This window comes from Coffea arabica, chromosome 1c (genome assembly GCF_036785885.1).
Source record: "Coffea arabica cultivar ET-39 chromosome 1c, Coffea Arabica ET-39 HiFi, whole genome shotgun sequence".
Lineage (NCBI taxonomy): Eukaryota > Viridiplantae > Streptophyta > Magnoliopsida > Gentianales > Rubiaceae > Coffea > Coffea arabica.
This window is the reverse complement of record NC_092310.1, coordinates 6716296-6788384: the sequence shown is the minus strand read 5'-3', so window position 1 is coordinate 6788384 and position 72089 is coordinate 6716296. Positions and strand designations below refer to the sequence as shown.

At 36.2% G+C, this 72089-nt stretch overlaps 3 protein-coding genes, 1 long non-coding RNA gene and 2 pseudogenes across 16 annotated transcripts; 4 read left to right on the top strand and 2 right to left on the bottom strand.

The window, feature by feature from the left end:
* LOC140038762 (UPF0613 protein PB24D3.06c-like) overlaps positions 1-4602 on the top strand; it is a 5925-nt pseudogene extending 1323 nt beyond the window's left edge.
* A 23947-nt stretch (positions 4603-28549) lies between these two features.
* On the bottom strand, positions 28550-39950 carry LOC140008908 (uncharacterized). The gene is made up of 2 exons (XR_011816209.1): positions 39637-39950; positions 28550-28832 (listed from the first exon to the last, which is right to left on the bottom strand). It is a non-coding gene; the product is annotated as an uncharacterized lncRNA (long non-coding RNA).
* Positions 39951-42581: 2631 nt separating this feature from the next.
* Positions 42582-49382, top strand: LOC140008756 (uncharacterized). 8 transcript variants are annotated; one of them, XM_072053796.1, is made up of 9 exons: positions 42582-42826; positions 42954-43006; positions 43091-44535; positions 44879-45220; positions 45321-46031; positions 47479-47513; positions 47593-47684; positions 48028-48369; positions 48470-49382. In XM_072053796.1, exons 8-9 carry the CDS (start codon positions 48337-48339, stop codon positions 49130-49132), a joined length of 696 nt encoding a protein of 231 aa, XP_071909897.1. In that variant the 5' UTR covers positions 42582-42826; positions 42954-43006; positions 43091-44535; positions 44879-45220; positions 45321-46031; positions 47479-47513; positions 47593-47684; positions 48028-48336; the 3' UTR covers positions 49133-49382. The 8 variants fall into 8 exon arrangements, with proteins under 8 accessions (XP_071909897.1, XP_071909929.1, XP_071909836.1 ...); XM_072053828.1 differs by having other exon boundaries at positions 42948-43006; XM_072053735.1 differs by having other exon boundaries at positions 42954-44535.
* An 812-nt stretch (positions 49383-50194) lies between these two features.
* LOC140038760 (protein ALP1-like) lies at positions 50195-50692 on the top strand. The gene has a single exon (XM_072084026.1). The coding sequence runs from the start codon at positions 50195-50197 to the stop codon at positions 50690-50692; it is 498 nt and encodes a 165-aa protein (XP_071940127.1).
* Positions 50693-51215: 523 nt separating this feature from the next.
* On the bottom strand, positions 51216-52130 carry LOC113736784 (large ribosomal subunit protein uL30x-like; annotated as a pseudogene).
* LOC113706114 (auxin-binding protein T85-like) lies at positions 52062-58272 on the top strand. Of its 6 annotated transcripts, XR_011816132.1 has the most exons (10): positions 52062-52262; positions 52490-52596; positions 52706-52909; positions 53370-53437; positions 54284-54478; positions 55722-55749; positions 56511-56650; positions 57125-57274; positions 57574-57972; positions 58068-58272. XR_011816132.1 is itself a non-coding variant. In XM_072053592.1 (5 exons), exons 1-5 carry the CDS (start codon positions 52172-52174, stop codon positions 54390-54392), a joined length of 579 nt encoding a protein of 192 aa, XP_071909693.1. In that variant the 5' UTR covers positions 52062-52171; the 3' UTR covers positions 54393-54747. The 6 variants fall into 6 exon arrangements, 1 of the variants encoding a protein (XP_071909693.1); XR_011816129.1 differs by having other exon boundaries at positions 57574-58272; XR_011816137.1 differs by having other exon boundaries at positions 52146-52262; positions 52445-52596; positions 57574-58272.
* Positions 58273-72089: the final 13817 nt, after the last annotated feature.

The following is a 72089-nucleotide window of genomic DNA, read 5'->3' as shown; positions in this document are numbered from 1 at the left end:
TAATTTCTAGGATTTGCAAATTTTCATCTAATCATTTTGTTCTTAGTTCATATTTCCAACAGTTTCATGTCTGTCTTTGTGCAAATTAGCAAGACTAGTTTGAAAGTTCTTTCCATTTCCAAGCAATCTTCATGAGTTTTCTAGCACATTTTATGTTTTATAATTCATCAGCTTTAGTCATCGGTCATTGTCAATGTATTCTTTCCTTCTTAATTGGTTACTCTTAGCACGAATTTTTAAGTCCTTGAGGTTGATCAAGGTGGGACAAATAGCAATTGTCCTAGAAGTTAGCATAATCGATGCAATGTTATTTCCACCAAATTGATTTATTCATAAGGTTTTCTAGGTTTTCCTTGCACAAATTAAGTGGCATGCTAGCAACCATCACTTAATGAGCAACAGTTTGTAGATCGGTAGAAATCGGCACAAATATAGTGGCACGCTTGGTGGGACCGTAGGAGTGATCAATAAAGAAGCGATTTCGATGAAACAACTCCATCAACATCAGTCATTAAGAAATCAAAGACTAAAGCATACCTAGTCAGCATCTAGGCGTGCCACCATGCCGAGATCCGAGGTCCAAAACAGACACGTTGTCCACAATGCAAAACCCTAACAAATTTACCTCATCACCACATTTCCCTTCAACCACACATTACTTTCCAGATTTGACAAGCCAGCAGGAAAGAAAAAAAATGACCAATGTCTTGCCCTCTTGCGATTGTTCCTATCAGGTAAATGCTATCCTACCCCACTTACTCCTTTTGATTATTGTGAATTGTGAAAAGCATTTATCTTCTTTTATTGAAGTGTTTTGTTCCATCTAGAACTCTTTAGTCTCCATTCCATTTTCTTATCCCACCTACTCCGATCAGAAGAGATTTGGTTAATAGTATTTTTGGGAACCTAGGACTCTCTTTTAATATGTTTTTTATCAAAAAAAAAGAGAAAGAAAGCGTTTAATATTTTTATCAAAGTTTTTTTTCTTTTTAATCTAAATGTGCCTAGAAGTCTTTGCTCCATTGTTTCATTTTATTTTATTTTAAAGGTTTCTAATATATCTTAATATGTTTTCTTACCATATAGGATCCTATGCCCGAGCCGCCGTATGCCCATTCTCAAGTGTATTTGCAAAAGATGCATAAATTTCATAGTAGACAACAAGAAATGTGACAAGGAGGAGATAGGAGAAAAGATGAGCAACACTAATGGCGAGTATCCTGGAAATATCCAAGCCTAATGCCGCGGAGGGAAGTCTGTACCAAACCTGGGAAGTCCTCAATATTATTGACAAAGAAAGTCCCTACTAAATCTAAAAAGTCATAGAAGAAATTTTCTGCCCAATCTGAAAAGCTGGAGGAGGAGGTCAGAGATGACCATGGTGTACAACATCCGTCCGAGATCTGATCATACCTAAAAACTTGTCCATCACTCCATAATAAAATATTATCGGCCATCCAATGAAATTTCAGCCCAAGTTTGAGCTCCAAAATGGGAAGTTACTCACAACATAAAACCCTAACAAATTTACCTCATCCTCACATTTCCCTTTAACCACATCTCACCTTCTAGATTTGATCTACTAGTAGGAAAGGAAGAAGGGGCAAATGTCTCACCTCACTACAACAAAAATGGTCTTTTCTGACATGTCTATAAAGACACTTGCTGGTTTGTATCATTATAGCACTTCTATCATGACATTTGTTATCAACTCAATAATATATACTCTAATTTTTTTATTTTATTTGATATAAAAATAATAATGTACCTTTAGACTCCCTATCATGACACTTGCGAAAATGTGAGATACACCAAAAAAAAAAATTAAAACACAAAACGACATCGTTTGATTTTGGTGGAAGATTTCTTTGCCAAAACACTTGGTGAAATCTCAAAACTTCATTTTGCCTGCAATGAAATTTTGCTTCTTCTTATCTCTCTCACAAACTGTCTCTCTCGGCAAACTATCTCTCAAAACTCTTGGCCAAAATTTTTCTTTCCCCGCAGAGTTTTTTCTGTTGAATCTTTCCTCAATCAAACTACCCTTGCTTTCCCATTAAAGGTATGTAATTGCATGATAAATGTTTGCCCTAAATTGATTTCTCTCGGTTGTCTACTTGAATCTGATGTTTTTTTGAGGGATCTTACCAATTTTTGCCCTCCACCTCTCTCGGCCGCTCTCCTCTCCTCTGCTCCCTACCTCCGCCGTCCTGTCACCCCTACTCCTTCCCTCTCATCATCAGGTTTAGGTTTGTCAAAACCAGAAAATGGAACAACATGACATCGAAGAGGACGAGTTCGGATTCTCCAAAAAATTTTTCTTAGCAAAAGAATTAGGCAATTCCGGCAAGAAATCCGGCCACAAGCTCGCAGATATCGATGTCATCGATGAACAGGTTATACTCTACAATTTTTCTATATGTAAATTTTGGTTGGTGGTCTCCTGCAAAAAGAGTTACCTTTTTGGGCCTTTTCCTTACTGAATAATGCAGGAGTTAAGGGAAGCCCTGGCCCATCTCCCCAACATTTCTAATTTCCAAAATGGTGTCCGACAAAAATTAGGGCTCTGAGTCTGAGAGAGACCTTAGATTTGGGACGGTATTCGCAGCATCTGCAGTTATTCTTTCTTTGATTTCAGCGATCAGCAGCAAATGTCGCCTCCTCCTGGACCCTACTCCGACACCAACACTCTCACCTTGGTAAACCATCCACCGCCGCCAGCTTTAATTTCCCACAATTTCATTGATGTGTGATCTAATTTTGGATTTTTTTTTCGTTTTCGTTTAACTGGTGACAGGTGGCTCGTGCTTCAGCTTTCACGTTTGGAGTCGTCTATGGAAACCTGAAGCTTAAGTATCTTAAGGTATTATTCTCTATTATTTTTCTATTTTTCTCTAATTTTTTGAAATTTTCCTTTTGTTTACTTTTGTCTAATTTTGAGTTCTTTTTGGGTAATTATTTTGTGTCAGTTGGTGATTTGGGTTTACATAGTCAGAAATGAACATGTATGGTGTATTTAGATTTGATATTTTTTGGGGAGTTTTACAGTCCCTTTAGGGTACTGTATGGATGACATTAATTCACTGTTGGATATAAAACAAGAGTTATCAACCCTTACATTATTTCAAAAGTTTAAATCACTAATTGATGGGGCAAGATGTAAGTGGATTAAAATCATGGGTATCGTACACAAAAAGGACTGTAGCATTTTGTTGTTTTTTAAACTGAGTGTTAGAGGGTAGTTTTAGAGGATAAAGTCGTAGAATGATTAGGCTTTATAAATCATAGCTTGCTTTATTCGCTCCTGAATCTGTGCACTTTTGTGTCTGCATCCACACTCGTCTCTTTTGCCGTGACAAATGCCCCTTATAGTTGGTCAAACATAATATATATTATCTGATGTTTAAAGGAGAATGATTAATCTGCGTAGTCATACTGTCTTTTGTTCAGTGCATTACTTGACAGTGTTGGTATTGTGATCATTACTGTATGTAATGTTGCTTGGACGACGAGCTTTAGTCTCAGCTTGTTGACAATGTTGGCTGTTCAGGCACCAGTTAGTGATCGAGAGTATAATGCTACGCTCCTCGAAACTGCTTCAATGATTGATTTGGCTTCAAAAATGATAAGTGAAGGCCGAGGGTCATAGCTAATGCCCAGGGAAGCAAATCCAGATGTCCCTATGACCGCCTATAGGTGACTAAATACATATTTTTAACTCGTTATTGGCCTATGGTTATCGATAAACCTGTTATTGGCTTATGGTTACCAATAAAGATATGTTTGAATAGGGTCATCTCACCTAAATGACACCAAATGGCAACATGTCTTGTAGATATCGTTCACTTTGTGCATATAATGGTGATGATGACTTGTTTAGCTCTGACTTAAGTGAGGAGCAGCTGAGGCAGAGACTTGGACACATGTCCCACACACCTTGTCAGGTGGGAAATTGCAGTACATAGTTATGTCCAATATCTCTGTAATTTTTTCCATCGCATTTGATAGACCAAAGGCTATATTTCTAACATGACATGATTTCCAGTAGGTTGAATTGCTTGAACGTAAACTGAATTTACACCTGCAGATTTCATTTATATGGCTACTCTCTGCCTGTGATCACCATTTCTTGGTTGTGATGTGACTATACAAGATGCTTTGTAATGGTCTAGAGTGCCATTCTAATATTCGCGTTTTGCAAATCATATTTTCCATGGCCGATGAATGTGTACCAGAGTATGTTGACAAGAAAGCGTTTGTTGAGAGGTAAGACTTGTAATCTGATCAAAGTTTTTAATCGTGTGTCTAATATTTGTTAGATATGATGAACATGCTTTAACTTGTTTCACTTGATCTGTGTCGTTATTCTGATCGCTGTTTTTGTCTATATTTTCTTGTGCATCTTCAGATTATGCAGAGTAATGAATGGTGCAGAAAAGGTTGAAATTGAATGGGGAAACCATGCCCTATCCAACCGAGTTCAGGAAGCTGTCTAGGCAATAATAAACTTTGTCAAAAGAGAGGGACCCAAGGGATGGGATGACCCATGGAGTTAAATATCAACTTTTTTTTTCCTTTTTTTTTAATTGTTATGTCATTGAATTCAGGCAATGGTGGTCCTCTTTCTTTTATTTTTTGATTTTTTTATAGGTACGAAATGCATCTATAGCAAAGCTAGTACATTAGTATAGTTTCTTTTCTTCTGAAAGAACTTATAGTTTCAATGGAAAGTTCAAAGACTTGTATATTGGACATAATTGTGACAAGAATGAAGTGAAGGATTATCTGTTGTTCCACATTGGATCTCGGTCTTATTGTATGGTGTGATTAATTTCTCTTTACCTATGTATTCCTGGCAATTAAAAGTGTCAGCATAGCTCAGTTTCTAAAGCAATATCCTAATGTGGTACTATAGCTATCCTAACACTTTTGATTATCAAGAAAAGGGATTTTTATTGGTAGATGGGATGCTATAACAGCATAGTTTTTCTGACACATTTGAATGCTACGAGGCTATCCCCACATTGGAAGGGATGACACTCGTCCGAGGTGTGAGGAAAGGTAAAGTGTCAGGTTAGATTATTTATACTGATACCTTTAAATGCCGTTAAAGGTCATTTTTGTTGTAGTGCCTACCCATTCTAACAACTGTTGCTATCAGGTAAATGCTATCCTACCCCACTTACTCCCTTCAATTATTGTGAACTATGAAGAGCATTTATCTACTTTTATTAAAGTGTTTTGACCCATCTAGGACTCTCTAATCGCTACTCCATTACATTATCCCACCTAATCCAATTATTGAGAAAAGCTTTTATTATAAGTATTTTTAGGAATAGAACTCAATTCTAATATGCTTTTTTATCTAGAAAAGAATCTTTTTGTCTTTTTATTAAAGTTTTCTAGTTACTAATCTAACGGTGTCTAGAAGTCTCTACTTGATTGTTTCATTATATTTTATTTTATTTTAAGGATTTTTAACATATGCTAATATGTTTTCTTATCAAATAAGACCATGAGTGATAAGTGACTATTTTGAACTATATTAAAATGACATTTTATGTTATTTTCAGTCACTTTTGCAATGCTATAAGAAGGAAATAGATTATTTTGGCTATAACTAGTTTAAAATGCTCTTAAATGTTTAAATGAGGTTTATGTCCTTTTTTACTTGCATTTTCTCCATAATTTTTATAGGAGTTGAAAATAGACTCCATTTGGATGAAAAAGCAAAATTGATAGTTTTGACATATTTTTGAATTTCGGCTATAACTTGTGATACAATGATCGGATTGAGATGATTCTTGAACCATTTTAAAGATAAGAGATATATTTACAATTCCTGTTAAGAGATCGAAATCCAGTTTAAAGGTTTTCTAGGACAAAAAGTCAAATTATAGTAGCCATCTTCTATGGTCAAAGCTGAAACAAGGCATTGAGCATTTAAGGGTATTTCAGTCATTTTGTAGCATACACAAATCCAACTTAATGCATTGGAAAGCTAACTCAAAGGGATACAAGTGCTATGTTTTGGTCAAGAGTTAATTCGGTCTCTATCATCAAGAAACGTTTAGTTGAAATTGATGCAAAATTGGAACAACATTGAAAACTGAACAGAAATTGAAAAGCAAAGCAAGGGAGCAATCTGGCTGACAATCCGACCAGTTTCTAGATGGATATTTGGCCGAATTTTGGTATGAAGTTATGGCTCTTTACGTGCACAACTTGTTTTCTTCTCCAATAATTCACAGCTATTGATGGACGTGTGACGACTATTTTGCAGCTGTAAAAGTAATGTTTGAAGCCTCATTTCTTGACTAAATTTATCTATAAATAGCTATGGAGTTGTAAGAATCAAGAGAGCTTGGAGAGTGCAAGAAATACCACTAAAATGTAGCTTTTACATTTTAGTATAGTATAAGATAGTTTAACTAGTTAGTTTATCCTTCTTGTTTATTAGCTAGGCAAAGATGAAGAAGAAGATGAAGATGGAGGAGATGAACCCATGTGACAAGGGTTACATTTCTTTCCAAATTCTTTATCTTTTGTACTTGATTCTATTGTTTAGTCATTATACAAGTTTGGATTTTATATTTATCATATCTTTCTAAAATTTATACCTTGGGTTTTAATTGAACTTCCTATGGTTGTATTGTGTTAATTTCTTAGCTATTTGATGCTTTTATTTGAACAAGTTATTTAGCACTTTTGCTTCCCTAAATCACGATTATCTTGGTACCATAATTATAATTATCTAAAGGTATTGTTTCTTCAATGAAAATTAAGATTTAACACTGGTTTAAAAAGTGTTAAATCTAGGGAGTATACTCACAAGAGTAGAGGTGCACCTTTGTGGCTATAGTGATTCATTTCATATGATTTCATAGAGGTAATTAACTTGTAACTAATTTCATAATGATGAGAGTAGATATGGATTAGTTATAAGTATAGTTGATTCACTATGAAAGTAGGTTTCACATGCATGAGAAAATTACGCCATAACTAACCAAGATAGTAGTACTCAATGATCCAAAAATAGCACGTGCATGAGTAGTTAGGGATACCATAGCCTTATTAGCTTTTATTTGCTATTTTCTTGCATAAGTTTAGCATATTTTTATTTTCTTTAATTTGTTGGTCGTCTAAATAATAAAGAAACTTTAGTAGTGTCGGTAATTGACAATTTTTCTTGTGGGTTTGACCTTTAATACCCTATATTCGCTATATTCGCTCTTGACTCGTATACTTGAAAAAATCACATGTGGGGTATTTAGAATGTTATAAATGTAAAACTTGACTGTGGAATAAGCTAATTGTTATATGTATACCCCGCTTTCGTCAAGTTTTTGGGGCCGCTATCAGGGAAGATTTGGCAATATTGGCGTGAAGAGTAACTTTATTAGTTTAGGCATTTTACTTGTTTTCTTGAGTTTTCATGTCTAGTTGTATGTTTGCTGAGTCTTTATTTATGTGTATTTTTTGTATGTATTGAGTGATCTATTTTTCTTGACAAAACTTTTTTTTGAATTACTTTGAAAGCATGTTTAGAGATTCAAGGAGAATAGGAAATATGAGAGAGCGATGCATGAGAAGTGGAAGATCGGCATTAGATTGTTACCAAGTGCGAAGCTCCTTGAATAGAGGTAACCAAGAAATTACTGAAGGTATGTCGTTTGAAGACTGTTTTAGGAGCTTAAAGGCTAAACTTGATTTTATAACATTAAAAGTTCAATTGGATACTATTACACATATGCTAGAGAAAAAGAGGAATGTAAATGCTTTCAATTCTTATCATATGATTTGTAACTCGTGTGGAGGTTATCATACTATTTATGAATGTGTGCAAGTACAAAATATGGATTCTTATGATGAATTGGGGCATTACAATCCTTGTTTTGATCAAAATGGTCCTAATTGGGGTAATTCTTATACTTACGGTTGGGATAACCAATGTACATATAGTGATCCTTCAAGTTCTTATGATTACCAACCTGAATTTGTCCAATATGAATGTAAGCCATTTTGGGAATTAGCAATAGAAGGATTAGCTAATGCATCTTTACTTTGGGAATTAGAAAGTGAACCATTAGCCAATGATTCCAATCCATCTTGGGAGCTCGCTATAGAAAAATCTTCTAATCAATTTGATTTAGCTATAGAAAAGCTAGCTAATACAATATCTGATCGCTTTGTTCGGGTTGAGGAAAGATTAGATGAATTTGCTTCTCACTTTGGTAGAATTTAAGATCAATTACATGCATTGTGTGAAGTTATTTCTTCTTATGATATGAAAAATGACCCTAGCATGAAGTTTGAACCTCAAGAGACAAACTTGAATAATGTATATATAACTCCTCTTGAGGAGTGTGCTGCAAATGAAGGTTCCAAGGTCATAATTGCCCAAGAAAGTCATATGGACGTTCCTTTGGTGAGTTCTTAAGTGATACACAGTCAAGGTGATCTCTATGAATCACTTGAGACAGGAAAGTCTCTTCTATCTCTCATATCATTTGATTATGTGATTTTTGCTATCGAGTCACCATTTGTTGATCCACCACGTCCTTTAATGGTGGATTATTCGTTAACCAAACCTCCTTGAAAAATGAAGTGATATAGTCAAGTTAATGACTATAAAGAAGCGCTTGTTGGAAGGCAATCCAATGATTTCTTGTTTTTAGTAGGTTTTAGTGGTTTGATTAGTATTTTTGTGTGTTTTGTAGGTGACAATGGCAAAAGTTCATGCAAATGATCTCAATTGCAAAAGTGTCTATATTGAGGCAAAAAGGGAGTTTTTATGTTCATTTGATGCATTTCATGCATTTAAAGTGGTTTATGTTAAAGTTATATTAATGCATGATCATGTATTTTCAAGTGTATTTGATTGAGAAAAGCACATAGCTACGGTTAAAATTAGATTTGTCTTTAACAACATGAAGATAGTTGAAAATTGGGTGAGTACGGAAATTTGACAACACAAAAAACTGGAGAAAAAACTGCAAAATTGAAAATTTTCTGCAAAAAAATCTGGCCAAGATTCAGCCAGATTCATGACCAGATTAATAGGAGAAGCTAGAAAAAAAATTTTCAGCTCTGGCGGTTCACCAGCAAAAGAGAGGGAAATTCCTCATTTTTTCCTTCCCTTCTTCTTCAACTCACGCACACACTCACACCTAAAACACACACTACTCACCAAAATCCCTCTTTTCACCATTAAATCTTCCAACTAGTTTCACCAAAGCACTCCCCTTACCCTCTAGAGAAGATTTCATATCGTTAACTTATTCAAAAACCCTCTTGAGGGGGTTTCTTCACCATTTGCATCTATAATCATCAACAAACAAATTTGAGGTAAGAAATCTTCACGAAATTTTGCCATTTTCACTTTTTTGTTATTTTTTGGCAATTTTGAATTTCTTAATTTGTAAAGTTTGGTGTATTTCATTGTATTTGTTAAGATTATTGATGATTATTAGTGATGATTAACTCATGGACTTGTGATTATTTGATGAATTTAGCAACTTTTAGCTAATTTTGAGGGTTATTGTGACTTGATAATTATTAACTAATTTATTGAATTAATTAGATTGAAAAAAAATTTTGTGAGCTCGAAGATTTGTTCTAAGATATTTACATGCTAAGTTTAGGTTTAATCTACTTATCTCTTGATTTTTGCGTATTTATTCTAGGACTTTTGGTGGATAGTAAATTGATGACCTTTTAAACCAAAAATTTATATTTTAAAATGCTATGTACTAGTTAATTATGCTTACTAAGGTCATTAAGAAGTGAGTGAGTTATGTGTTTGCTCAGTTATTTTCTCTAATTATTTGGACCTTATTGCTTAATGCACTCATGTGTTTCATTTGGAAAATTACAAGAGCAATTGTTGTGGTCAATAAAGTTTGGTACTTACTTATGGTGTTGAATGATACTTATCATGTAAGTAAGTTAATATTCTGGTTTTTTGAAGATAAGGGTAAATATGAATGAGTGTTCATTATCCTTTATTTAATTATGTACATATTCCATGAAATTAATGTTTAATAATTCTACAAATGTACAATGGCTCGCACTAAGAAAGTTGGGATGAAATCTCCGCGTCCTAAGAAAAGAAGAGGAGCTTATGCATCTACTTCTAAACCACCATGTACAAAAAGAAAAACAAGTAGACGATTTGTGCTTGAAGATGGACCATCATCAGAAGAGGAGGTTCAACAACAAGTAGAAGAACAACAACAACAAGGGGAACAAGAGGAGCAAATTCCATATGATAAGTCATGTTTCACCTCTGCCGCAAATGAAGCTTGGTGTAATTCTCGTATGGGAGCTAAGATATTGGTAGAGAAGGATGTCACTTCTAATGCAGAGGAAGTTTACCATCTCAAGGGCTACTTTGCTAAATTGGGATGGGAAAATTTCTTCAACCTCTCAAACATTTATTATGAAGAGTTTGTCTGTGAATTTTATGCAAATGTAGAGGGCAAACAGTCTTTTCACTTTGACACGGAAGAGATTACAAGTGTAGTATGAGGAACCAGTGTTCACATCCATAGAGCTCATTTGCAAACCCTTCTTCAAGTTTCCGACGTTGGATATAAGGTTGATTTGAAGAAAGCATTTACACCTCGTGATTTGGACTCATGGAATATGCTAGAGACCCTTGTACGTTTAGGAGTTGAATACAAGGCCACTCGTAATAGTGGGTAATATTCTGTGTTAACTTCTTCATTTTTGGTGTCTCATCGTTTTCTCATCTACTTGTTTGCCTCTAATATAAATTCAAGACCAAGTGGTGCTAATGAGGAGCGCACAAGTGACATCTATTTCTTAGACAAAATAGAGTATGGGTTAGGCAACCTCCAAGGTATTCCATTCGGAAGCATTATCTCCAACCACATGTGAGCTGAGGTTCGTAGTAACACTGTCCAACATACTTTCCCATATGCTCGCTTTTGATCATGGTATTTCAAAGGGTTGGAGTTGATTTCTCTAATGCTACCCCGACACGCCTCAAGAAGAAGGACATTTTTACATTGGATTTTTACGAGTTTCTTTTGAAGACCAAAGACATGGGTGGTCCTTCAACTCAAGAAGATGCTTAAGGTGACGTTCGGCAAGAGGAAGAGACTGCAATTGCACATCTCAAAGAAACTCAAGGAGTTGAGACAACTGCCCAACCAGTCTCAATCAATCCCTCCTTTTCACATCCTCCATCATCATCTCAAGACAATCGATCTTTTTTCCAAAAGATGATGGATAAGCTGTTTTATATTGAGGCCGAAGTGAAGAAGAGTCGAAAAGAGCATAAATGGAACCTCGAGCATTTTCATCACATTGAGGCTCCACCGACTCCATTTTTCTCACCTAACCAAGTGGCTACTTGAGGGAGTGCTCATCACTATCACCCCCGTTTATTTTCCCACATTTGCATGTTTACTTTATCATTGCTGCTAGTTTTCCTTTTTAGTGGTTCTAGTGTTTTATTAATCTATTTGTATGATCTCATCCAAGGTTTCTTCACTCATGTTATAGTGCTTAAGAGTTATTGGGATTGAAACAACATCACTAGGCATTGCATTTGGATAGTTTAAGTTAATGAAGAGAGTATTATCTCTTATTCTTTAGTTAATTGCCTTTTCTCACATTGAGGACAATGTGAAATTAGTGTGGGGGAAGGGAATAATTAGCTTGCTACTTTTTGTCATGTGATGATATTTTGTGGGTTTAAATACATTAGAAATGTTGGAATTGTGTTTGGAAAAATTGCGATGTGGATAATTTTCTTGAAATTGGGTTTGTTGGCAGGGAGGCTTGTCCAGTTATAAGGGGAAACTCTATCAAAATTTTTCCAAAATCTTTTCCAAATTTTCACTATAAGCCAAAAATTTGTGCAATTTTGTTTTAGAAAGGCCAATTTGTTCCAACCTTAAGCATTGTACTTCTTCCACTTGTTGAAACTTTATATGTATTTTGGAAGATTTAGTTCTCATTTGATTTGAAAATGGTTATTATGCAATTGAGATTTTTGCATTTTAGAAAGTATATCCTGTAAAGTAGGGAGAATTATGCCTATAATTTTACATGTTTAATGAGATTTCTCCCATTTACTTAATTTTTTAAGTAAGTGATTGATATAGTCAATAGAAAGCTATACTCTTTCTTTGATTATTCTTATATATTTGCTAAGAGGAAATGTCTAAGGAAAGAAAAAAAAGAATAAGAATAAGAATTTTTGTTCTATTCCAATGATTCTTATACCAAGTAACCAAGGATTAACATCTACAAATGTTGACACTCGCATAAAAAGGTGCTTGAATTAAGAGTATGCATAGCAATTTGAATAAGTGAAATGTTGAGTAACCAAAGATTTTCGCCTAAAAGTGTCGATTTTCGCGTCAAAAGGCACTTTCACTATTTAGTAAAAAAAATTTATGAATAAGTCCCTCTTAGTTATGAAATTTGAGAAAAAAGATGATTTTAGGAAGAGGCTAGCTATGAATTGACTATGTGATTTACTTATTTGTGAAATTAGGTTAGGGAGAAAAATTAAGTTTAACTTGTTGAAATTAAGGTATAATTATCTTTCCTTTATTTGATATTATGAGTATTTAACGTAAATTGATTGTTGTATAATGATTGTTTGCCAAGTCATAACGAATTAAATTTGAAAAAGTGCATATAGTGTCTTCACCTCTTGAATCATTGTTGTTGATTATGTGTAGATTGCTTGAGAACAAGCAATGATTTAAGGGTGGGGGAGTTGATAAGTGACCATTTTGAGCTATATTAAAATGACATTTTATGTTATTTTCAATCACTTTTGCAATGCTATAAGAAGGAAATGGATTATTTTGGCTAAATTAGTTTAAAATGCGTTTAAGTGTTTAAATAAGGCTTATGTCCCTTTTCACTTGCATTTTATTTTATTCATAATTTTTATAGGAGTTGGAAATAGACTTCATTTGGATGAATAAGGAAAGTTGACAAGTTTGACACATTTTCGAATTTCAGCTATAATTTAAGCTATAATGATCGGATTGAGATGATTATTGAACCATTTGAAGTTAAGAGATAGATATACAATTCCTGTGAAGAGATCGAAATCCAGTTTAAAGGTTTTCTGGGACAAAAAGCTGAATTACAGTAGCCAACTTCTATGGTCAAAGCTGAAACAGGGCATTTAGCAGTTAATGGCATTTTAATAATTTTGCAGCCTACACAAATTCAACTGAGATGATTCTTGATGCATTGGATAAATAACTCAAAGGATACAAGCGCTATGTTTTGGTCAAGAGTTAATTCGGTCTCTATCATCAAGAAACATTCAGTTGAAGTTGATGCAAAATTGGAACAGCATTGAAGACTGAACAGAAATTGAGAAGCAAAGCAGAGGAGTAATTCGGCCACAATCCAGCCAGTTTCTAGATGGATATTTGGCCGGATTCTGGTCAGAAATTATGGCTCTCTACTTGCACAACTTGTTTTCTCCTCCAATAATTCACAGCTATTGATCGACGTGCGACAACTATTTTTCAGCTGTAAAAGTAATATTTGAAGCCTCATTTCTTAACTAAATTCATCTATAAATAGCCATGGAGTTGAAGAATCAAGAGAGATTGGAGAGTGCAAGAAATACTACTAAACTGTAGCTCTTACATTTTTCTTAGTGTTAGGTTAGTATAGTATAGGATATTTTAACTAGTTAGTTTATCCTTCTTATTTATTAGCTAGGCAAAGATGAAGGAGATGAAGATGGAGGAGATGAACTCATGTGAAAAAGGTTACATTTTTTTTCAAACTCTTTATCTTTTGTATTTGATTCTATTATTTAGTTATTATACAGGTTTGGATTTTATATTTATGATGTTTTTCTAAAGTTTATGCCTTGAGTTTTGGTTGAACTTTCTATGATTGTATTGTGTTAATTTCTTGGCTATTTGATACTTTTATTTTGAGCAAGTTATTTAGCACTTTTGCCCCCCTAAATCATGATTAACTTAGTACCATTAATTGTGATTATCTAAAGGTGGTGTTTTTTCAATGAAAATTGAGATTTAACACTAATTCAAAAAGTGCTAAACCTAGGAAGTACATTCACTGGAGTAGAGGTACACCTTTGTAGCTTTAGTGATTCATTTCATGTAATTTCATAGAGGTAATTAACTTGTAACCAATTTCATAACCACGAGAGTAGGTATGGATTAGTTTTAAGTATAGTTGATTCACTACAAAAGTAGGTTTTACATGTATGAGGAAATGACGCCATAACTAGCCAAGATAATAGTACACAATAATCCAAAAATAGCACGTGTATGAGTAGTTAGGGATACCATAGCCTAAGGAGTTTTTATTTGCTATGGTCTTGCATAAGTTTAGTATATTTTTATTTCCTTTAATTTGTTGGTCATCTAAATAATAGAGAAGTTTTAGTAGTGTCGGTAATTAACAATCTTCCTTATGGGTTCCACTCTTAATACCTTATACTTGCTCTCGACTCGTATACTTGCGAAAAATCACGTGTGAGGTATTTATGATGTTATAAATGTAAAACTTGACTATGGAATGAATTAATTATTATATGTATACTCTGCGCTTGTCAATGAGTTCGAGCTACTGTATACCAACTCTCGAACCTATTAGCAAAAGATGTAAAAATTACATCACAAACAGTAAGAAAGTGAGAATGAAGAGATTGGAGAAAAGATGAGTGATGCTAATGGCAAGTCTTCAATGGAAATGTTTGAACCTAATACCAAGAGAGGAGAAGTATCTACCAAACTTGACAAGTACTCTATTGTGCTGCAAGAGGAAGTTCCTACTAAATCTAAAATGTCGTAGGAGAAAGTTTCTACTCAATTTGTAAAGCTGGAGAAGGAGGTCAGAGAGGACCACGGTGTTCCATAACAATCTGATATCTGATCATATCTAAGAACTTGACTATCACTCTACAATCAAATACTATCAGCCGTCCAATGAAATTCCAGCCTACGTTTGAGCTCCAAAATGGACACATTATTCATAGTGCAAAAGCTTAACAAATTTACCTCATCCCCATGTTTTCCTTTAACTTTACTTGACATTGCAGATTTGACCTAACGGCAAGAAAGGAAGACAACGCCAATGTCTCACCTATAGATTCTCGTAATTGTTACTATCAGGTAAATGCTATCCTACTCTACTTACTCATTTCGATTATTGTTACTTGTGAAGAGCGTTTATATTCTATTATTACAGTGTTTTGATCTATTTAGAACTCTCTAGTTTCTATTCCAATATCTTGTCCCGCTGACTCTAATTATTGTGAAGATCTTTTGTTAATAGTATTTATAGTAATCTAGAACTCTCTTCTACTATGATTTTTATCCAAAAAAAAAAAAAGAAAGCTTTTAATCTTTTTATTAAAGTTTTTTAACTTACTGATCTAAAGGTGTCTATGTCTCACAGCAATGGAAGATGGGGCCAATGTATCACTTGTGGATTTTCATGAATGTTACTAACAAGTAAATGCTATCCTACACCACTTATGCCCTTCATTTATTGTGAACTGTGAAAAGCATTTATTTTCTTTTATTAAAGTGTTTTGACTATCTAGAACTCTCTAGTCTCTACTCCATAATCTTATCCCACCTACTATGATTAAGATGACCATTTATTATAAGTATTTTTAGGGATTTAGAACTCTCTTCTAGTATGTTTTTTACCCAATAAAAGAAAGATTTTAATCTATTTATTAAAGTTTCTTTACTTACTGATCTAAAGATGTCTAGAAGTCTTTACTCTATTATTTTATTTTATTTTATTTTTGGTGTTTTAATATATCTTAATATTGTTGAGCAACACCAATGGTGAGCCTCCAATGAAAATGTTTGAGCATAATGCCGGAGAAGGGAAAGTCTCTACCAAATCTAAGAAGTCCTCTATTGTGCTGCCAAATGAAATTACTACTAAATCAAAAAATTCATCGAAGAAAGTTTCTGCTAAATCTAAAAAGTAGAAGAGGAGGTCAGAGACGATCACGATACACCATAACTATCTAATATTTGATCATACCCAAAAGCTTGTCCATCACTCCACAATAAAATATTATAGGCAGTCTAATGAAATTTCAGACTAGGTTTGAGCTCCAAAGTGGACAAATTATTCATAGCACAAAACCCTAACAAATTTATCTTATCCCTACATTTCCATTTAACCTCACTTCACCTTCCAGATTTGACTTGCCAGCCGAAAAGGAAATCAGGGATAACGTCTCGCCTACCAATTCTCGCAATTGTTACTATCAGGTAAATGCTTTACTACCCTATGTTATTAACAGCCCAAGTTTGAGCTCCAAAATGGACACATTATTCCCAGCATAAAACCCTAACAAATTTACCTAATTCTAACATTTTCCTCTAAATTCACTTCACCTTCCAGATTTGACCTACTGGTAGGAAAGTAAGAAGGGGCCAATGTCTCGCTTGCTGATTCTCGCAATTATTGTTAGCAGGTAAACGCTATCCTACCCCACTTACTCCCTTCGATTATTGTGAACTGTAAAAAGAATTTATCTTCTTTTATTAAAGTGTTTTGTCGCATCTAAAACTCTCTAATCTTTACTCCATTATCTTATCCCACTTACTGCATTTATTACAAACTTCACAAACTTGAATTCATGATAATTTATAAATGCATATGTTTCTAACAAGTAGGATAAATCACAAAAAATACATCAATTTACTTTGTAGCCGAAATAGAGTAAATTATATTTTGATTTTTAATTAATTATTTCTTCGTTTGCTTTATTCATGGATTTATCCATAATTTTTTTAATTCATTCAATATCATTAAGGAATATGTGATTATACTATGGAAAACTCATTTATTTTATTATATGTAATAAATGTTATGTGTGAATTAAGAAGGTTTAGCCAATGAGTTGTCTAGTCAATTTTTCTACCTAACATTTTCTTCTAATACATTTTCGATATATAGGGACACAAGGTTGAAGCGCTAATTTATGGTATAGATATAGAATTTTACAACAAATTTTTTGACACCCATAAAATGTACTACATCTCCAATACAAAGGTTCAACCCATTTTGACCATAAGTTTCACCAAAAAAATGAATATTCAAGGATCATCAACACCATAGCTAATGTCCAACATAGCTACTGTCCAACAATTGCAAGAAATTGACAAGCCACTCATCTCGATGTCTCCATCTCCCACCTTAATAGAAATTACAAAGCAGGTACGATTCAAATTTCTATTAGGTTTTAAAGGTTGGATTTATGAACTTTGATCCAAATTTTAGATGAAGTATGCCTCTTAAATAACACTATCCAAAAAATTCAAATGGTCAGACCTTCCTGCAATTACTATTCATATTCAACCACAGTCTACAACAGCAGATCCACGTACTGGACAAGTTATCATTGTTGATCAACGGTTCGACTAACACTTATCCAATTAATAAAAATGCACTATAAATATATTCTCTCTAACAATATTCCACAGCTGTCAACCAATGGTCCTAACTCTTTGGTGTGAATATGACAACAATGAGAACCAACCAATAGTTAACATTGCTCCTGCCCCCATGCAAGCATCCTACCACAGTAAGTATTACAAAAATTATAAATATTCAAGAGGAACTATTACACTCAGAAATAGCTTCTAATAATATATTCAAATATTTTGCAGCTTTCAACCTGTCTACAAGATAATAGAGACAACACAAGGAAATACACAACTGCAATAGACTACTACCATCTACAAGAAAAAACTATATCCAACATACTACTATTTTAGCTTCATGCAAATACGAGAGGCATTATGAAGGAAACTTATGAATTCCACTATTATCTATCTTTCATTCTTATATAGTTTAATATACAGCTACACTTAACCTTTCAATACCTCTCTTTTTATTATTACAAATTACATTTCTATACCATTACACCAAACAAAAATTACAAACTTTCTTAAATCACAAATACCAAACTCCCATGTGATATGCGGGCTCTCCTCCGCTAGTGTTAGTAATAATTGTAAAAAGTGCCAATTGACCAAAAAAGAGGGGAAAAAAACACCCACGAGAGAACCTGGGCACATTGGAAGCTAGAAAAAGGGACTTACTAGCTTCCAAGTGACACGGATCGCACCCCAGTCGCATGCGACGTACCTATCCGCATGCACGACTATCCCATCGCGTGCGACTGTACCTGGCCGCCCGCGCGACCATGCGCGGTAGTGCCCAGTCAGCCAAGTTCCGTAGCACTATACACAGTAGTCCTGACAAGAATGTTGGGACTATTAGTAGACCCACACGTCAATCCCCCAACTAAATGCCAAGCCTAATAGGCTTGACCAAGGCATGGAGATTGTGTCACAAGTTGCCAGAATTATGTAGTACATGTTAGAAGTTTGTGGAACCTTCTAGGCTATCCAAGAGCCTTGTAGAATAGTTTAGGACTTTGTGGACAAGTAGAGACTTGTGTAAAAGGTTCTAGGATCCAAGTGTACATACACATCGTGTAGAGATTTCTAGAGAACCGCTTAGGTGTACACTTTGTAGAATTCTCTAGAGTTGTGTGTAAACTTCTTGGCTTGCCTATAAATAAGCCAAACCCTTTCTATTTGTAGTAACCATGGCAATATTGTACAAGAAGTTTTGTGTAATATAAGCTTTCCTTTGCCACATATACTTCCATCTTTGCCTACTACTCTTGCGCTTCCACATTACTTTTACGCATTTTGTGTTAAGGCTGAACTAGCCAACCGTTCATAGCTAAAGTCTTGAACGTATGCTAGTGCAGCACGGTGTGTTGGCTTGTACGAAAACAAGCAGTCCGTGATAAGTGGTATCAGGGTTTAATACCATTACTAGCTTTGGTAGCGATGGCCACAGGTTCGGACGTCGCTAAGAAACCACAAGAGGAGCAAGTCACGAGAGAGTCGGAAAGGACCATTCCTATTCGTGGCAAAGACAAACAAAACAAGTCGGCCGTGCCAGACCCGATGACTACCCTCAAGGTAAGGTTAGCACGAGTAGAGTTAATCATAGCCAATTATCACGACAGTTGGAATGAGCTGGACCAGCACATGGAGCAGCTTGACAGTGCGGAGCTACATGAGGACATGCAAGGTATGCTCAATGAGGTCGTGGATTAGCTATCAAAGGAAACGACACCATATGCGAGTTGGTCGAATCTCTACAAGTGGAAGTTGTCCAACTCAAGGAGGAGTTGGAGACTTCCAAGGGCCAGCTAGCACGGGGTGCTAGTGTGACCATGGGAGAACCATCAACCATGCCGGAGGAGCTTGCAAAACTCAAAACCGAGATTGATGCGTTGCAAACAAAAGGGTAAGTGGTGTAACTGTGACTGCACCTAGAGTGGAGGTTCCGCGTTCGGAGGCCTACGGTGGTGCAAGGAAAGCAAGGAAAATTGAGAATTTCATTTACGGTCTTGAACCTTACTTCGATGCCCTTGACATCGCAAGTGATGATGCTCGCTTGTGAACGATTCTGCTATATCTTAAAGATTCAGCCTTGATATGGTAGAGACGGAAGTGCGACGAAGGATACCATGGTGAGGACACTATCACCACGTGGACAGTGTTCAAGGCCGAAATCAAGGTTGAATTTGAGCCGGCCAATGTTGAACATGAGGCAAGGGCCAAGTTTCGCCGTCTACAGCACAAGGACGGCCATATGAAAGAATACATAGACGAATTCTCCAACTTGTTACTGGAGATACCAAATATGGCACTCGAAGAAGCATTATAAGCATTATTCACGTTTCTTGATGGCTTACGACCGTGGGCTAAGCAACGAGTGGAGGATAAAGACTCACAAAATGTCTTCCAAGCAATGAAGGTTGCCCAACGACTAATTGAGTTTCAAAGGAAAGAACCTGAGAAAGACAAGGGCAAAAAGCCAGGCAATGAAAAGAGTGGAGGAGACCGGCCAAAATAAGCCCCACGATCGCAAACCGACAAGAACTAGTAGAAGGGAAAAGGCCCCAGCAATTGGAAGCCGGGGAAGAACTACGAGATGTGCTATATTTGCAAGAGTAAAGAGCATTATACTCGTGATTGCCTAAGTCGGGGCAACCTTGCTGCGATTGCACAAAAGGCTAACCCGACGGAGGAACAAAATGTTGTGTGCATATGACCCCTTGAGGTTGTACATGCAACAAACGATCGGGGTCATATGAACGTTGACACCAATATCAACGGGTATCAAGTGATGGCTTTGCTGGACACTGGAGCGGATGTCAACTATATGAGTCAGGACACTACGTGCAAGATAGAGCTTGCGTGGGTGCTAGCATCAAGGCATTTTAAAAGCGTTAACGGCGATTGGATACAACTGACAGGAGATGCCAAGGAGGTACCCGTAAGTTTGGGTCAGTGGACGGGTACAACTAATTTCTCTATTACCCCGATCGACGACTACGAAATATTCTTTGGCATGCACTTCCTTGATCAGTTGAAGTCAATCATGTTATCCCACGAAGACACTATATTCATTACACATGAAGGCAAGTCCTGCATGGTGAATGTATGTCGAGAGGCCAAACTTAGTCCTCGATAGTTGGAGAAGGGACTACGAAAGGGTGAGTCGACCTTTGCGGCTACTCTTAGTGAAGAAACTCGTTGTTGTGCGAGTCTAAGGAGTCAGTACCAATTCCACACGGGATTAAGGTAGTCTTGATAGAGTTTGAGGATGTATTGCCGAAAGAACTACTCAAGGAGTTTCCCCCTAGGCGTGCCATAGATCATGCCATAGAATTGGTGAAAGGAGCTAAACCAGTCTTCCGCCCGTCATACCGAATGTCGTCTGAAAAGTTAGAGGAGTTGCGGAAGCAACTTGAGAAGCTTTTGGAGTCGAAATCTATCTATCCCTCCAAGAGTCATTTTGGTACGCTTGTGCTCTTTCAACGCAAAAAGGACGGTACCTTGTACATATGTAACGACTATCGTGCACTTAACAAGATAACGGTCAAGAGCAAGTATTCCGTACCTCTTATTGCGGACTTGTTCGACTGACTACGGCTGGCAATAATACTATCCAAATTTGATTTACACAAGGGTTATTATCAAGTGAGAATCAAGGAAGGAGATGAGCCCAAGACGGCAATCACTATCAGGTATGGATCGTATGGGTTTAATGTGAAGCCATTTGGGTTGACAAATACACCAGCCACATTTTGAATGTTGATGCAAGAAGTATTAAAGGAGTTTTTAGATAAGTTCATCATGGTTTACCTCGACGACATTGCCATTTATAGTAATAGTATGGAGGAACATGTTGAACACTTAAGGCAAGTGTTTGCTACCTTGAGAGCCAATAAGTTGTATGTCTGGAAGGAGAAGTGTGAGTTCGGCTTGCGCGAAATATCTTTCTTGGATCATATTGTAGGGGGCGACAAGATCCGTATGGATCCGTAGAAGATTAAGGCCATTGTAGAGTAGCCAGTGCCGATTTCGTCCACGAAACTACGATCGTTTCTTGGGTTGGTGAATTACTATCGTCGCTTTATTATGGGGCATTCAGCTATTGCTATTTCGCTAACTGATTTGTTGCGTAAAAGACAAGACATGGACATGGATGACGGCTTGTCAAGCAGCGTTTGAGGCCTTGAAAAATGCGATAACAAGGAGCCGATTTTGGCATTGCCCGATTTTGCCAAACTATTTGAAGTTTATGTCGATGCATCCGACATTATTGTTGGTGGTATGCTAATGCAAGATAGGGAGGTGAGCTATCATCAATCACAGAAGAAATTCTCGAGCAAGCAAGCACAATAGCTAGATTATTTGGTTGAATTCAAATACGAGTTTGAATACAGTCTGGGCAAGACGAACGTAGTAACCAATGCTCTTAGTCACAAAAATGTCATCGCACCCGAATATGTAACGGAAGGGCTGCTCCTGGAGCGAATTAAGGAAGGATTACAGCATGATTATCGGGCACAAACGCTCATGGAGCTGGCCAGTGAAGAAAAAATGAAGAGATTTTGACTTGAGGACGGGGACATCTACGCCAAAGGTCGGTGAATTTACATACCCAACTGGAGGCACTTGAGGAGAGACATTCTTAAGGAGTGTCACGATAGCCGCTATGCTAGCCATCCAGGCACACATCGTACGCTATTCCTTGCACGAGAACACTACTACTGGCCGAGTTTGAAGGACGACGTCTATGAATGTGTGCGTACTTGTCTTGTATGCCAGCAAACAAGATGGAGCATGAACCGCCTGCTGGACTGCTGCAACCCTTGCAAATACTGGGAAGTATCTGGGAGAGCGTCTCAATGGATTTTATAGTCGGGTTACCTAAGTCCAAGGGATGCACGAGCATCTTTGTCATGGTCGACCGGTTGTCTAAGTATGCTACGTTCACCCCAATCCTAAAGGAATGTACCGCGGAAGTGACAGCCAACCTCTTTATGAGTCATATTGTCAAATATTAGGGGCTACTGGCAACAATCGTGAGCGATCGTGACTCACGATTCACGGATAGATTCTGGTAGGAACTATTCCGTTTACTTGGTTCAGGGCTTAACAACAACCATGCACCCGCAGATAGAACAAGTTAATTATGTGGTAGAAATGTGTCTTCGACACTATGTTACGGTGAACTAGCAAGATTGGGCAAAATTGTTGGATGTCGCGCAATTTGCTTCAATCAACTGAAGAATGAAAGTACTAACAAGAGTTCGTTTGAATTCGTTATTGGATTTCAACCGACAATCCCGAAGGACATCGTTGGGGGTTACAGAGTCGCAAGAACTCCTGCGTACCGTTTTGTCAAGGATTGGCAAGAACAGGCGGAAATGGCCAAGCTATACTTGAAGAAAGCCCAACAACGGATGAAAAAATGGGCCGATCGCAAACGATTGTTTCGAAAATTCAAAAAAGGGGACCAAGTGTTAGTGAAACTTTACTAACATGGACGTATCCGTGGAGTGCACAAAGGACTTATCCGTGGAGTGCAAGGTGTAGTTGCCCGAGACTTTGTCCCAACTCCACCTGATTTTTCATGTCAGTTTACTCAAACCATTCTATCAAGACTTGCACAATCCATCAAGGAACTTGTCGACAAGAGCACCTGCAATATAAGGGATGAGTACAATAAGGTTACGGAGGAGATCGTGGCCAATCATATGATCCGACACAGGAATCGCGCACCATCAAAGAAGTACTTGGTGCGTTAGCATAGGCTACCTGAAGCAAAGATTAGCTGGGAACCGGCCGAGAAATTATGTCAGTGTGAAGACCTCATACGTGCATATAAGGCAAGCTAAAGCATTGGATCGATGCCTTGGTCAAGTAGGGAAGGATGACATGGATCGCACCCCAGTTGCATGCGATCGTACCTATCCGCATGCGATTGTGCTTAGCCGAGCGCGCGACCATGCCCAGCCATGCCCAGTCGACCAAGTTCCGCAGCATTATACATAGTAGTCCTAGCAAGAAAGTTGGAACCGTTAGTAGACCCATACATCAATCCCCCGACTAAGTGCCAAACCTAGTAGGTTTGACCAAGATATGGAGGTTGTGCCACAAGTTGTTAGAATTATGTAGTACATGCTAGAAGCTTGTGAAACCTTCTAGGCTATCCAAGAGCCTTGTAGAATAGTCTAGAACTTTGTGGATAAGTAGAGACTTGTGTACAAGTTTCTAGGGTCCAAGTGTACATACACTTTGTGTAGAGATTTCTAGAGAACCGCTTAGGTGTACACTTTGTAGAATTCTCTAGAGTTGTGTGTAAGTTTCTCGGCTTGTCTATAAATAGGCCAAATCCTTTTCATTTGTAGTAATCTTGACAACCTTGTACAAAAAATTTTGTGTAATATAAGTTTTTCGTTGCCACGCATACTTCCATATTTGCCTACTATCCTTGCGCTTCCGCATTAATTTCATGCATTTTTGTGTTAAGGCTGAACTAACCAACTGTTCATACCTTAAGACTTGAACATATGCTAGTGCCGCATGTCGCGCCCCATTTTTCGTTATGAAAAAAATTGTATTTACAAAAAATGTGATTTTTATTTAAAAATAAGTAAAATGGGACTTTAAAGAAGCGACAGTTTGGGTCCAAAATTTAGTCTAAAACGGATTTTTTAAGAAAAATAGGACTCGCCACTTGGTATTGAATTTAGGTGTATCAAGTCACCTAAAAATATTTTTCACAAAAAATAGATAAAACCCTTTTTAAAAACTCCAAATCTTTGAAAAACAAGAAAAAATGAGTTCAGGAGTTACAGTTGAAGAAATGGAAGACAAAGATTTGATTAATTCAAACCTAAGGCACCATTTCAACCTAATCTAAACTAGTTGCGAGATTTAATCAAAAATTTTCCTAATGTAACTCTTAAATTTATCATGTTTCGATGTTTCTTACATAGATGCAAATCTAAATTTATAGAAAATATCAAAAGGAACAAAATGTCCATTCAAGAGTTTAATTGATATCAATCGCATTAATTGCGAAGGCCAAAATAATCCCTTAAAAATGTCACGAGTATGCAAAAATGAAATTCAAAAGAAAAGAAAATTAAATTATATATAGAGATATAAATGATCAAGAAAAAAGGGATGTAATACAATGGGTACGGGAGGTAAAAACTCGTGATATAATTTTCTTATACAGGGATTAACGGGGTATTTAAACTAAAAAATTATAATCGCCCATTTCTCATGTTCAAAGAGTACTTCTCCTAATCTATACAAGCAAATGAACTAACTTATTTTAGAATTTCTTAAATGAGATGCAATCCTAAAAGATATGATTAACACAAATAGAGGGTAGGGGGTAGAGGATAATATAATAGGAAATATCATACAAATGAGAAAAAATTCTAAAAAATATGCATGAAAATGTAACAAATGTCACGCAAAAAATGAATCTAACACATGAACGATTTAACCGTCTAGTGTTGGACTAATACATTTCTAAAAAATCTTACTAGCGTTGTACTAGCAAGTAAGTAGAGGGAAAAGTCACAACTAGCATTGAACTAGTGTGGTGACATTATGCATTAATAATACATATTAAAACGAATAATGCATAAATTAAAACAAATAAACACATAAGAACACGTAGTACGTAACACATAAACATAATATATAGATGCAAAAATTCTAAGAAAAACAGATAAAGTACATAACACATAAGCTATGCAAACACACATAACCTACCTATTACAGCGAGGAGTCTAACTATAATCTAAAATAGGAAAATATAATAAAATAAACCTATCTATCATATCTATTACAATAGAGGGCCTAATTACAATCTAAAATGGAAAAAATATAATAAAATAAACCTATCTATCTTATCTATTACATTTGTCTATTTAATTATAATTTTTTAAAAATATTACCTATCTAATTACATCTCGAAATATTTAAATACTTCTCAAATAATTATAAAAATTAACTAAACAAATATAAGAAAATTTGAATGAATATTTGAATCAAATAAATAACAAAGCATATAAAAATCTATAAACACATAGAAATGCATAGGAGCACATAAGACCACGTAATTGATATTTAAATAATAATAGAGGTACCTCCCTTTTGAAGTGGTGACTAAATGTAGTCAAATTGCCTAGTTATACTCAAAATGAACAAAAGAATTATGGCACCAATTTAGTTGAAAATAATAATAATCATAAAAGTACTAAAATCACATTAATACATCAAACATAAAGAAACTTAAGAACATCTAAAAATTACAAGTTGACTACATTCAAAAGTAACATAATTAGCTATTAATAAAAAAACAATTATAATAGAGAGCATCCAAAAGTCACAAGAGACTAAATTGCAAAAATTAGAAAATTTTGGGGGCAAATATATAATTTTTCAAAAGTTTAGGGGTCAAAATTAAATAAAAGATAAAGTTTAGGGACCAAATTGTAATTAAATAAAGGGTCTAATTGAAATAAATCCAAAATTTATGGGCCGCAATAAAACTACTCCAAAGATCAGGGACTAAAGTGAATATTTCGATTTCTGATTTGGGTTCTAGGCCATTTATTTTTAGTTGCTTAGACTGGACGCCTTCACCCCAAAAGAAAAATGCTGGCTATCTTCATTAAAAGAGAAACAATTCCAAGTGAAAAAAAATACCCCAATACTCAGATGAAAACCCAGAAAAAGAAACCTCTGGCCAACTGAAAATAAAGAAACTGGCCCATCAGAAAATAAAAAATTAGCCTCATTTTTTTTTCTTTTCTTTTCTTTTTTCCTCCTCTCTTTTTCTTCTTCTTCTCCGGCAGGCTGAAGCTTCAGCCGCTGCCAGCCATGGTGGCCGCCGGCAGCGCCACCGCCAGACCGATCACCGGCAAATTTTTCGATCACAAAATTTCACAAAAATACACCTCCACTCAACTTTTCACATAGAATTCGTTTTTTGGTTTAGTTTTTTACAAAAAAAAAATGGATCAAAAGTGGTGAAAATGCCATAAAACAGCCCAGTTTTTATTTTTTGAAATCACTATAACCTTCACAAAAAATCATAAAATTTATACCAATACACTCCTTATGATTTTTACAACATAACTATAAGTTGAAATTAATAAAAAGCAACAACAATATAACAAAATTAAACCAAAACAGTCCAAAAATAAAGAAAAATTGTTCACATACTTCTAAGGTTCAAAATTTCAAAAATTTTGTATAACCAAACATTTTCGGACCTATACTAGCTAATGGTCATTTATTGTGACTAAACAACATGCACAATATTCAGTTTTTTAATTCGTTTTTCCATTTGAGCAATTTTTTCAAACACTTGGCATGCATACACAAAATTTATTTCCTTTTGCCTAATCTTGCTTGTAGCTGAACCCCAAATCTTCCACAACACAACAATAACAAAACCAGCAAAATAAAGCGACAAACAAGTAGCCAAAAATGCATTTAATCTAATTAATTACGAAAAAGAAAAGCTGGAAAAAAGAAAAAAAATACTTCAATGAAGGTTGTATTCCCTTGACTGAAGTTTTTGATACAATTTCGAGTTTCAATCCAACCGGTTGCTGCCTTGTTGTGTTTGAGTTGTATGTGGGTATGTTGTGTGAATTGAGAAAAGAGAGGGATAGAGCCGAGAGGGTGAGGGAGATTTTCTTTTTTTGTGTGTGTGTGTGTGTGTGTTTGTCTAGAGGATATGCTGTGAGTTGAGAGAGAGAAAAAAATGGCCGAGAGGGAGTATTCAGAGTGGAGTGCCTTTCTCTTCTTTTTTTTGTCTTCTCTTCTTGTCTCTTGAGAGATAAGCCGAGAGATGAGTTTTGCTGGAGTCTTGTCTGTGATTAGGTTGGTCAAAAATGATGGTCTCTTCATCAAATTACAAGAAAAAACCATGGAATAAAAATGATGGATTTTTCCAAATGAAAAGAAAGATGCATGGAAATTGAGTGGCAAAATGGGTTAATAGTGGTTTTGGTATGGAAAATAATTAAAATGTGTAAATTTGGTCATGACTTTTTTTTCCTTTTCTTAAAAATAAAACAAAAATGAGAAAAATAAAAAATAAATGAATAAATAAAATTAAAATACAGGAAAACACATAGCTCATTAAATAGATAAAAATCCAAGAAAACGTTAAAAATTGACAAAAATTTGGTGTCTACAGTTTGCCCCTCTTTATCTAGAGTTTCAAAGAAATTTAAGACGAAAATGTAGACACCAAATTGTTTACCTCTCTCTTCTAACTGTACCCGAGCCAAAATAATAGGCCAACACTTGGCTAAAGTAATTGGACAAAAAGATGCAATGAAATTATAAAATACGTGACCGAACTCATGTAAAATTGCCTACGTATCCTGCCATGAGAATCAGGTCAAACGTAGTTCGAATACAGGTGAACCACAATGAAACAAGTGCATTAACCATTTGTGATCTTTGCAGAGTCAAAGAAGTCTGAACTCTTAGAACTTCTAAACATAAAACACAAAATGAAAGAGAAAGCACAATTGTTAATCAAAACAGTCAAGAAAAGTAAATTATCATAATTAGAAAAAGATGCGTGGAGAGACGCGGTTATGCTCCAAGAAGAGGAATAGAAGGGTGCGTGACGGATGCTGAGACTCGCAAACAGGAAATTAAATTTGATTTGTCAAGAATCTGGACTGTTCAGTGGAACTGAATCGAAACCTAAACGCCTAACATGAAAATGAAAATATTCTTGAAACCTAAATAATTTGTGGGATAAAATAACAGATTAGTGGGATAAAACCCGAACCCATTAAAATAACAGATTGGTGGGATAAGACTTGAACCCAGTTAAATAACAGATTGGTGGGATAAACCCGAATCCAATTAAATGACAGATTGATGGGATAAGACCCGAGCCCAATTAAATATAAATTGGTGGGATAAAATTCGAACCCAATTAAATGACAGATTTGTGGGATAAGACCCGAGCCCAATTAAACGCAGATTAGTGGGATAAAACCTTAATTCAATTAAATACAGATTGGTGAGATATGAATTAAATGACAGATTAGTGGAATAAGATCCAAACCCAATTAAACGCGGATTGATGGGATAAAATTCAAACCCAATTAAATATCAGAAGAAATGAAAACACAAGTCCTGTACTATCAAACTGGAAGATTAAAATACATATTGCTCAAAAATAATAAACAATGATAAACTTACTTGGTGGATTTACAATCTTCTTGATTTTTCAAACTTTAAAAGAAAAGGAATGATGATTCATCTTTCCTTTCTTTGAAAATGTACACTCAAGTTTGGAGCTCAATCCTTTTACAATTTGCCCCAGTGTGAATCATGCTATATCAGTGCTGCATTACATAATTTCACCTACAAAGAAAAAAGGAAACAATTGTGATGTAAATACTGCCACCATCATGTGATCCCTTTGCCTTGAGAACTGTATAAACATGAGTTGTAATATCGACAAATTGCTCCCTTAGATTTGGTCCACAACCCCTTCAGAATTTGTACAACTTTCTAATACCAATTATCCATACTTTATTATCATAGGACCTTCAATTTCATGACTCCTTTAGGATAAATTATAGGGGATTATTTTTTGAATGAGACCCAATAAATGAGAAATATAAATTATTGAAAATGTATTATTCATCACTCAATGATGCTGATATGAAATAATATAGAATAAATAAATAGAATAACAAAACAAAATTATTGGATTTATGAACATGGATCCAAGGATCAAAAGTTGGATACATATTTAGAGAACGGCCTTTGATGGAGAAAAATGTTCCATTTGACCTCTTCAACATCATCCACTCTGGAATTAATTGTCGGCAAAAGAACAATAGTATGAAAGAAACTCAATCAACATAGTCACCAACTTTCAGATCTCAATATCTCGTTATCCATTCATGATGCTCTTGTATTTCAAAATCTTACCTTAACACCCTTTTGGGTTTTCACTAAAGTTACCCCTACCCTTTTTTTCTCTCTCTTGTTTTGTTTTTTGTGTTTTCTTCTCTTTTTTTCTTCTTCTTTTTATTTTTATTTTTTTTAAATGTGCCCTTTCAGGTTTTCACCTTGATACATAAACAAGACAATTTTAATCCTAACTATATCAATCCAGTCATATTTTGACAATTAGTGGTATCAGTGAGACAATCTTCTCTAACATGTTTCAAAAAAATTGTATTTACATCATTGCTAATCGATTAAGAAAATATTTTTTCAAAGTACTGCAAAAGATGAAAGTCGACAAGCTTTGGCTCTTGTGATTAGGATCGGATGGAGTAGTAAAGAAAAAGTTAAGGTTTGAAAGTGGATCGTATGATTGGTTTGGAATAATTTGAAATAGCATTCTTTCAAAAAAAATTTGATTCGGTGTAGGGTTGGAAAGAAATAAAAATTTTGCCCCAGTTTAATTCTAAACGAACTTCTCTATTTTTCTTTTCTTTTTCTCTTTTTTTTTTCTTGTTCTTTTTTTTCTTTTTTTTTTCTTGTTCTTTTTTTTTTCTTTCACAAAGAAATAAAATTACCCCAATACGGGGTTAGTGATCTTAAGGGGCTGCCAAGCGAAAAGGATAAGTTATTCTGAAAAATCAAAAGAAAAAAATTAAGGATAAGATAGTGAAATGAAAAAAAGTAAAAAAAGTCTGCCTTAAACCCGTCTCTTGCAGTAATTTTAAAGAAATTTTTTTATAATCAAATGAAAAATTTTTTGCACATGTCTGTATTGATTGGTTGAGAAAAAATTTGTCTATCTATTTCTATAAGGATAAGCGCTCCTTCGGGTAACACTTTTTAACAATGAATGGTCCTTGTCAATTGGGAGCAAACTTTCCTTTAGTCTCCACTTGCATTGGAAGAATCCGTTTTAAGACCTTATCTCCGACTTCAAACAAATGAGACTTAACTTTTTTGTTATATGTACGAGCCATTCTTCGTTGATAATATTGTCTATGACAGACGACATTCAAACTCTTTTCATCAATTAGAGACAACTGCTCATAACGTTCCTTGACACATTCAGTTTCTTCTATCTGAGCTTCCATTAGAATACGTAAGGAAGAGATTTCAATTTCTGCAGGCAATATTGCTTCCATTCCATACATAAGAGAGTAAGGAGTTGCTCCGATAGAAGTCCTGATCGTAGTTCTGGACACCATCAATGCATAAGGCAGTTTCTCATGCCAATCCCGTTGTATTTCAATCATCTTACGAATGATCTTCTTCAAATTCTTATTTGCAGCTTCCACGGCTCTATTCATTTGAGGTCTGTAAATAGCAGAATTTCGATGCCTGACCTTAAAATGTTCACATAATCCATCCACCATGCCATTATTGAAATTCTTTGTATTGTCACTGATCAGTGTCTCCGATACCCCAAAACAACAAATGATATTATTTTCTCAAAAAATTTGATACCACTTTCTTAGTCGCATGCTTATAGGATGTAGCCATCGAATTCCAAAATGATGACATCCAAAGGATCAAAAGATTTTATTTATGGCCATATGAAAATAAAATAGAACATACATAATAAATAAATAAATAAATAATAATTTTAAAATGCAAGAGATGTCCTCCATTCCATGGAGTTCAAGTTTCATTGAAACTTCACAAAATGACAAATATACAGATATGACTGCTATTTAAGATATATGTAATTCAAGCCATTATTTCCGTTTCAGCAATTTCCTTGAATAAGACAAGCTATATTAAATGAAACGAAGATAAAGGTCCAAGAAACAAAAGCAATTTCTTTTTAATAAAATATCCAGATTACAACCTTATCTGGATATGAATCTATACTAAAAGACAATCCTCTTAAATTTATCGAAATTCTTTTCTAGATGGAAGATAATCAATAGTCCAATTTTGAAAGGCTCCTTCGAAAATTGGCAAAAATTCTGAATCCTTCAATGACCCTTCTTTGCAAGTAGTCAATTGAGATAAATCTATTTCAACCTTTTCAATAAGATCCTCCTTCTCTGACACTATTACCTCTCTTTCAAGCATAAGAGATTTCGACTTTTTCTCAAAAATATCATCTGTATTTTCAGTCATGGATTCTTCAGCAGGCAGTAGTCTTCTTATTCTCACATGATCAACTTTCATTATGTCAAACAGCTCAGTTTCATCTATGATGTACTGCGTAGGATTGATAAAATTTTCATCAGCAATGATAGCCTCTACAGTACTCACATGTTCAGGTAAAGGATTTTTATTGACATTCAGTCCTTGTTCTCCTTTTCTCCTGAGGATGATATCTCCAGCGTCAATCATATCTTGAATTTTATGTTTTAGAGCCCAACAGTTAACAGTTGTGTGGTCTAGACTTTTGGAATGATAAGCACAAATAGTTTGTGGATCATAGCCAGTGGAAACACCTTTGGAGTAGATTTTGAGGGATACAATACCTATTTTATCTACTGCTTTAAGTTACTCACACAATTGATCAATAGGTCGGCCCAAATCTGTGAAAGTTCGGAATGGCTTTTGGGTTTGATTAGCATTGGTTTGGAATGAATTTTGAATGGAATTGTTGTTTTGTAGGGCTAGTCTGGGATGATAAATAGGACGAGATTGATTTTGAACGGTAAGTTGTGCAGCTGGAGGTAACGGTGGAGTGTTCAAGTGACTTGGTTGGGAATGATGAAATTAGGAAGTAGTGTGATAAATCGATTGAAGGTTAGGGTAATGTCGATAAGGGACAGCATGGGAAGAATGGTTTTGAACTCTGGGTCTGAAGGACGGGCCTTGATCCCATACAAAAACAATTTTTCCTTCTTTCTTATTGAACGGGGGCTTTTTTCCATTGTTGCTTTGATTCTGTAGAACATTCAACTGCAACTTCAATGCCGATACATTAACAATCTTTCCTACCTTGACAAATTCATCTACTCCTCCAATTTGTTAATAATAGCAGCAAACGAACTTCCAGTCATACGAAAGATCTCTTAAAGTAGGATGGGTCACGAGCTTTGATGAAAGTACGAACAATCTCCTCCTCAGTCATAAAAGGCTCCACTTTGACAGCTAACTTTCCCCACCACTTTGCATAGGTCTCGTGATCTTTTGATAGGTTTATATTAGTACTCTCGAGTGTTGTTCGCGTTGGTGCTAACTCACAGTTAAATTTATAATATTTTACAAAAGATGTTGACAGATCCAACCAGGTTTTGACCTTTCCAGACTTCAAATTTGAGTACCAGTTTAGATCATCTCTTTCCAAACTTTTCGAAAATAGACGCATAGATAAATTTTCATCACTCACGGGTTTACCTAATTTGTTAGCAAACATCTTGATATGCATTTTAAGATTTTCAGTTCCATCATACTTACTGAACTTGGGAGCTTTGAATCCCAATGGCAGCTGAATATCTGAAAAAAGACATAATTCATTGTAGTCCAACCCACCATACTTGCTCAATTCTTGATTTTTCTTCAAAAATTCATCGAATCGATCCAACTTCTCAATAGACCCTTATCAATAGGTACGGATTGTTCCTCCATCTCCGTCTTTCCTTGAGATGCAGTATCCCACATAAAAAGGTTCTATGATGTGGTGGTGGTGTCCCTGAGGGTTGGAAAAATGTTCAGATTAGCTTGTGGATGAGTTTGAGGGATTTGATTAGTGGTTGGGTTCATTAATGCATAATTCGAATGCACATAGAAAATGTTTGGATTCAGTCGGGTAAAGATATTTTTAAAAGAACTAGTGAAATGTAGAAGGAAAGTTGTTTGGATATTGGATGTGTGAAACGGTTGATGGTCTTGTATAGGTGGGTGATTATCAACATGTTCTTGATCGTTCGGGGCACCACCACCACTATTGCTTGCAACCAACTGATCAATTACCCACATTTGTGCAATCATTTTAGCACTCAATTCATTAAACTTATCAAGTACCTCACTTAATTGAGCTCCCAAAATAGTCAAATACGGTGACACAACTAAGGCAGATCTCTCCAAAGTTTCTGACACTGAACTCATGCTTACAGACTGTCTCAAGACTCTACTTCAAGACCTAGTGATGATGGGGCTCCTTCGTGAAATTATGTTTAAAAATACCTGAGAGAGTATAGGAGAAACTGATTCAAAAATTTATTCTCAACTAGACCTGTCGAACTTTTATTTCGAAAGAAGAAAAGGAAAAAGAAAAAAGAAAAGAGTTAGAAAATATTTAAATAATTCGGATGCATGTTCTATGTGGAACCTTTTTCTATCAAGGGTCGGTCTAGTATGATGCAACACCTTCGAAGTGAGGCTTATTCATAAAACCTGTGTTTCAGAAATAACTTTACACAAGATAAGGATCATTTCATTAATGAATTTCAAAATCTTATACATCATCTATATCATTTCTCGAAACTGATTTCGTACAAGATCATTGAACTTTTTCAATCTATTTATCACAGTGTCTTTTGCCTCTCTGGAATAGGGGTTCTGCATGTGTTCAGCTTGATCATACAACTTACCTCACTTTCTTTTCAACTCCTGGTGTTTTTTCTACATTTCTTCACACAAGCTTTTATTCTTCTCTATCAGGCCCTTGTTCATTTCCACAGATTGCCTTAACTATGCATTTTCTCTATCCTTCACCTCAATGATAGCTATTAATTTCTTGATTTTCTCGAACTGTTCCATTGGTGGTCGCTTAGCATTAGAGTCTCTGAACCATTCTTCGTATTGAGAGGTGACTAAAGCCATCTGCTTAAGTTGTGAAATATAAACGATATCCTCATCATTAGAAAATGTTCCTCAAGTTTCGATAATTGGTATCTTCATTGAAATTTTGCTCGGACAGATCCCTTTGTCAAAACTGATGGTAAATCTAGTCATATCAGGTGAGAGTGGTACTCCTTGAATACATCCTAACTGTCTAAGAAATCTTTTCAGAATGTATACCATGATGCCTTGAGTTCCCAATAGTAGTATAAAATCTGATGACTTGGTGCGCAGAGCGGGGTTGAAACAGTCGGTCCAGTCTAGCACCTATCTAATCTTTTGATCTGGCAATAACCTCAGAAAGTCCAACCATTCTAATGCATTTCTTGACAAATTACTTTTGTCAACTCTCTTATGATGGGTAGCTATCCAATTATACCCAATCAACAGTAGACCATCAGAAGCAGATAAGTGTCTCTGAAAATATTCCATGGCCCATATATGTAAGATTCGATTTGGCTTATAAAAGAATTTTGACCCCTTTTGACAATTAGTACACCTAACAAAAATGTCAGCCAACACAGTTAGTATTATAAAGCCTTGTCAATCCTTAATCCCAAAAAACAGGTCAGACAGAAGTTTAGTGATCTTGAAATCAATTTTCTTATCTTTTTTAGGGAACAAATAAATCCCTGCCATCACAAGTCCATATACCAGCAGCTTCTTACATTCCTATGTTGCCTTAGATGCAAATGAAAAATCCTGCGAATGCTTATCAAATCCGTCTTTCGTTGCGAATCTATCAAACAAAAATTTTACATCTATGCTATAATATGATCCTCGCACTATAGACTCATTTAACCCGATAAAATGAAAAAACTCGGTCTTGCTAGAAGCAACCGAAAATATCACCGTTGTACCCTTTACTGGTAAATTCAGAAGTCCAGCTACCTCTTCAATTGTCAGAGTCAGCTCCTTATTTCCTATCTTAAATGTTGAACCGTTGGGATCCCACAGTTGAATTAAAGCCTTTACCAAATACCCATCGGATTCAATGTCTTTGAAGTCTCCAATTGGCTCGAGATAGGAGGCAACTTGATTGATTTCACTAAACAAGAGAAGTTCAGGCCATTTTCGAACCTCCATTGGAACCAATAACAACTGACTAATTCGTTGAGGTTTGTCCATCTGAAGCATGTACCTTGATTAAATACCTTACCTACAGGTCTCACTTCTCCGATTTTACAAAAATTTAAACATGAATATCCTATAGAGGGTTAGATACCCAGGGAAAACAAGGTTGGCATATTCCAAAAATGGGATTCCCTAAATGACATTCTCTCTAGGACTAATGCATGATAACAGTTTATTAAAAGAATAAATATGCAATACGATAATTAAAACACGACCTAAGGGTGCCCCATTTAGATGTGGAGGTAAGTCTAAAAGTGACATGCACACATATACATAGTATTAATGCGCTCGACTGAAATTTAAACGTGATATTTATAAAATGCGATCTGCCCTAAATGAGTACCATACTAGAACTCTTATTTTTAGGGTTTATGAATGCAATAAGAGAATAAAACAATTGTTAGTTTTTTTGATAAACAACACATAATAGATTGGAGCAACAAAATAATACCGAAATATAAGATAAAGAAAAAGAAAGAGGGGTAGAATTCCTCCCCTCGTGTCTAGTATTCTTAATAGGGTAGATGAAGGCTCTACCCTAGGTGATTTTTAAATGGATGCATGAGGTTGGGCTCATTAATACATCTAGATTCGATAAGGTTTCAGATCCCCAAACCTTCAAACAAAAGTGCGAAAGGTCATCAATCCCAAAACCCTTAGTCGGTGGCTCAAGTGACCTCTCAGACATTATTACGTGTATGTCGTGCCACGACCACATGTGCAATTGGATCGATCGTAATCCTAATAGGAAGGAGTGGTGTGACAATCACTAAAAGAAAATAAGATAAAGGGTTAAAAAGAAATAACGTATGCACGTATGAAGTGCTCCTTTGAGGGGAGAGAATAATACTATTAAACATGTTTTAAAGGCTCCAAGGTAATATCACTCCCCATCCCCAAAATGCATAGCGCGATTCGAGCAAGTATAAATAATAAAAGTAAATAGACAAATCATTCATCGCATATACAAAAAAACAAGGAATGAATACTAGTGTGAAATGTAAAACACCCTAAAAAGGAAAAAATGCAACCTTAGACATCCAAATATGATAAGTGAAAGGGTTAGAAGGAGAAAAGACAACTAAACCAAGTAGTTGGACTCACCAGTGGAGTCGCCAAACTGTCGTGCCCCATTTTTCACGATGAAAAAATATATTTACAAATGATGTGATTTTTATTTAAAAATAAGTAAAAAGGGATCTAAAATAGGACTTTAAAGAATGCGATAGTTTAGGTCCAAAATTTAGTCTAAAAAGGATTTTCTAAGAAAATAGGAGTCGCGCCTTGGTATTGAATTTAGATGTATCAAGTCACCCAAAAATATTTTTAACAAAAAGTAGATAAAACCCTTTTTGACAACTCCAAGTCTTTGAAAAATAAGAGAAAATGAGTTCGGGAGTCAGGCTGAAGAAAGGGAAAGTAAAGATTTGATTAACTCAAATTTAAGGTACCCTTTCAATCTAATCTATGTTAGTTGCGAGATTTAGTCAAAAATATTTTTAACAAAAAGTAGATAAAACCCTTTTTGACAACTCCAAGTCTTTGAAAAATAAGAGAAAATGAGTTCGGGAGTCAGGCTGAAGAAAGGGAAAGTAAAGATTTGATTAACTCAAATTTAAGGTACCCTTTCAATCTAATCTATGTTAGTTGCGAGAAATAGTCAAAAATTTTCCTAATCTAACTATTAAATTTGTCACGTTTGGATGTTTCTTACATGGATGCAAATCTAAATTTATAAAAAATATCGAAAGGAACAAAATGTCCATTCAAGAATTTAATTGATATCAATCGCATTTATTACGAATGCCCAAATAATCCCTTGAAAAGGTCACTAGTATGCAAAAATGAAATTCAAAAGAAAAGAAAATTAAATTATATATATAGATATAAGTGATCAAGGAAAAAAGGATGCAATATAATGGGTACGAGAGGTAAAAACTCGTGACATAATTTTCTTATACAGAGATTAAGGGGGTATTTAAACTAAAAAGTTATGATCACCCATTTTCCATGTTCAAAGAGTACTTCTCCTAATTTATACAAGCAAATGAACTAACTTATTTACAATTTCTTAAATGAGATGTAATCATAAATGATATGATTAACACATATAGAGGATAGAGGGTAGATGATAATATAATAGAAAATATCATACAAATGAGAAAAAATCCTAAAAAATATGCATGAAAATATAATGAATGTCACGCAAAAGATGAATCTAACGCATGAATGATTTAAGGGTCTAGTATTGGACTAACCTATTTCTAAAAGTCCTTACTAGCGTTGGACTAGCAAGTAAGCAGAGGGAAAAACCACAACTAGCGTTAGTTTAGTGTGGTGACGTCATGTATTAATAATACATAGTAAAACAAATAAGACATAAATTAAAATAAATAAACACATAAAAGCACGTAATACGTAGCACATAAACATAATATCTAGATGCAAAAATTCTAAAGAAAGCAGATAAAGCACATAACGCATAAACCATGCAAACACACAAAACCTACATATTACAGCGGGGAGTCTAACTACAATCTAAAATGGAAAAATATAATAAAATAAACCTATCTATCCTATCTATTATAATAGGGGGCCTAATTACATTTTAAAATGGAAAAATATAATAAAATAAACCTATCTATCTTATCTATTACATTTGTTTATCTAATTACAATTTTTCAAAAATATTACCTATCTTTTACATCTTGAAATATTTAAATACTTTCCAAATAATTATAAAACTTAACTAAACAAATATAAGAAAATTTGAATGAACATTTGAATCAAATAAATAACGAACCATATAAAAATATATAAACACATAAAAGCACGTAGGAGCACATAAGAGTACGTAATTGATATTTAAATAATAATAGAGGTACCACCCTTTTGAAGTGGTCACTAAATGGAGTCAAATTGCCCAATTTATACTCAAAATGAACAAAAGAATCATGGTACCAATTTAATTGAAAATAATAATAATAATAAAAGTACTAAATTCACATTAATACATCAAACATAAAGAAACTTAAGGACATCCAAAAATTACAAGTTGAATACATTCAAAAGTAATATATTTAGCTATTAACGAAAAGAAACAATTATAATAGAGAGAGTTAAAAAGTCACAAGAGATTAAATTGCAATAATTAGAAAATTTTGAGGGAAAAATATAAATTTTTAAAAGTTTAGGGGTCAAAAGTAAATAAAAGATAAAGTTTAGGGGTGCAATTACAATTAAATAAGGGCTTAATTGAAATAAATCTAAAATTTATGGGCCACAATAAAATTACTCCAAAGATTAGGGACTAAAATGAAAATTTTGATTTTTGATTTGGGCAAGAAGAAAGGCTCTGGGCCATTTATTTTTAGTTGCTTGGACTAGACGCCTTCGGTCCAAAAGAAAAATGCAAGCTATCTTCATTAAAAGAGAAGCAAGCCCAAATGAAAAAATTACACCAAAACCCAGATGAAAACCCAGAAAAAGAAACCTCTAACCCAACCGAAAATAAAGAAACTGGCCCACCAGAAAATAGAACATTAGCCCATTTATTTTTTTTTCTTTTCTTTCTTCCTCCTCTCCCCTTTTCTTCTTCTTCGGCAGGCTGAAGCTTCAGCCACTGCTGGCCATGATGGTCGCCGGCAGCGCAGCTGTCAGACCAGTCACTGGCAAATTTTTCGGTCATAAAATTTCACTAAAATACACCCCCCCATTTAATTTTTCGCGTAGAATCCGTTTTTGGGCTTAGTTTTTACAAAAAAAAAAATGGATCAAAAGTGGTGAAAATGCCATAAAACAACCCAATTTTTATTTTTTGAAATCATTATAACCTTCACCAAAAATCATAAAATTTATACCAATACACTCCTTATGATTTTGACAACATAACTATAATTTGAAATCAATAAAAAGCAACAACAATATGATAAAATTAAAGCAAAACAGTCCAAAAATAAAGAAAATTGTTCACATGCTTCTAAGGTTCAAAAATTCAAAAATTTTGGATAACCAAACATTTCCGGACCTATACTAGCTAATGGTCATCTATTTTGACCAAAAAACATGCACAATATTCAGCTTTATAATTCTTTTTCCATTTGAACATTTTTTTCAAACACTTGGCATGCATACACAAAATTTATTTCCTTTTGCCTAATCTTGCTTGTAGCTGAACCCCAAATCTTCCACAACATAACAATAAAAAAACCAGCAAAATAAATCGACAAACAAGCAGCCAAACATGCATTTAATCTAATTAATTAAGAAAAAAGAAAAGCTGGAAAAAAGAAAAAAGAAATACCTCAATGAAGGTTGTATTCCCTTGGCTGAAGTTTTTGATGCAATTTCAAGCTTCAATCCAGCTGGTTGCTACCTTGTTCTGTTTGAGTTGTGTGTGGGTATGTTGTGTGAATTTAGAAAAAGGAGGAATAGAGCCGAGAGGGTGAGGGAGATTTTCTTCTTTTTTTTTTTTGTTTGTGTGTTTGTCTAGAGGAAATGTTGTGAGTTGATAGAAAGAAAAAAACGGCCGAGAGGGAGTATTGAGAGTAGAGTGCCTTCCTTTTCTTTTTTTGTCTTCTCTTCTTGTCTCTCTCGAGAGAGGCCGAGAGATGGGTTTTGTTGGAGTCTTGTCTGTGATTAGGTTGATAAAAAATGATGGTTTCTTCACCAAATGACAAGAAAGAACCATGGGATAAAAATGATGGGTTTTTCCAAATGAAAAGAAAGATGCATGGAAATTGAGTGTAAAAATGGGTTAATAGTCGTTCGGTATGGAAAATGATTAAAATGTGTAAATTTAGTCATGACTTTTTTTCTTGTTTTCATATTTTCCTTTTCTTAAAAATAAAACAAAAATGAGAAAAATAAAAAATAAATGAATAAATAAAATTAAAATACAGGAAAACAGATAGCTCATTAAATAGATAAAAATCCAAGAAAACGTTAAAAATTAACAAAAATTTGGTGTCTACACTGCACGGTGTGTTGGCTTGTAAGAAAACAAGCAGCCCGTGACACAAGGAACTCAACAAGTAAACTAGCAAATATAGCATTCCACAAATTGCTTGAGTTATTAGGATAGTTGCCTACCTAGCATGACAACGTCGAGTCATTTCCTTGAGTGACCTTCTTAATAGTTCAAAATAACACGTACACCATTTGCTTTAGATGTAGGCTTCCAAGAAGAAAATATGTACATTAACCACACAATAAGTTGTTATTGCAACTCAGATGCCGGGACAATGTGGTAAATTCCATAGCGATAAAAATCCTTTTTTGTTAGTGGATTAAGGTGTTGTTCGGGATTGCAATGCTTTTGATAAAAAAACACTTTTAAGTGTTAAAAATAATTTTGATTTAGTGAACATCATCCAATAAAATCAGCAGTGAAGGTTTTAGTGTTAAAAGTACTTTTAATAAAAACTCAAATTTTATACTTTTAGAGTAACTTTTGTGATTTAAAAATAAAATATTAAATTTAATTATTTTGGCCCGAACGATACTCTTCCTTCCTCTTTAAAGTCTATTGAAGCATTTAATTGCACGATACTTGTGTTAATAGTGGAATCTATTTTAAGTCTTTTTACTGCCCCCGAACTATGTCTCCAAATAGTATACTTAAAAGCATTCAAGTACTGAACTATGTCTTCAAATAGTCTATTTAAATGTATTTAAGCACTTCATAAGTACTTTTATTAAAAATTATTTTTTAATAAGTTATCGCAATCTCAAACCCTATAACAAAGTGTCCAATGTCTACGCTGCAATGAACAAAGATTTGGTTGTAGTGTAATTATGATGAAGTCTTATCGTTTATTAGTCATTTGGCATTGATCCAGTCCAAAGTGTTGCTGCCATTTTGTGGTTCCAGATTGTCCCGTGACTTGCATCGCCTATCGGAAACTCCACTTCTTCGGTCTCCGGTCTCCGCCTTCTACCTTTGAGTCTCTGCATTTTTACACTACCACTTCTGCAACCTTCCTCCTCCGTCATCTTCCTTTCAAGCCTTCTCTTCAAACTCTTGCTAGTTAATTCTCAAGCTAGAGGCCATACACCGCCATCAATACCTTCATATTCCTGATTTTTTTAAAACCCCTTTTCCCGTTTCTGTTTCAGGCGTTTAATTTAAGGATTAATCTTTCCTACACTAACAGTGTGCACACTATCATCATTGGATGAATGACAATTATGCAAAATTTGAATTTGAAATTCAATTTTTGCACATATGTCATGAATCCAACGATGATAATGTATATACTGTCAGTGCAGAAAAGATTTATTCTTAATTTAAATGTTAAATACGTTGAATTGCTTTTTCATTTTTTGTAATTTGCTGCAATTTTCTTTTTTACCCTTTTGTGTTCATTCACTTAAATTAAGTGTCCGCAATCATCTCTCCTAATCAGGTACCTCCGTTCATTTGCCTAAATTTAGTGGTTAATTAGGAGAGATGTCCACAATCAATTGCTTTCGATTTTGATATGATTTTGAAAAGTGATGATAGAGAATGATCAGAATGTGTTAAAGCTAATAAATAATAAGAATCAACTGAAGCTACTATTAGTAAATTATATATTGCACATATATTGCTTGCTATTAGAAATTTTAAATCTCAATGGAAATACAAATTAGAACATCAAGAAAGGTAATTTTTATAAATCACTCTCCATCATCTTTCTTCGGCTGAGCAGCATGTGTTTCTACGGTGCTTGTTTTTCCAATTGTGAAGCGTGGTTAAACCATGTTTGATAATTCAATTCAACACTTAAATTTAATAAATTCAGATCTTAATATGTTCAGGTCGCGTTTGATAACCCAAAATTGAATATGTGAATTAATTGAGTGACACTGAATTTTCTAGACAAAATTTGCTCCCAAAAATAAGTGATAAGTTTTTCACTTATCATTGAATGTGATATACACTCAAATATATTTAATTTAATATTTAAACAATTCAATAATTTAATAAATTTAGATTCTAAATTTAAAATTTTAATTTTCAGATTTAAATTTTGTCAAATGCACCAATAGTAGGCCAAGAAGCCTGTTTGGAATGTAGGTTTTTTAGCAAGTTTGTTTGCTACTAGTTTTTTAACAACTTTTGTTACAGGAAACTCAAAAAACTCTTATAAAAATTTTGGACTTTGTCTGAAACTTTAATGAAACTACGTCGTTTTGGACAAAAAAAACTTGTGTTTTTTTGCCCGTCCTTTTTTCTTGTCTTCGTAAACCCAAAAACTTGTCCCGTCTTCCTCAACTCAACGCACAGAAGGCAGGCTTCCTATTGCTGAATCACAGGTGAACACCAAGCTAATTCTTCTCGCTGGTTGGCTGATAAACCCAAAGACAAGCTGCGCACGAGGTTTTTCTACACTCCTCTACTGGTATAGCAGTCTCGCTAGTGTCCTCCGAAGAAGTAGCATTTTCGTCATCGACACTTGCTGAAGTCCAGCAAGAGCCTACGGTGGCTGATAGTAGCGTCGTCCACCACGGTGAGCTCTGCAACAGCTGCCTTCGTCCGGCCGCTACAAAAGCCCTCTACTTTCAGGTGCATAAATACCAGAACTGTTACAAGATTAGTTCGGATGTTTGATTTTCCTTTTATTTTTGAAGCGGCAGCTTGCTAAAATGACTGAGCAGTCACTTTTCCTGGAACATTCCTTTCCATTTGGGTATGTTTTTTTAAATTGGTGGGATTGTTGCTAATTTTATGGCCTTTGCGGTATATTTGTAATCTTTTTGATCTGAGTATGCAGGATATTCTAAGATTCACCTACTTGTGAATAATTTCAATTGAAGCCAAGAGAACTCTGTGTGTTGTTATGTGTAAAAATTTCCTACAGGTCAGATCTTATACTTAAATTAGATGCTATTTAATGAAAATTATCTTATGACACAGGATTTAAGTATGAATTATGAAGATAAAATAGTTCTGATTTGGCCATGATTTGGTGTTTTTCCTGATTACTTGAGTTTTTTCTGTTTATTGGATGAACCATAATTGAGGCTTGTAATGGAAAAAAGGCAAAAGCAAATCTGGTATTTTAGTTAGGAATATGTGTTGGTTTAGAGTGGTTGAATGGCCATTATTTCCCTGTAAGAGCATTTTTCGTATTTGGAATTCATTTCTGGTTTAGAGTGGTTGAAGCTTGTATAAGTCGCACCTCCTAGATGTTGTGTGCATGAAATGGGGATGTTGTGTGTATGGAACTTCCAAGTTTTCGAACTTTGCACTATTTCTTGGTTTTTCTATTGCATTTTGTTCAGGGAATTTATACTGGAGGTTGGTCTGTTAGACATCTTTATTTATTTATTGGCCCTGTAGCATGCAATTAATTTCACCAGGATGAATTTGCTATTGTATAAGCTGGTACTTTGAGAGTAATTTCGTTTCCCCAGCCAATGAAAGCTTTTAAATTTTCTGGAGGTTCTTGAATATTTGTTGCTTGTTGCCTGTTTAGTTGGTTGCTTTTTCTTGGGCCATTAATGGTACAAATTTCTGCAGCTTAAACTAGCGAATAAGATGACAGACTTGCATGACAGGATAGTTTTAATCATGTCAACAAGTTATTTTTTATCGCCAATGTCTGATCTTAAATGTTTGTTTTCCAAATGAAGATGTCAATATCTGTTTACATATGAGTACAATGTGCTGTTTGACCATTTCTTTTAGTTGTAAAAACACTGGTTCTGGATATTAAGATGCTTTTTTTCTTCTATGCAGAACCCTATCTGTTCGGTCCAAGCAATACCAAATGCTAATGTGTCTTCACCGTGATTATATACTATGCCAAATGCTAATGTGTCTGCTGATTTGATTTGTTATATACTATGGCAGTTTGACATGGAATTGACTGCAAATAGCTATCTTGGTTGAATATGGAATTTTTCATTTCTTTCTTTAGCTCATTTTTCTGTTTTTTTATAGAGTTAGGTAATTTGGTGCTTATTTCCAACATTACTTATCATAGGCATACATTCTTCTGTCCACAAGTTTATGTCGTTGTGCACTAGATCCGTTTCTAGAGGTTTGTTTTGGGGGGTTTTTTTTCAACTTGCATGTCGGATTGTTAAGAAATGGCCTGGCTAATGTTTACTTTCGCTAACAGTCGGAAAACTCTTACTTTCTGATCCTGTTACCACTATTTGGTCCGAGTGTGAAGAGAACGACTTACAGCTTTCTATCACCAATTACTTCAAGGTATTATCTGACCAGTCTCTTTTTCCAACCCCATCTATAATATAAGAGTTAACTATTTTGTGTGTCCTGTATTGGGATTGACTATCCTATTTGTTCTTTGCTATTATTTAGACGTGATTCACCTGTGTTAATACTTCTATTGCTATATATGCAATAAGAGAATCCATAGATAAATATCTGTATAAGATTTTTGTTTACTTGCATTGGGGCTATAGATAAATTAGTGTTTACTTCCATTGGGGCTATACATAAACTACTTGCATTGGATGCTATAGATGCCTTTCAATTTCTGTTTAGCATCCTTAATTGCCAACTTTCGCTAATCTATTTGTCGTACATAAAGTGTAAAAAATCAATGGCTGGCAAGGTTGGTTCATCAAGGCAAGGTCGTGCCCAATTTTCAATAGAGCGAGAGCTTGAATTTGCGGAATACTTGGTTGAAATTAAATGGGATAATAGAATGAACAAGGGCAACTTAAAGAGCGAGGTCTTCCCGGCAATTGTTGATGAATTTGTCAAAAAAGGATGCCACTTTGATCCAAATCAAATCAAGGTGAAGTATTATGCATTAAGGCATCTGATACAAGAATACAATCGCATGCGGTTGAGGGTGACTGGGGCCGGATGGGATCCCCTCCTTTAGACTGTAACTATGGACGAAAGCAAATGGCAAGTTATGATTAAGGTAGAAAATTAATTTTTTGTATTTCATCATAAGCTTATACAGTGTAAAAACTGTTTTTTTAACATCCTCTAATGGCTAATTTTTGGTGTTAAATGTGTAGGAGAACCCATCTTCTGAGACTTTCCACAACAAAGATTGCTAAATCTTCTACATGTTATCGGAGGTGTTTGACAAAATTGATGCCCAAAGGCGATATGCAAGGGATTCAAACTAGCCACCAGTTGACATTAATGATGAGATATGGGCGAGGCAAAGTCAAGCATATCACAATATGGGTGGCCAGAGCACGGAGCACGTGGACCTAACTGATGAAATGATCCCTCCTATGCCTCCAACTGGGAAATCGGATGCCAAACATTCAAAAAGCAAAGGCAAAGGGAAAAGGAAGACACCGGAATCTTCATCCACCGGGGACGGCGACCTCCCGCCTGGTCTAAATCGAACCTCCTACAATAATGCCATATCTTGGATGGATGCAACGTTTGCTTCCGATCGGAGCACCTCCCATAGCGTAGATGCCCTACCACCCGCACCCGCAGGCTTCCTATTGCTGAACCGCAGGTGAACACCAAGTTAATTCTTCTCACTGGTAGGCTGATAAACCCAAAGACAAGCTGCACACGAGGTTTTTCTACACTCCTCTATTGGTGTAGCAGTCTCGCTGGTGTCCTCCAAATGAGTAGTATTTTCGTCATCGACACTCGTTGAAGTCCGGCAAGAGTCTACGGTGGCTGATAGTAGTGTCGTCCATCACGGTGAGCTCTGCAACAGCTGCCCTTGTCCGGCCGCTACAAAAGCCCTCTACTTTCAGGTGCATAATTACCAGAACTGTTACAAGATTAGCTCGGATGTTTGATTTTCCTTTTTTTTTGAAGTGGCAGTTTGCTAAAATGACTGAGCAGTCGCTTTTCCCGGTACATTCCTTTCCATTTGGGTATTTTTTTTAAATTGGTGGGATTGTTGCTAATTTTATGGCCTTTGCGGTACATTTGTAATCTTTCTGATCTGAGTATACAGGATATTCTAAGATTCACCTACTTGTGAATAATTTCAATTGAAGTCGAGAGAACTCTGTGTGTTGTTATGTGTAAAAATTTCCTATAGGTCAGATCTTATACTTAAATTAGATGCTATTTAATGAAAATTATCTTATGACACGGGATTTAAGTATGAATTATGAAGACAAAATAGTTCTGGTTTGGCCATGATTTAGTGTTTTTCCTGATTACTTGAGTTTTTTTTGTTTATTGGATGAACCATAATTGAGGCTTGTAATGGAAAAAAGGCAAAAGCAAATCTGGTATTTTAGTTAGGAATATGTGTTGGTTTAGAGTGGTTGAATGGCCATTATTTCCCTGTAAGAGCATTTTTCGTATTTGGAATTCATTTCTGGTTTAGAGTGATTGAAGCTTGTATAAGTCGCACCTCCTAGATGTTGTGTGTATGAAATGGGGATGTTGTGTGTATGGAACTTCCAAGTTTTCGAACTTTGCACTATTTCTTGGTTTTTCTATTGCATTTTGTTCAGAGAATTCATACTGGAGGTTGGTCTGTTAGACATCTTTATTTATTTATTGGCCCTGTAGCATGCAATTAATTTCACCAGGATGAATTTGCTATTGTATATGCTGGTACTTTGAGAGTAATTTCGTTTCCCCAGCCAATGAAAGCTTTTAAATTTTCTGGAGGTACTTGAGTATTTATTGCTTGTCGCCTGTTTAGTTGGTTGCTTTTTCTTAGGCCATTAATGGTACAAATTTCTGCAGCTTAAACTAGCGAATAAGATGATAGACTTGCATGACAGAATAGTTTTAATCATGTCAACAAGTTATTTTTTATCGTCAATATCTGGTCTTAAATGTTTGTTTTCCAGATGAAGATGTCAATATCTGTTTACAAACGAGTACAATGTGCTGTTTGACCATTTCTTTTAGTTGTAAAAACACTGGTTCTGGATATTAAGATGTTTTTTTTCTTCTATGCACAACCCTATCTGTTCGGTCCAAGCAATGCCAAATGCTAATGTGTTTTCACCGTAATTATATACTATGCCAAATGCTAATGTGTCTGTTGAATTGATTTGTTATATACTATGGTAGCTTGACATGGAATTGACTGCAAATAGCTATCTTGGTTGATTGTGGAATTTTTCATTTCTTTCTTTAGCTCATTTTTCTGTTTTTTTTTTTATAGATTTAGGTAATTTGGTGCTTATTTCCAACATTACTTATCATAGGCATACATTCTTCTGTCCACAGGTTTATGCCGTCGTGCACTAGATCCGTTTCTAGAGGTTTGTTTTGGGGTTTTTTTTCAACTTGCATATCAGATTGTTAAGAAATGGCCTGGCTAATGTTTACTTTCGCTAACAGTCGGAAAACTCTTACTTCCTGATCCTGTTACCACTATTTGGTCCGAGTGTGGAGAGAACGACTTACAGCTTTCTATCACCAATTACTTCAAGGTATTATCTGACCAGTCTCTTTTTCCAACCCCGTCTATAATATAAGAGTTAACTATTTTGTGTGTCCTGTATTGGGATTGGCTATCCTATTTGTTCTTTGCTATTATTTAGACGTGATTCACCTGTGTTAATACTTCTATTGCTATATATGCAATAAGAGAATCCATAGATAAATATCTGTATAAGATTTTTGTTTACTTGCATTGGGGCTATAGATAAATTAGTGTTTACTTCCATTGGGGCTATACATAAACTACTTGCATTGGATGCTATAGATGCCTTTCAATTTCTGTTTAGCATCCTTAATTGCCAACTTTCGCTAATCTATTTGTCGTACATAAAGTGTAAAAAATCAATGGCTGGCAAGGTTGGTTCATCAAGGCAAGGTCGTGCCCAATTTCCAATAGAGCGAGAGCTTGAATTTGCAGAATACTTGGTTGAAATTAAATGGGATAATAGAATGAACAAGGGCAACTTAAAGAGCGAGGTCTTCCCGGCAATTGTTGATGAATTTGTCAAAAAAGGATGCCACTTTGATCCAAATCAAATCAAGGCGAAGTATTATGCATTAAGGCATCTGACACAAGAATACAATCACATGCGGTTGAGGGTGACTGGGGCCGGATGGGATCCCCTCCTTTAGACTGTAACTATGGACGAAAGCAAATGGCAAGTTATGATTAAGGTAGAAAATTAATTTTTTGTATTTCATCATAAGCTTATAAAGTGTAAAAAGCTGTTTTTTAACATCCTCTAATGGCTAATTTTTGGTGTTAAATGTGTAGAAGAACCCATCTTTTGAGACTTTCCACAACAAAGATTGCCGTGTCTTCTACATGTTATCGGAGGTGTTTGACAAAATGGATACCCAAAGGCAATATGCAAGGGATTCAAACCAGCCACCAGTTGACATTAATGATGAGATAAGGGCGAGGCAAAGTCAAGCATATCACAATATGGGTGGCCAGGGCATGGAGCACGTGGACCTGATTGATGAAATGATCCCTCCTATGCCTCCAACTAGGAAATCGGATGCCAAACATTCAAAGAGCAAAGGCAAAGGGAAAGGGAAGACTCTGGAATCTTCATTCGCCGGGGACGGCGACCTCCCGCCTGGTCTAAGTCGAACCTCCTACAATAATGCCATATCTTGGATGGATGCAACGTTTGCTTCCGATCGGAGCACCTCCCAGAGCGTAGATGCCCTACCACCCCCACCTGCTGCTACTCCAGCTCCTCCTCCTCCTCCAAATTACGTGGATGATGACTCTTTCTCGGTGATAAAGGCAGATGCAGCCTTAAACAAAATAGAAAGCTTGCCGGATAAAGTATTCATTACAGCAGCTGTGAAGTTGGCTGATTCCACGGACCATCAGAGGATGTTTCTGAGTCAAAAGAGTGATGCTAGGAAACGGTTATATGCACTGAGTATTGGGGGGGCGAACTAGATGATTGAGACCTGCATGTGCCTAGAGGTTCATCTCCAGTTGGAAGGCTATAAGTTTGCATGTTTTAATGTAAAATATTTGTATTTGTGATTGAAGGATGCTAGTTTTCCCTGTTGGGAAACGAACTTGCACTGGGGTTGTCTTATTTCATAGTTTGGATCATTTCAAGATGATTTGATAAACTTTCGGCATTTCGAATATGCACTTTTTGAGAGAATTAATAATAAATAGGATTTCTACTTTAATATAAGAGTTGCTTGACTAGTTCACATATTCCTAGCTTTTGAGGCATTTGGGCCTTATCCTGTACTTTATTTTCCCATGCAGGTGTTTTGTCCATACAGAGGATAAATGGCTAGCACTCTGCCCAATTTTGGAGTAAATTTAGATGACCCAGAGGATGCAAGAAGAGCCGCAACTGCTGTGTTGATTCTACAGTGGCACTTTCAAACCTATCAGGTTCCAAGGACAAGACAGCTAGTCCACACGAGTGCTATGACTGGTCAGGGTTGGGTTAAGGACCTATTAGGGGGAAAGTGCATTAGGATGCTTAACAACATGCGCATGAATGTGCCCACATTTATTCAACTATATCGGATATTGCGAGAAGGTGGATACATTACTGAGGGCCCCTGTGATAAAGTGACTTTAGAGGAAAGCGTAGCAATTGCCTTATATGGTGTGAGCCATGATTTGACACAAAAAGTGCTAGGTGAACAATTCCAGCATTCCACTGAGACAATTCATCGACACGTATGCCGCCTATGCCATGCCTTAGTCCAATTAGCACCTATTGTACTCCGACATAGAAACACAGATACTACTCATTCTCGGATTCGGAATAATAGATGATTTTATCCATGGTTTAAGGTACCTGGCCGCATCTTAAAACTCATAAGTTAAATTTATGACTAATTTGCATTCAAATTCAATATGTAGGATTGTATTGGGGCTATTGATGGAACACATGTCTCGACAAGCGTGCCAAGAGAGGAACATGATGCCTTTCATAACAGAAAAGACACGCTTTCATAGAATGTTTTAGCTGCATGTGACCATGATATGAGGTTCGTATATGTCAGAGCTGGCCGGGAAGGAAGTGCCCATGATAGCTGTGTCTTATTGGATGCTATATCCAATCCGGATGCAGCATTTCCTGTACCACCGGCTGAAAAATATTACATGGTTGATGCAGCGTATAGACACATGCCAGGATTCATGGCCCCTTTTAAGAGTGGTCTAGGAGGGAGATCACAAACTGCACAAAAAAGATTATTTAATCGCCGCCATTCTTCGGTTCAGAATATAATAGAGAGGACGTTTGGGGTATGGAAAATGAGATTCAAAATTTTGGATGGTCCAATGAAAAACTATCCTATTGAGGCACAGAGGAACATTGTAGTGGTGTGCTGTGTACTGCACAATTTCATTAGGGAGATGCAGCCATATGACATCTACTTGAAGGATGAAGCAAATATGGATGGCGCAGATACCGAAGGAGCTCAAATGCCACAATTTCATGTCACTCCAGAAGCACTCCATGATTGGAAAGAATTATGAAATGTAATGGCTGATCACATGTACCTTCACCGAAATGAGTAGTATATGGTTGCCACGCTTGATTTCCACGTAGCTCGAACTATTTTCAGTTGTATAATATGACTCTTTTTTAATATTTGGGATGGATATTTGGTACTGTAAAAATTTAAGCCTTCTTGTCAAGGTTGGGTTAACGGATTCCTTTCCACTTGAGTGAATGTAATATTTTTACAACTTGTCCAAATTATTTTGTTATAACAAATTGTTTGCATACAGGTGTGAGCTTTTATATTACTGTGAAATATAAGAAAATCTCCATGTGTAACTTTTTTATTTTTATTTTTAGAACAAAATCACCTTAAATTCTCACAAAATCTAAGGTCTAGCAAAGTTGCTTTAAGGTGACAATTAAAAGATGAAAATAAAAAATTGATCTAAATATGATCCTAAATCACGTCTAGAAAGGGGTTATGGATAAACTTAAAAATCCATCGGAAAGGACCTCCAAAACTGTAACAATGATTCATTTATTGTAGCAATCAATCTAGTTCATTCTCCTGATAAGTTCATTGATATAGTCTTCACGGTTGCCAGCATCGCCTCATTCAACATAGTGATTTCTCTTCTTCTTCAAGCCACTAAGAGGCGCCTTAAGTTTGAATGGCCAGAGAAAATTGTTTGCCTCCTTAAAGTGAGGTCCAACTGTCAGGATCTCATGGGCAAGGTCTTCAATGCAGATAATACCATGTTTTCCCAAAGCCTGTTCAATGATTGAGTTGTCAGTCAATGCAATTCTCTGCTTGTTTACCTTGCCATAGCCTCTCTTGTAAATCAATTCCTTAACACTCTTCAAGTTGGGGTATCCATAAGCAACATAAGGCTCAACTCGGTGTAGCATATTCAGCGTTGCCTTGTTAACCTTTAGGAATACACCATTAAATATCTATCTCAGGCGCAGAAGCTGCAAAATCTTCTTAGTCCTTGGATGCATAGCATTGATACCTCGAATGCGAACAATGAAAAGCAACTTGGCTTTCGGGTTGACAAAAATGTAATCCTAATTTTGATACAGTAATATAGAGCACAATTTTTGGATACAGGAAAAAAAAAATTTAGGGAGGGAATTTTTCCCTAAATTTTTTTTTAAGTTATAAAAAAATTTTGTAAAAAAATTGCTACCCTAAAATTTTTAAAAAATTGCTACAGTAAAGTTTTTAAAAAACTTATACAGTAAGTTTTTTCTACTACTTCTACAGTGATCTACAGTAAAATTTTAGATAAATTTTCAAAAAATTCAGGTTCCAAACGGATCCTTGGAATGGTAACGTGGGCCAAGAGCGTACAAACTAAAAGGGCTAATCCTTGAAGGAGCCAATTCCAAAATTGTTTTGAGCCCCGATTTCAGTATCACATGATGTCACGTGACACAATACCCGTTTAGATTTTCCATATCTTTCATAATCGTAGACCTGAGCGGTCTGTGCAGTCCTGGCCGAGAATATGTCCCGGCGGCGAGTGCTGTTGGCGCTTTTAGTTACAGCCCTCCATCTTAGCTCCAATGCCGACGGCTATCCCTGCTCTTCGACCGAAGGCAAGTTTTTGCATTTCTTCTCTTCCCCAATCAATGAGTATAACTGATATCATTTTCGCTTTGCAAGATTCATTCTCTGTTCCTCCTTTTATGTGTTTTTGCTTTCGAAGTGATTTTTTTTTTTTTTTGTGGGTTAAAAGAAGTGATTTTGTTAGTATAGTGTGGTGATTTTTTTAGTACAGTATGGAAGAAATCAATATGAAGAAAGCTTCTCAATTATAATCTAGGGCTTCCACTGGTGAGGAATATCAGTGAGCTTACGCAGGATAGTTATGGTAGACCCGGTTTGTCTCACATGACCATAGCCGGTTCGCTTTTACATGGGATGAAAGAGGTAAGTTAATCCAATACCAATTCTCTGGTGTTAAACTGGTAAATTGAAAATTAGGAGGTAGCTTTCTTGCGTCTCTTAGCCCTAAATTCTATGAATGCTCTTTCAATAGGTTGAGGTATGGCTGCAAACATTTTCTCCTGGATCTCACACTCCAATTCATAGGCATTCATGCGAGGAAGTATTCGTGGTACTGAAAGGGAGTGGGACTCTTTATCTTGCTTCTAATTCACACCCCAAATACCCTGGCAACCCACAAGAGCTTCCTATCTTCTCTAATAGCACGTTTCATATCCCTGTTAATGATGCTCATCAGGTGAATTGTTTTGACTTTTGCTTTTCTTAGTTTGATGCAGAACTTTTGCAAATATATCTGTATTCAATTCGGCAATAGCTGCATAGAAAGAAAATTGAACATCATTCTTGCCATTGTTTTTTTCCCTTATCGAGTGGAGGAGGGGGTTTCACAGCATGAAAGGAAGAAATCTGAGTGAATGGAAGGGAAAGGTCACAAGAAAAGTTTATTAACTGTTGCAGGATGAAGCCCCATCCCACACTAATGAAATTGACTATGTTTAAAGTTTATTGTTCCTTTTTTTTCTTTTTCTATTTTTAATCTCAGTTTACAATCCTTTTTTTGTCCTTCCTGTTCTCCATGACTTGTGGAATTGTTGTTGCTAGTAAGGTATAGATTGACTAATTATGAGTTTGCAGCATTCATGCTAAAGTATCCTGTTATATGCAGAAAACTTTTTGTTCATTTATTTTTGTTACAGATATGGAACACAAACAAAGAGGAGGATTTACAGTTCTTGGTTGTTGTCTCTCGTCCTCCAGTTAAAGTGTAAGTATGCTCTGGACTTCAATCATTTCTAGTTGCCTTGCATCTCATCAATTTACGTTATTCATGTTAGATCTGTAATACTAGTGTCTCAAGTAAATATCTGATTTATGGAAGTTACTTTGGAGGGAAACAAGTTTCAATTTTCATATATATATATATATATATATATGATGGTCATATGTTCTTGTTGCTGGTTAAAGTGCCACAGAAATGAATTTTTGAAATTTCTGAGATAAACTACTCAGAAAGAAAGGTCATTTATTCGATGAACCAAAAAGCGTTTTGCAGAAATTTTACTTCAAAGATAATTTCAAGAGATGTTGTAGCTGGAGTAAGCTGTGTGTTAGTGATGAACTATATTCTTCTTTAGGTCATATGGAAACATGATGGTTTAGTCGATGATGAAGCTAGTGCAAGGATCAAATTGAGAAGAAAAGATGGACATATTTTGGGAAAATGGATGGATTTAAGAGACTAGAGGAGCCAAAAGTGTGATTCTTTCCAAATAGAAAACTTCAAGTTGCCGGGTTTTGTGGATAGTGGAGACTAGATGGATGAAGAGAAACATATATTAGAAGGACAGGGAGAACAAGGGGAATGCTAGGTGCCAATTATCTTTTGCAAATCGATCTTTTTCTGTTGGACCTTGTAGTGGAGAATAGGATAGATGTTTTTGATGGATTGAGTTCTTTATTTGAAGCAATTGATGGATTCTTTCTGTCATACTTTCATATATCTGATTATTGCGAGACTTAGTAGATTAATATACATAAGTAGATGTATCCCCTCATATACTTGCTTTTATGGTTAGGAAATGATAATTATGTTCTGTGTTCATGCTTTCAGGTTTATATATGATGACTGGCATATGCCGCATACCGCAGCCAAATTGAAGTTCCCTTATTATTGGGATGAAGAGTGTTACCTTATGCCTCCAACAAAAGATGAGCTTTAACTTGGAAAGCAAGAATCTTGCACAATTAGTGGAAGTCAAATTTTATCCAATCAGTTGCAAGCATGAAGCAATTCTCATTTCGTGAGGTACAATTAAACTGTTGCCTTCTTCAGATCAAAAGGATGAGTATCGTTTGGTTCTGTTGGATGGATGCATTTCATTACCCTTTTTGCTGGATGATTTCAGCGCCCAAGTTGTTGTAGCAAGCATTTTGAGAATAGTCAATTTCCATTGTATATTTTCTATATACGAATGAGATATAACTACAGCAGACTGAAGCATGACAAAAGTTCTGTGGAGATCTTCTTCTGTACCAACTTACATGTTCGATTAAAGAATTGACAAGTTTCTTCTCTATCGTTTGTTTCATCCCTTTGTTGCGTTTTTAATTTCTATTTTTGATTAATTACAGCTTATATGTTATACCTCATGGAACTTTGTAGTTGGTATACATATTTTCTTGTCTGAAGCACTCTAGTACGTATTTCTTTCTTAGACCGGCTGAGGCAGAGCATTCTATTCTTGAAAATCTCTGGAACTGGGTACAACTGAAAATATATAACAGGGCAACCAGTGACTAATTTTTTTGTGAGATTTCACTTCAACAACCACTCTAATTTTTACCAGGCAAAAGGAGAGGGTTTGAGGAGGGACATAGTCATATACCCGCTATGGTTATTGGTTCTGCCATAAGAGGTTGACAAATGATTGTGACTGGCTTCAGTTTTTATTTTAAATATAATAAAAATCAAAAAATAAGTTGAGCCACATAATCCTTGACACAGTTTGGTTTAATTACATTAAGCCTTAAGGAAACATCAACAAGGGAAGTTGGACAATTTAATAACATATGGAAGAGAGGAGACTTTTCAACATAAGTAGATAAAATGGCAATTGGATCCAGCACAATTCTTTCGTCCTCCTACGTGCCGCACACTTGGGTTGCCAGCCTTTTTTTTAAGATCGCTAAAACCCTTCATGCAATGGACTGGGATTGATAGACATCTACATAGACTTGCTCTCTAGGGTCTCTCAAATTTCTGCCGCTTGCCCCTCTCTTCCCCTTCTCCTTCACCTCACCCTTTTCCTCTTCCTCCTTCCTTTTTTGGTCCACCACCACTACAGTTGGTTAAGACGGAAAAACTTGCTGCAGTAATTCCATAACTTTCCCATTTACTTTCCTTTTTATGGTTTAATTTTTAACCTTTATTTGAACTATTTTATCTTAGATGCTCTGAATGGATTAGTTTTTTTGTCTTTGATTTCTTTGTATCCAGCCAAATATTTCTTTCTTTTCTTCCATTCTTCTCATTTACTATTTTTTTGCAGGGAGCTTATTCTTCCTCCATCAATCCTGGTGAATTATTCTTTTTTTTTTCTTTTTTTAATGCTATTTATCTCTTAATTTTACACTTTAATCCTTCTGCTTTGGTTGCTTTTATTCTGTAATTAGTGTGCTTTGGTTTTGGCTATGTTTTTTCCCATTGTGTTATCTATTTTCCTTTCTTTAGTGAGTTTTTTTTTTTTTTTAGTATTTGCTGCTTCTTTACTTCTGCTATCATTTCCCTTCCTTTTCCTTTGAACTTTTCTTCCCTTTTCCTTGGATTCTGGATGTGTGTATATTCCTCATGGTTTTCTTTTCGGTTTTTTCCCTTATTTTTCTGTCTTGCCCTGTTTTTTATTTGCTTTTGATATCAGATGTGTGTAAAGTTATTGTGCATATTGAGGTCCATGGTTCTCTGCTTTGGTTTACTCTTACCATCCAATTCATTGTGTACACCTGCTTGTCCTTTTTCCTTCCTTCCGCCGGACTTATTCATCTGTGTATGCTGTGAAGTTTTTTTTCCCCTTTTTTTTTTTTGTTTTTTTGTTGGGGGGGGGGGGGAGAGGTTGACATTGTTACCTTTGTTCATGTTTGGTTGTATTCAATGCAGTCTCTTCAATATATTGAGTATCCTTTTTTTCCTGTTCTGGCCTCTCTATTAGCTATTACTTTACTTTTGCTATGCTTTTTCCCTCTTTTTCTTGATTTCTCTATGCATGTGTAGTCCACATGGGTTCACCTTTTTATCCTCATTTTCATTTCTTGACCTGTTTTCTCTTTCCTTTTGTTGTTAGATGGATGTAAAGGCATTGAGTATATTTGAGGTCCACGGTTCTTTGCTTCAACGGACTATCATCCAGCCTCACATCTAAAAACTACTGATGCAGAATGTGCCACGAAAGTGTATCATCGCTTTGTCTTTGATGATTCGCATGTAGGTTTAGCGTTTTGCCCCTTTTGTGCTATCGTAGTTTACTCTGCTGTCCTTTTACTTGAAGTATATAGTAACGATTTCAGTAATATATTCAGTGTTAATGCCGCGGGGGTTTGGAATGAAAAAATTATACTATTTTTTAGCCAACTGGACATGTTGTATAGTGAATTTGAGCATCTGGTTTACCTTTTTTTTTTCCATTTGTGTGTGCTGTGAAGTCTTTTTTTCCTTTTTTTTTTTGGGGGGAAAGGTTAACATTGTTACCTTTGTTCATGTTTGCTTGTGTTGAATGCAGTTTCTTCATTGTATTGAGTATCATTTTTTCTATTCTGGCCTCTATATTTGCTATTACTTTACTTTTGCTATTCTTTTTCTCTTTTTCTTGAATTCTCTATGCATGTATAGTCCACATGGTTTCACCATTTTTTCCCCATTTTCCTTTCTTGACGTGTTTCTCTTTCCTTTTGTTGTTAGATGGATGTAAAGGGATTGAGTATATTTGAGGTCCACAGTTCTTTGCTTTGACGGACTATCATCCAAGTCATTGAGGCCTCACATCTTAAAACTACTGATGCTGAATGTGCCACGAAAGTGTATTGTCACTTTGTCTTTGACAATTTGCATGTAGGTTTAGCTTTTTGCCCCTTTTGTGGTGTCATAGTTTACTATGTGGTCCTTTTGCTTACTTGAAGTATACAGTAATGATTTCAATAATATATTCAGTGTTAATGTCTCGGGGGTTTGGAATGAAAAAATTATCCTATTTTTGAGCCAACTGTACAGGTTGTATAGTGAATTTGAGCATCTGGTTTACCATTTTTAACATTAATGCAATTTAGCTCTTCAAAAGACAAAGATCAAAACATGTAACCTGTGTTATATTTTCAGTTTTGTTTATTCCTTATGTTTCTTGTGTGATTCAGGGAGTAGAGGTTTCTGCTGTTGCTTTCGATCGTAATGCTGCTCGCGTCAAAAAACTGCTTGTTCCTTTTAAAATGTGCTGTATTAATAATGCTGCCGTTGAAGAAATTCCCAAAACTGTTGCACCGGTTGCGTATCACTTCTACTAAATTATAAATGATGATACTCTAATCAAAGAAGTTGGCGAGCTTGACAAACTGAGCCTTCTGCCTGATCTTGATGACAAACTGAGCCTTCTGCCTGATCTTGATATTTGCCCTTTTACCTCTTTTCCAACATTTGGTTGATGGCCGTGCCTCTATAATTGAGTCACTGGCTTCCTTTTTATATGCTTTACCAGCGAGAAAGGCACTTTTAGATGGTGTTTCTGTTATTGCTAGAGATCATGTCGTTGATCAAAGGTGATTCCCGGTGCCTGGATCTTTCTGTATTGCTTTGTTGGCCCCTGCATTTTTTTAGATTGCTGACACCTTGTTGTTTATGTTTGTTGCTATAGTAAGAAACCTGTTCTTCTGACATTGTTTCGTGATTTTTGAGACTGAAGTGGGACGGACCATAGTAGATGCAATGGGGTCTGTTGTGTCCAATCCAGTTATTATTGGTATTAGACACAGAGCGAAGCTTGATAATTGTGAGATCTATTTCTAAGTATATTCATGGTTCCTTAGTTAATTTGTGTTAGGCTGTTGTGTTACTGGTCACTGTTCTATCATTTTTTTTCTTGGTACTTTTCCCTTCTGAACTTTAAATCACGGATTGTTTGCTAAGTCATTGCAAGCTAGAATGTTATATTGATCTTTCGATAGGTGACATATTTTGTTAGGCGTGATGGAAATGTTGCTTTTTCTTTGGTAGAAGATGGTGCTAAATAAATAAGATAGAATTCAGAACAAGAATCCTAACTATTGCAATAGACCTCTCTTTCAGTTCAGATGGATTAGTGCTTATCAACCATTGAAGTCACTAACTCATTGGTGACTGGTGAGTTAACCCAAAACTATTTGAGCGGAAACCAAAGGCTTTAAATAAATTGATTGCCCAAAATATTATCCATCGATAAATATTTATATTTCTACTGATCAATATCTCAATACTTTTTCTCGAGCCATTAGCCTTGTTTCCGTGAGACTAGTTCACTGCTTAGATATGAGTTCCCTTAGTTGATATGAGCCACCACATCAATTAATCTAATCTGTTCAATATATTCTCTCTTTTTTTTTTGTTTATAATCAACGGTCAAAATCAAATTCAATTTATTGGACCTGATTTGGACCGTCAATTACCTCTGCAAGGTGGTCGTTCCCAGCTCTTATAGGGCTTGCAGCACCGTTCTTTGTCTCCTTGTCGGTAGATGTGGGGGTACACAAGGGTGGGTTTTAACCAAGTTTCCGCTTGCTACATTTAAAACCGTAACATGTTTCCTTGTCATCTAGGTAGGCTGGCGTTATTTTTAGGGCAATAATGTTCCTGTCATAGTAAATTTTTTTCAAATGCCCATATTATCCTTAATCAATCAAGTCCATATATTTTTAGATTCATTAAGCACTAATTACTCCTCTTCTTCTCTCTCCAATTAAAGTTTTTTCCACTCACTTACTTACATCTCTCTCTCTCTCTCTCTCTCTCTCTCTCTCTCTCTCTCTCTCTCACACACACACACACACACATTAATTCATGAATTATTTTCATGATTTACTGAATTGGCCTTGGTTTTAATAATTTCTTGTATATTAATTCTATACGTCCTTATATATATATATATATTTAAAAATTTACTCAAATGGTTCTTTTTTCAATCACAATGTAGTTTAAGTCAAAATAAATAATAGTTTAAAATGAAAATAGTCCCAAAAAATAGCTTTTCTCTTCAATATTCATAAGATATATAACGTAATAGAATTTCAACTTATTTTCATCTAATTATTAGATAATATGAATACTTGAGAGAAATCAAGTCTTATACCTGATAAAAGATAAAAATTCAAGATTTATATGACAAGTATAAAAGAGAAAAAGATGGCAAAGTTTTAATGGTATTAGTTGCTCAGAGACACGATAAACGAGCAAAATTCAAAAGAAAAATGCATGTTGCATGTCAAAAAAAAATTTTATGCTAAAGTATTGAGTTACAATGACATCTTAATAATAATAATTATTTGTTGGAGTTAAATGAAGTTCCATTTCTAAAAAAAATTAATAAATAAAAGTTTTAGAATTGAATAAAAAAGGAAGATCACATAGAACCAAAAAGATATAAGAAAAGATTTTAGCAAAACCTACGTATTTAATTATAAAATAATAGATATATTAGTGTGTGAGTGAAAAAGAGAGAAATGAAAATAATAGGAAGAAGAGTGAGAGATCTTAATAAAAAATACTTAATTAGAGAGAAAAAAAGAGGAGTAATTAATGAACATATCTAAAGTTGATTGATTGAGGGTAATCTTGATATTTAAGTAAAATATACTCTGGCAAGAAGATAATTAATTGCTTTGATAGTATCGCTTGCCCATCTGAGTATGGTATCTACATCTAAAATTACCATTAATGAGCCACTTAGATAAGAAATTATACAATGAGTGTGGAGGTATTCAAGTATGGTCGCATAGTATGATTAAATTGACACCATCTAAGTTTTTCTAGAGGAACTATATATTTTGTTGAGTAAATCAATTTTTATGAACGCAGGGGAAAAAATATATTAGCTTCCAAGTTCCAAGAACTCAACAACTAGCAAAGATTGGCATTTAGTTATGAAACAATTAAATAGGAATGAATATCCATTAAAGTTTCCTATGTCTATTGAATTCTCCCAAGGATAAAATTGATTCCTCCAAGGATAAAAGAGTTAGTATAGATAACGGTTTGGTTTTCCTATACAATTAATTCGTAACCTCTCTTATATTTAGAGGTTAATCTTTTGGCTTATTCAGTGTTCTCTATAAATAGAGGTGATTGAACATCTCTTTGTAAGCCTTGATCGTTTGAGTTAATAGAAGGAAGAATAGTTCCCTACTTTATTTGGCTTCTCTCTATTTTGTGTTATCCCACATCTTGTTATTTCATTAGTTTTACAACACATTTTAAAAATTTCTTGACTTCTTTTGGTAGTTACCTATTTAGCAACAAGATTAAATCATACATCCTCGAGTTAAATTCTTACCAGCTCAAAATAACACGTAGGCTATCCTTTTTATGTATAGGGTCAAGAAAGAAAGTGCATTAATCACATAAAAAGCTGGTATTGCTATTCGTACTCCATCAACGTGATAATTCTTAAAAAAAAAAAAAGAGTGATAATTCTTATAAAGACAAAAACTGAACTAAATTTAATTTCCTAGTTTGTTTTTTCTTAAACGTGAGATATGTCTCTAACTTTCCTATTTTATCACAAAAAGAAAGCTCTCTCTCTCTCTCTCTCTCTCTCTCTCTCTCTCTCTCTCTCTCTCTCTCTCTCTCTCTCTCTCTCTCTCTCTACGTCACCGCATTCTCTATCAAATTTGATGCACACAAATATGAATTGGTGCAGACTTTTCTTGCCTAAACATAATAAAGGCGGAGATTGACCATGAATTGATCTTCTGTGTAAATGTAGTCTTTCTAAATTGTTATACATAATCTCCTTGTTTAAAGAAAGGATTAATCTTTCCTGCACTGATAATGTACAATTTTGGATGAATGACAACTATATATAATTTAAATTTGAAACCCATTTTGCACATGTGTCATGAATCTATCAATGATAGAATATATACTGTCAATGTATATAAAATTTATTTAAGAAGAAACCATAATCACTTCAAAACAGAGAAAGATTAAGAACTAGAGATGGGCAGGTAAAGAACCATAATCACTTACATGGTAAAAATATTCAAAAACCTTCACTAGAGATGGGCAGGAGTGACGCGAACACAGGCTACCACTATCACTAATTATAATGTCGGCTCTTCCACTTGGGGGGGGGGGGGGGGAGACCATAGGAAGGCACCCCTCCTACGTGCAATTTGTCAGGATCTTCAAGGATTAGTAGAATTAGATGAACAGAAAGAAGAAAAGAAGAAAGAGAGAGAATAAAATTAGAAAGTAAATGAGAAAAGGAAAAAAAAGGAAGATTCCAGAGAGAGAACGAGAGAGGAGGGAAAAATTCAATTATCATTTCTTGTTTCAATCCCAGTACATTTTAGAATTTATACACAATTGTTGAGACTTTGCTAGTTTCTAACTCCAGTACCAAATTCTGCATTTTTTTCTAACGACCTTTAACTACCTTTACCTTTAACTACTTCTAATATTTACTATTGCGACCCTTAATACTTTTGCCTTTTTTCATTGATACCCCTAATCCTGACAATACCTCCTCTGATTGAGGATAGCCTTGTCCTTAAGGCTGGAACTCTAGAAATTGGCTTGTAATGAAGGATTGATCTTCCCTTGAAGTTTCCTCTTCTCCTAACTGATGCCATTTGTTCAGATACTGTATAACAGGAACATATTCCTCAAAATTACTCGTCTCTTCTGTACGCGATAAAAATTTCAAGTCTGCAAAACGACAAGAAAAAGAAATACACGACAAATATGTACTATATAAACTTAGAAAAAAAATATGTAGGTACAATCTCTGGAAGTTTCTCGAACTTATGGAGAGTTTCCTTCGATTCTTCTCCTCGAACACCAATCCAAGGGCTTCGCAGCTTGTTCTTGGATCAACCACCGACTCCTTCAAATCTTGATATGGAAGATTTGAAGGATTTGAAAATACTTGAAGGCTCAAGCCTTGATATGCGGAAGACTTGAGGAGCTTTGAGACCCAGACCTTCGTAGCTTGAAGCTTTAATACTTGAGTGTATGAGATGCTTCTTGATATCTCTATGTCCCCCTTAACTTGGTTGAGAGACCTCTATTTATAGTTGTAGCAAGAGGTGGAGGTTGAGATCATGTACACCACTCTACTTGCCTAGCAAGACGTACAGTCATATTAGGACTGTGCCAGCTAAATATTATCTCTTCATTAATAAAGAGATAAGGAATTTCTCGATTGGCCAGACTTGTGGGGACACGTGACGTGGCGCCATTTTACTGGCCAGGCCATTGCAGTATATAAGAGATATACTTGGGTTAAACAATTCTAAATATTATCCTTTCAATAAGAAATAAATATTTAGATATTTATCCAATAAATACATGATATGATATGATTTGGTTGGTGGAGATACCCCTGCAAATTGAATTGATTTGGAACACCTCACCCTGACACGTGGCAAAATATAATTGGCTGCTTAATAACCAAATTTTCCAAGTGTACATGACAAATGGCAATATCCGATTGGACAAAAAATTTTTAACAGACCAATGGTAATTTTTAGAATTTAATTAAAATTCCATTGTCTACAAATGCCCCCTCGAAACTTGTGCGTGACTGCTGGATATCGGAGCAAATTTTGAACGGACAAGTTTTGACATATATATATATTTGCTTCAATTTGAACACCATTGGAATATTAGTACTCAAATAAGTCCATAAATAGGCTATCCTTGAAGCTTTGGTGACTTAGTGATCTTAAATAAAGTCCAAGGACTTTAGTGGTCTCAAACTCCACGTGAAATGCCACCTTAGTAATCTCAATTTCCAAGATCACCAGTGCCTTCAATTTCCCGAGGCCGGATCACTTCATTTGGCATGTTAATTCAAGTGATGTTCACAAACGTAATTTACTTGGAGCTTTGCAATGTTTGTGGCTTTGGATTGTTCACAAGGTGGCCACGTGGGATGCCACTCATTCATACATAGTATAGTGTATCAATCCAAGGTTAAACAAATGATGCCAATAGTCTCAAATCCATCGCTGTTAGACAAACTTCGGTGGTAAAGCCAAATGACTTCAAATTAGCTTGCCCCAAGTCCTTCTCTAGTTTGCTGCGGCGGAGTTTTTTTTTTTTTTTTTTTTTTTTTTTTTTTTTTTTTTTTTTTGCAGATTGCCCGATGCTTGGTCATCGACATACTTCACTCTTTTTCCCTCAGTGGGTGGATTAAGGAAGGTCTCCCCTGCCACCTTGACCCAACTCATGAGCTTGTTTGAGACAGCATGCATCACTCCCTCCTCCATGGCAGCCTTCGACATCTACCCCAAGTAGCTGCGCCATCTTGTTTCAACGTCCCTCAAACCAATGGCAGGCACCAGAGGAACTTCGTTGTTTCTTCTTTCCCTCCCTCAAGGGCATTACCTATGCTCATCAGCTCACTTGAAGTCTTGTGCGCCATTTGATATTGATCAAATCCCACGGCCGACCTCGCTCCCAACCTTTGAAGTTACAGCAGTAGTGGTCATTCTTTTTTTTTCTTTTTTTTTTATGCTATCTTACGCGACTAGCTGCCGCTTCCCTTGTAGGTTTCTTGATTTCCATATGTTGGGCATAGTTCGCAGGTTATTCACGTGACGAAGCCGATGGGTCTGCTGTACTTAGAAGTTCACTCCAAAACTACTAGCTAGGTAATGCAACCCATGGCAAGCTCCATTCGCAGGAACCCAATTCTCCGTGCCGGTCCTCATGACGTAGTTGGTTACAGGACACTGTATTGGACTTGAATTCTACTTACTAGGACCGTGCTAAAAGGGACACCGTACTGGACCTGAATTCCACTTACTGAATTTCTACCAAGCACGCATAGTCCTCACGGCAAGACCTTTGAGTAGTTCACGTAGAGCAGGACTCTATGTCGCATTCAGACTTTGAGTACCCGCGGGCTTCCCTTGAAACTTTCCGCTATAAAACTCTCAGGACCGAAGTCACAGACTCATACTTCCCTCAGAGCTGTGGGTCTCCAGTCGCTGCCCTCTCTCCTTGTGATCCCGCTTGGCGGTTTGTCCATCCAAAATTGCTGCTATTTTCTTTGTTCGCCGCCGCCAGGTCCCTTTTTTTTTCCTTTTTTTTTTTTGGCTGCTGCCGTCGTTCATAATTCACTAGTTTGTTTGGATTTGCTGCCTCTCAGACTGATAGAATCAATTTGACGTCGGCCATTACCCCTGTCGGACTACTCCTGGATTACTTTAAGGTACGCATTACTTCTCCAAGCTATGGTACCACCCTGCTTGTATTTCTGCTTTTACTACCTTACATGGAACAATTGCGAATTTTGTAGTCTATGCATGGATAGATTCAGGGACAAAATCTTCTTTGTCAATGTTGCCGGAACGCCTGACTCGATGTGCTTTACATTTATCTTCCATGCAAGATGCTAAGTACCATGTGAACTATTGTCTTTGTTGGTCTCGCATGGAACTTTCCATTATGAATTATGTCTGCCCCTTGTACTTTAGGTAAAACCTGATGAACTATGAATGGTTGTGTAGAAATATTTGACGGTTGCTTCCTCCAAACTGATGCCACCCGCTATTTGCATCCTGCCGATACCCTTTTTTTTTCCCAACCACCAGGATAACACCAACTATGATATTTGAGCCTTTTTTTTTGTTTTGTTTTGTTTTGTTTTTTTTTTTGCTTTGTTTTTGTTTTTTGTGTTTTTTTTTGTTTTGCTCATTTACTAGGGTAATACCAAATATGATATTTGAACACCCCCCCTTTTTTTTAGTCTATTAGGACAATACCAAATATGATACTTGAACCCCCCTTTTTTTTCCTTAATACTAAATATGATATTTGAGAAAAAGTTTTTTTTTTTTTTGCTAATCTATTAGGATAATACCAAATATGATATTTGAACCCCTTTTTTTTTCATGTATGAGGGTAATATCAAATATGGTATTTGAGAGACCCTTTTTTTTTTTTTTTTGGGACAGTACCACATATGATATTTGAGCAAAAATTTCCCTTCTTTTCGCTAAAACTTTGACCTTAATAATAACAAAAAAGTTTTTTTTTTGTTTTTGTTTTTTTTTTGCCCCATCCCATCTCAACATCTCAATTTTACTAACTTGTTCTCCTGTAGAGAGCCCACCTCGTGCCCGAAAAGAAAGTTGAAACAATTTCGGGGATTTGAAGAAAGCCGCTGATTAGGTAATTTGATTACCAAAATTCTGTAAGAAATTCCCTTCATCGTCTAATACTTTCTTTTTCAAAATTCCAGCAATCATGCAAATTAAGGACTATGCCGTGCCACTGCCGCATATTTCGCTGACGGATGAACGGGGAGGAACTCAATCAAAGAGCTTGTCACTACATGTTTACAAACCAGCAATCGGGCCGCTCGCTGAATCCTTCATACCCCTCGAAGGATGCTTTCATCTCGAAGACTGAACTAGCAAGTGGACTAAGGAAGTGGTGGCACCGTCGACTTTCTCCACTACGTCAAGGGAAGAAGAAGTGGTCGTGTTAAACTCGTCTCTTCACAATGGAGATCCAGAAATAGCCAAATTCACTCTTCCGTTTGTGGGATTCAATGTTGACAAAGCTACATGGAAAACCCCTTCGTCATTCTTCGGTGAGGCGTGCTTCACCTCCCATTATTGGGAGTGGGTTGAGGACATGCTTGGAAGGCATAAAGACATACTCACACGCGCTGGCATATTTGAAGCCGTTTACGCGTCGAGATACTCCTACGACCGCTGTGAAAATATCTTGCGAGCCTTCTTCAAATATTGGTGTCCCTCGACGAACACACTCCATACGCCCGTTGGGGAGTTGTCCATCACACTTTGGGACCTCTATCGACTTGGTGGCCTTTCGATCGATGGCACGTTTTTCGATGAAGTTGTTCCTTCGGCGCGGGAGCTCCTCACTCGTGACAAAGAAAGGAAGCCACTTCTTCCCGAGAGTTGCAGGCACCTCTTTTCCGCCTACTACCACCTTTGGACGAATGACCAAGGGGTATGGATGAAGGACTGGATTCGCTTCTGGTTCAAAGGAGAGGCTAGGTATAGGGCTCCTCCGAATAGAGCGAACAGAAGGAAGACCACATCTAAACCAAAAATGACTTACAACCCTTCTGGAAGCGTGGAGCCTTACGACTTTGCCGATACGAATGATTTCAACGCCCCTTTTGACACCCTGGGTATCCCAGGGTCTCTAAGAAAGGAAACCTATATTGCGGCATTCATAGCATGTTGGATTTGCAAGTTCCTTTTGCCCAGCAAAAAAGTCGATCGTATTCGTCCAAGTGTCTTCAAGGTTGCATGCTTAATGGCTACAGGGAAAAGATTTTGTCTTGCGATTCCCGTCCTTGCGAGCATATATCATGGGTTGAGGGAGATCGTCCACGCCCCTAACCTTGAAGAATGCGAGGTAACTTTTCCAATCCATTATGTCTATGCTTGGATTGGCCAATACTTTGATGTATATTACGAAAATCATCAAGTGAGTAGCCACCACGCGCGCATGACAAGATTTAGTTGTGAGAAAATGACAATATTTTATGGCCAATTGGAAGCTGAGGAAATCTTCAAAGAAGTGAACCCTTTGATGCTTCCTAAATTGTGCTGGACTGAGAATGAAGAAAAGGCGTTGATCGATGACGGATCCTTATCATCCAGACTCACGAGCTACTTCATTAGTCAACGCTCTTGCCACTTAACTCTACGTAAGGACAATACTTTCATTATTGAAAAATATAATTCTTGCAGGTTCAGCAGACAATTCGGCTTCTGTCAGGATATCCCCAACAACTTGAAAGAGATCACTCACACGTATACTTTGGGTGAGGCTATTCAACTATGAGATTCCTTAATTCGCACGCAGACACGATCTCGGATGACTATACCCGCGCATAGGAAGCATCCATTGATCACAAAAGACTATGACGCCTGGTGGTCGACTCGGTCAAATAGTGTCTTTTCAACTTCCTTTAAATTCACCGTTAAGATCCCTCAGCCATCATCGAAGAAGGGTAAGATTACCTCCGCTAACGAGTCAGGGCATCATAATGGAGCTATAGAGATTGTAACGGGTCTTGTTTCATCTACCTCGCGAAAGAACAAAATTACTAGCAGCCCCTTGAAAAACATTGCCACAAAAAATAAGTCTTCCAAGGACTCTCGACAGGCCATCAAAGAGGCGCAACCAGTGATTCCAGCAAAGCAGACGCCGCCTAAAGTTTCAAAATCCTTATCAGTGACTCGTACGGAGGGAGTTGTCGAAATTGAAACAGCGGGCGATTGTGATTCTATCCGGGCTATAGAAAAGGAAGGGACTCAAGTTCAGGGCATCGGATCTACCCAAGGAGGAGCACACTTGTTGGCGAGTGGTAGTAGTAGTCAAGACCGTCATTGGAACCGATCAAAGAAGAGGACGTCTTCTGATTTGGAGGAGGTTTCCTTTACACCACCGTCGGTTGGAGTGTCGCCACTTAAGGTAATTGTCTCTCCATTTTTCCCTTTTTGTAATAAATTTTTTTTTTGTAACTTTATTTTTTCAGCCCCCGTTTCTTGAATTCCGTCAAGAAGGTGTTGGTAACAATTTACCACCCGAACTTGAAGTCGATGATACAATCTCAAACAACAAAAGTGAGGAAACAGCTATCAGTACTCCCAGGCAACTTGCCTCCAGTGGAGGTACCTCGCCCACGCGTAAGAAGGAGTTAACTGGTACGCACGAGATCCGAAAGAGACCTAAGGTAGTACTGGTTTCAGAATTTCATGGCCAAAAGTTGATCCAGACACATCGAAGAAAGTACTTGCAGAGCTTGTGGACGGATTTTCGCGGACAGATTCTTGACACTCCAATTGAGCAGATCTCTTCTTTAAAAGAGTGTGCAGAGGAAATCATTGTAGAAATCACAAGAACGGATCCCACCAACGATCTCCCTTTAAAAGACCACTTGATGGAATTGTTTGCCAAGGCGGAGGCTTATGATGTTCTGGCATCTTCATCGTGGGAGAGGATGAGCAAAGAAACACATGCAGAACTCCTTTCCAAAGCGACCGTCCAACTCGAGGGAGTTAAGACAAAGGGAGAAGAACTAACCTGTCATTTGCAAAGTCTAGAAGAAAAGTTGCAGTCCATTGAAGACAGGAAAAAGGTTCTGCAACAGGAACTCATCAGTTTGGAGAAGCAAAGCTTGGAAATCACCTCAACTATCGATCAAAAGCATGAGACCTTCAAAAAGATCCAGGCCGAAATAACCCAAGCGCATGATGAGCTATCTTCCATTGAAAATGCTAGCATCTTGACTGATGATACTGTGAAGGAACTTGAAGACATGAAGTCTGCACTTGAATCATATAAAGTAACCGTAGTGGAATACAAATTCGATATTTAGACTTTCCACCATGTTCTTCTTTTCCTTGAATCACTCATTTTGTCCATGTAATGAATTTTTTTTTCCTTTTTAATAATAAAACGCTTTTAATTTCTTATCTCTTGCTTTTTTTTTTAAGAGAAAAGAACTCAAATGAAGCATTTTATTATTATTATTATTTTTTTTATCTTTTTATTTTTTGGAAAGAGAAAATTCTTTTTTTTTTTTTGCAAGGGACAAGGATTTGATTTGGAGTGGTGTAACTGAACTTAGAAGTTGCTCTCCAAACTGCCTACGTATCCCAACAAGGGAATCAAGTCACACGTAGTTCCTGCCGTTCACATTTTAACCTCATGCGGGCCAGAAGTATTTATTTGTTTACCACCTTAGACTTGGTGGAGTGTTTCAGCAGTTTAACCACATACTACACTATTGGTGGTTGCCATCCACAGTTTTAGCTCATGCGGGCCAGGAGCGTCTCGTGGTTTCGATTACGCATAGTACCTTTTTAGGTACTTGCCATTGATGGGGCCAACCCTTAATCCATCTTCAGCAACCAACTTGTATGAGCCATTTGTATATACTTCTCGAACGACATATGGACCATCCCACTTAACAGTAAACTTTCTTTGTCCTCCATGAGTGAGAATGATCGGTCTCCGAACAGCGAGTACTAAATCTCCAATTTGAAAAGAGCGAGGTCGGACGTGCTTATTGAATGCTTTTGAAAGGCGAGCCTGATAGCACTCAATCCGTTGCTGAGTTTCCAATCTCTTTTCGTCGAGTGCTTCTAACTCTTCAAGGCGAAGACGAACATTATCTTCTTCACTGAGCCCTTCTTGAATCACAATTCTTAGCGAAGGTATTTGACACTCAAGTGGAAGAACAGCTTCAACACCATAAACAAGCGCGTATGGGGTCGCTTGCGTGGGAGTTCGAAAAGTAGTTCGGTATGCCCAAAGTGCTTCTCCAATTCGAAGATGCCAATCCCTTCTCGATTTATTCACGACTTTGTTCAACAGATTACATAAGGTCTTGTTGAATGCTTCAGCGAGTCCATTTGCAGCAGCGTAGTACATGGACGAATTGTATTGTTTGAAATGAAACTTCTCGCAAAGTTTGTTCATTGCTACATTGCAAAAAGACTTACCATTATCGGTAATGATATAACGCGGGACTCCATACCGATAAATGATGTGCAAGCTAGTGAAATCCACTACATTCTCCTTTTTGACCTCTCTTAGAGGAATCGCTTCAGCCCACTTTGAAAAGTAATCCGTCGCCGCCAAAATAAAAACATGTCCGCCAGAAGACTTCGGAAGTGGTCCAACTATATCCAAACCCCAAGCATCGAACGGCCAAGAAGCCATAGTTGGGTGCAATGGTTCAGGGGGCTGATGGATGAAATTGCCATGAAATTGACATGCTTGACATCTTCTAGCAAAGTCAATGCAATCCTTTACCATTGTTGGCCAGTAGTATCCCATTCTTTTAATACGAAAGTGTAACTTCGGGCCAAACTGGTGAGCACCGCATATCCCAGAGTGAGCCTCCTCCATTGCTTGCATGGCCTCATCTTCTCCAAGACATCGTAGAAACACCCCATCGAATGACCTTCGGTAAAGCGTCCCTTTGTAGTAAATGAAACGTGGTGCTCGACGACGTATATCAACCATTTTCTTAGGATCTTCTGGTAACTTTTTATGATTAAGATAATCAATGATGAGATGACGCCAATCCTCCTTTTCGATCTCATGGACAAAAATATGATAAGTATTTTCTTCTTCACTATCATTACCTTCATCAAACATCGGAGGTATGACCCAATTTTGACATATTGAAATCTGATTTCGATGAGAAGGTAGAGTGATCATGGACGCCACCCTTGCCAAAGAATCAGCTTGTTGGTTGAAATTTCTAGGGATATGTTCTATAGTGACATTACCTAAATATCCCATGAGTTGCCTTGCATACTTGTAATATGGGATCAATTCAGGTTTCTTGACATCATAAATACCAAGGAGTTGATTTACCACCAACTTTGAATCACCGTAGACTCTAAGATGCAACTGCTTCATGTCTACAGCCGTTTCAAGACCGAGAATCAACGCCTGATATTCAGCCACATTGTTGGAACACCGGCGTGTTAAAGTGAAAGAGTATGACAATATATCTGCTTCAGGAGTATAAAAGATAACTTCCGCACCAGCTCCATCACGGTGGGCAGCTCCATCGAAATACATTGACCACGGCAATTCGACCATAAACACTTCTTCATCGGGAAGTTCATCAGTCAACTCCCACTCGACAGGTAGGGGATGATCGGCTAAAAAGTCTGCCAATATTTGTCCTTTGACAGCCTTCGCAGGTACGTAAATAATTTCAAATTGTTGAAACTGGAGGTACCATCTCGCGAGCCGATCAGATAGTACAGGTTTTGCCATGACATATTTAATGGGATTGGACTTATATGAGACGAATAGTATGTGCATGAAAATAATGCTTCAACTTCTGAATGACAAATATAAGTGCCAAAACACAACTTCTCGATGGGTGCGTAGTTCAACTCATTAGATGTCATCATCCGGCTCAAGTAATACAGCGCATTCTCCTTACCTTCATCGTTTTCTTGAGCAAGTAAGGCCTCAACCGACCGTTCTTGAGCGGAAATATAGAGAATCAACGGTTTTTCTGGAATGGGCGCAGCCAACACTGGGGGATTCATGAGATACGCCTTGATGCTTATAAAAGCATTCCTACACGATTCATCCCACTCGAAGGGTACCCCTTTCTTCATCAGTCTACTAAAGGGTTGGCATCGCCTGGCCAAATTAGAGATAAACCTCCGGATGTATGCCAACTTCCCTTGAAGGCTCTTCAATTCATGAATATTTCGCGGTTCAGGCATGTTCACAATGTCATCAATTTTAGATCGATCGACTTCTATTCCCCGTTGATGAACGATGAAACCAAGAAATTTGCCAGAAGTGACTCCGAATGCGCACTTCAAAGGATTCATCTTTAATTGGTATCTCCGAAGGCGTTGGAAAACTCTTCGAAGGTCTTGAATATGATCCTCTCGCTTCTTTGATTTCACCACAAGGTCATCAACGTAGCACTCCACATTTCTATGGAGCATATCATCAAATATTCTTTGCATTGCCCTTTGATATGTCGCTCCGGCATTTTTCAAGGCAAACGGCATTACTTTATAGCAATAAATTCCCTTGGGGGTGCGGAAGGCAGTTAGCTCCTCATCCTCGGGCGCCATACGTATTTGATTGTAGCCAGACGATCCATCGAGAAAAGATAGTGCTTCATGCCCGGTTG

What these genes read in the sequence shown, in the direction of transcription:
- LOC113706114 (XM_072053592.1), top strand. Translation starts at nt 52,172, where the DNA reads ATGTCCCGGCGGCGAGTGCTGTTGGCGCTTTTAGTTACAGCCCTCCAT. An exon ending in TCCCTGCTCTTCGACCGAAG is followed by an intron (nt 52,263 to 52,489) that starts GCAAGTTTTTGC and finishes ATTATAATCTAG; the next exon opens with GGCTTCCACTGGTGAGGAAT. An exon ending in TTTTACATGGGATGAAAGAG is followed by an intron (nt 52,597 to 52,705) that starts GTAAGTTAATCC and finishes CTCTTTCAATAG; the next exon opens with GTTGAGGTATGGCTGCAAAC.
- LOC140008756 (XM_072053796.1), top strand. Translation starts at nt 48,337, where the DNA reads ATGGACGAAAGCAAATGGCAAGTTATGATTAAG. An exon ending in AATGGCAAGTTATGATTAAG is followed by an intron (nt 48,370 to 48,469) that starts GTAGAAAATTAA and finishes TTAAATGTGTAG; the next exon opens with AAGAACCCATCTTTTGAGAC.
- LOC140038760 (XM_072084026.1), top strand. Translation starts at nt 50,195, where the DNA reads ATGAGGTTCGTATATGTCAGAGCTGGCCGGGAAGGAAGTGCCCATGAT.